General features: G+C 40.5%; 4 protein-coding genes across 4 annotated transcripts; all 4 read right to left on the reverse strand.

The window, feature by feature from the left end:
• Positions 1-952: 952 nt before the first annotated feature.
• On the reverse strand, positions 953-4,100 carry LOC147321756 (B-cell receptor CD22-like). Its single transcript, XM_086305895.1, has 7 exons — positions 4,019-4,100; positions 3,200-3,583; positions 2,560-2,865; positions 2,189-2,449; positions 2,001-2,088; positions 1,809-1,848; positions 953-1,650 (listed from the first exon to the last, which is right to left on the reverse strand). Exons 1-7 carry the CDS (start codon positions 4,098-4,100, stop codon positions 1,408-1,410), a joined length of 1,404 nt encoding a protein of 467 aa, XP_086162021.1. The 3' UTR covers positions 953-1,407.
• Positions 4,101-31,224: 27,124 nt separating this feature from the next.
• Positions 31,225-33,339, reverse strand: LOC147321757 (sialoadhesin-like; the record flags this gene model as incomplete). The annotated part of the gene is made up of 5 exons (XM_086305898.1): positions 31,225-31,306; positions 31,414-31,495; positions 31,573-31,842; positions 32,424-32,729; positions 32,964-33,339. Coding segments are annotated over 5 exons (1,116 nt in total), but the record flags the coding sequence as incomplete, so codon positions are not given.
• An 11,299-nt stretch (positions 33,340-44,638) lies between these two features.
• Positions 44,639-48,920, reverse strand: LOC147321758 (myelin-associated glycoprotein-like). Its single transcript, XM_086305897.1, has 7 exons — positions 48,863-48,920; positions 48,350-48,733; positions 46,810-47,115; positions 46,469-46,723; positions 45,498-45,579; positions 44,874-44,913; positions 44,639-44,713 (listed from the first exon to the last, which is right to left on the reverse strand). Exons 1-7 carry the CDS (start codon positions 48,903-48,905, stop codon positions 44,639-44,641), a joined length of 1,185 nt encoding a protein of 394 aa, XP_086162023.1. The 5' UTR covers positions 48,906-48,920.
• Positions 48,921-59,066: 10,146 nt separating this feature from the next.
• On the reverse strand, positions 59,067-64,995 carry LOC147321759 (B-cell receptor CD22-like). The gene is made up of 7 exons (XM_086305896.1): positions 64,947-64,995; positions 64,393-64,723; positions 63,814-63,866; positions 61,845-62,141; positions 61,514-61,771; positions 61,073-61,154; positions 59,067-60,980 (listed from the first exon to the last, which is right to left on the reverse strand). The coding sequence occupies exons 1-7, from the start codon at positions 64,987-64,989 to the stop codon at positions 60,848-60,850; spliced, it is 1,197 nt and encodes a 398-aa protein (XP_086162022.1). The 5' UTR covers positions 64,990-64,995; the 3' UTR covers positions 59,067-60,847.
• Positions 64,996-72,089: the final 7,094 nt, after the last annotated feature.

The following is a 72,089-nucleotide window of genomic DNA, read 5'->3' on the forward strand; positions in this document are numbered from 1 at the left end:
TTTTCACATAGATTCACATTGAATTTTTCTGTTTCTGGTTTCCTGTTTTCTCGACAGTTCAGAAGCCCAGACTCTGTAAGTTCTTAGTTTTCCAAAAATAAACTGTTAAATTGTTTCTGGTGTCTGAGTCGTGCATTTGGGTTCATATTTACTGGGATTATGACAGAGTGATCTGCCCAAACATTAGCTGTACACACAGCTGTTACACATCAGTGTTGTGAAGTACTAGCAGAGTCACAGGTTGTTAGTTGAGCACTGATGTCCAGACCAGCTGAACAGTGCTACACAAAGACAGAAATGCACTTCTGCACTGAAACTGACCCAAGCATTGCCTGAGCACAAATCCAATGATTACCAAAACCAGTTCATTGTAGAGTTTAAAAAGGTTTTTGATTTTGCTCTCTAAGAGGGTGAGGCTGCTAAATGCCTCTTTAATTCACAGCAGCTTAGTGGAATTTTAATTTGAATGCCATGTTCAGGTAGTGGGGAACAAAAGGTTTTGCACTGAACATTTTTGCATTATGCTGTAACTACCCTGGCAGTGAAAACTGATAACTATACATGGAAAGGCCAGAGAAAGACACTCCTATTGCGTGCATTTCCATTTCCTCTTTGCCTTTCCAACTCTCCAGGAGAACATTTAGATTACCCGATGCAGATCGGCAGTGTTAAACTTACCCTGGAGAAGCCAAAAGAAAATGCCCACCAGCATGAATGGGAATACTGGTTTGTGGTTCCAGTGCTGCATTTTAGACATCTGGGAACTCAGATGTTGGAACTTGGACTGATGTGTATCTGGAGTGATGCAGCATAACACTTCTAAAAAACACGTTAACGGATAGAGCCTGATCAATGCTCTGCGTATGGCTTATTTAGTGAGACAAAATACAGAACAATGGTAGTTCAGATTCAAAGTTTACAGTTTTAATTCTGTTTAGATTCAGTGCTGCCATCTTGACCTGTTAGTTCAGGGGGCGTGCCACAAAAACAATTTGGAAGCAGAACTTCAGAAATGCAACTGACAAAATCAAACAACAGCTCACACAGCGTAGCAGCATGCAAATACTTTAGGAACATAATAACTTAAAATATACTTTTAAAAAAAGCGACAGTATGTTGAGGTTTTAAGTTTTAGTTTTGCAGAACAGCATCTGTTGTTGTGTAAAACTAGTTCTTTTTTTGGAGTGCTGCAATTTCTCACTTACTCATTTAGTCACATTTGCCATGAACACAGTTAATCATCTGAAAACAGCCGTGTAAAGTTAGCATGGAAAATAGGACATAAAAAAGCCATGGAATGGGATTTTAGTTGTTTTACTTCACTGAACTGTAGGCAGTGAAAATGACACATTTACAGGCACCATGTGTGTATTTATATGTTAATGTAAAATTATTTCACAACAGTTCTCATTTTTTCTTCACCTCAGCGTAGAGTTCCTCTTGGCCGTGAGCCCTTTGTTTTAAGCTTTTTTCTCGCTTTTTGATCTGTGCGTACACCGTATGCTGCTGCTGTCCACTGTCCCGCACTGAGTTAGACGATGCTTCATATGCCAGTGTGGAGAAGCTGATCTCTCCATAATGGATGTTTTCTTCCTCTTCTTCCTTTTTACTTGCTGGTTCATCAACCTTCTGCTCTTCATTTATTTGAATCTATAGAGTTAAAAAACAGAAAGCTCGGTGAATTAGGTTCATTCTTATTGATGTTTTATTAAATAAATAGACTGCTCTGATGAAGTTACTGCTGTAATCGCCAAAACATTCAAGTAACCCTGCAGCTAGAATTTTTTTTTTCTTTGTAATTTCCTTACCAGAATCTGTTGTTGAGTTTGTTGCTTTGACTTTAACGACCTGGAAGACACAAGAGGCAGTAAAAAATTATCTCTGTGTATGTTAAATATATGTGAACAAAGTTAAGCTTGAAACAGAAATTTTTAATGTGTAGCTAAAATATCTGTGAGAGTAGCTAATTGTGTTTTTCTGCTTTGATGTGTGATACTTACCAAACAAAGATGATCAAGCAGAGGAGAATTATAAGTACGAGAACAATGATCCCAATGATTACTCCAGGAAGTAGCCACAGTGTGTCTCCTAAAGAAAAACAAAGGTTACTACCTGAAGTTATTTTTAAAGTTTGGAGTTTGAATGGATAAAAAGAAACAGGAGCATGTAACACATGAGTGGCTTTTACCTCCAACAGTCACGTTAATCTCTGCTGATGTCTGATTACCCAGATCATTAGTGGCCACACAGTAATAAACTCCTCCATCTGTTACACTGAAGCTGTAAATCTCTCCTTCAGATACTTTCACAGCTCCATCTCTGCTCTTCTTGAACCAGGTGAAATTTCTGACTGGAGGTTTGGCTCTGCTGGAGCAGGTCAGGTTCACCCAGCTGCCTGCTGACACCAAACCTGATGGACTGATGGATGCTGAGGTGTCTTTAGGAGCATCTGGAGAAAAAGATTGACAGAAATCACCATTATTCATTCTAAACAGTGGACCTCCCAATGAATCAAATGCTATGTTGACAGGATCCAACTACAAATTCTGATTTTCTTACATGAAACACTGAGAGTCTCTTCTGTCTCTGCTGTCTTGGTGTCTTTTCCTTGGTTCACAGGATATCTGGCAGAGCAGTTGATCTTCTTTCCATCATGTGTGTCTGACAGAGTGATGTTCTGCTGGATTTTAGTTGTAAAGCTTCCATCTGTGTTTTCCTCTATTTTGTTGTGAGAGTCTTGTTGGAGATTCCAGGTGAGTTGAGGAGGGGAGTGTGGACAGGGAGTGAGAGCTGAGCAGGTTATAGTGACAGACTCCTTCTCCTTCAGATCACCTGGGATTGTAATATTGGGCCTCCAAGGAGAATCTGTGGTTTCACATCACAGACATATTAACACTACAGAGCACACTGCAGTTTATACCAGTGTTTAAAATCTCTAAACCACTCATCTTATCTTAAATTTACATATAACTTTATTAATTTCATAAAGTCATGATTTATTGAGTATTTATTTATTAAAGTATTTTTTTTAGCTTAATAATAAAACATTCGACCAATATTAAACTGTATTCTGGGACAATCATTATGACTGAAATGTAATATTTCTTCAACAAATGCTGATGAAACTTAACTGAAGGCAAGTCAAATAAACCCAATAAAGTAAAAATATAATTCTAATAAAAAACTCAAAATCACTCACCTCTGACTGTTATTTGAAGAGGATCACAAGAAGCTGTTGCTTTGAATGGTTCACTCTCTACTCTGAAGAAGTATGTGTCTGTGTATGTGGTGATTAAATTACAAAACAGAGTGGTGCAGTCTCTCTGACTCAGGTTCCCAGTAATACTCATTGGATAGATGTTAACTGCTGCACTACTGTTGAAGATCACATTGTTTGGATATTTGCCAAATTGGGATTGATTTTTAATCCACACTCCAATAATTTTTCTTGTGCTGATAAATTTCTGTTCTTCTTTGGGTCTGAAGCTACATGGGATTTGCAAACAAGATCCGCTCAGTGCTTCCAGCTTCTTTGATGCATTTATGAAGACTGCTGCTTCATCAGGACATTTAGCCAAAGCACCTGTAAACACAGTGTCACAACTAACCTATTAATTAATTAATTTTATTACAAACATTAACTTGTCTTATTTTAATTTGTCCTCCATAGGACTTAAGATGTAAACTTTAATCAAAGTACTCCTAAAATTAAATAATTGTTTATGTAAAATTAAATTTATAATAGATCATCCAGAAGTGACAGTCACATTTTCACCATTTGCCCTTTTTGATTAATGATGCTAAATTACATAGTTGTTGCTTGAAATATAATCTATTGTAACATGAACAACATGTCTTTGATTCTGTTGGTAACAAAAAGTATTTCAATTACCTGTCAGACTATGAACAGTATGAAAAAACAAAGCTTTATCTCCATCAGCCTTTTAATTTTGTTCCTTAAAGCTGATAATGATTTAAATGAATCCAATAATGCCTTTATAGTGAACAAACAGCTCACCTGAAACAAAGAGGACCATCAGTAACATGCCGACTATCACCATGTTCACACACAGCTCAGGAGAGGTTTTTACAGTGAACATAATTTCTTAACCAGAATTACAGGGGAACACATCGCCTAACTGTTGTTAGAATAAGGAAGCACAGAAGAGGACATACTGTTTAAGAAAGTGCAATGTCAGTTTGCTTGATCGTATTTGCTATAGGTGTTGAGAAATATTCTGCGAAAGTACAATCAGTTTGCTAATATCCTGTGATAGAGGAAGTCAGGCGATAGATTTTTAAAGTTTAAAATTACCTGTCAAAATAACCCACACACGCAAATACTTTTCACTACAGTTTTTTTTAATTGGTTTGGTACTATTTTCATAACTAAAGTGTGCATTTTCAAATCTCTCAGTACAAAACTCACATTTGATCACATTTGTAACACCACTAGTCATTCTTTCAAATCTGATGTCATGAGTTCATTGTATTTGCACATATTTTCATTCCACTTAATCATTGTTGCAGAACATATGATCATTGTGATATATTCTGAGAACATTTGCTTTAATCACCCAAACAAAACAGTGAGATCTTTTTTCAACTTAGTACTTATACCAATCATTTCAGTCAGGAGCAAATAATACAAGGCAAGCGTTTCAAATTGTCCTTGGTGATGAATGAGTGTAACTGAACTGTAAAACTTTACACAGCAAATATTACACTTATGTTCAGGCATAACAAAAAAAAAAAAAAAAAAAAAAAAAATATATATATATATATATATATATATATATATATATATATATATATATATATATATATATATATATATATATATATATATATACCCAGCACGCCCCTGCGGGCGGTTTATCCTTCAAGCTCGGGTCCTCTACCAGAGGCCTGGGAGCTTGAGGGTCCTGCGCAGTATCTTAGCTGTTCCCAGGACTGCGCTCTTCTGGACAGAGATCTCCGATGTTGTTCCCGGGATCTGCTGGAGCCACTCGCCTAGCTTGGGAGTCACCGCACCTAGTGTTCCGATTACCACGGGGACCACTGTTACCTTCACCCTCCACATCCTCTCGAGCTCTTCTCTGAGCCCTTGGTATTTCTCCAGCTTCTCGTGTTCCTTCTTCCTGATATTGCTGTCATTCGGAACCGCTACATCGATCACTACGGCCGTCTTCTTCTGTTTGTCTACTACCACTATGTCCGGTTGGTTAGCCACCACCATTTTGTCCGTCTGTGTCTGGAAGTCCCACAGGATCTTAGCTCGGTCATTCTCCACCACCCTTGGGGGCATCTCCCATTTTGACCTCGGGACTTCCAGGTTATACTCGGCACAGATGTTCCTGTACACTATGCCGGCCACTTGGTTATGGCGTTCCATGTATGCCTTGCCTGCTAGCATCTTGCACCCTGCTGTTATGTGCTGGATTGTCTCTGGGGCATCTTTACACAGCCTGCACCTGGGGTCTTGCCTGGTGTGATAGACCCCAGCCTCTATGGATCTTGTACTCAGAGCTTGTTCTTGTGCTGCCATGATTAGTGCCTCTGTGCTGTCTTTCAGTCCAGCTTTGTCCAGCCACTGGTAGGATTTCTGGATATCAGCCACCTCCTCTATCTGCCGGTGGTACATACCGTGCAGGGGCCTGTCCTTCCATGATGGTTCCTCGTCTCCCTCCTCTTTCTTGGGTTTCTGCTGCCTGAGGTATTCACTGAGCACTCGGTCAGTTGGGGCCATCTTCCCAATGTATTCTTGGATGTTCGTTGTCTCATCCTGGACTGTGGTGCTGACACTCACCAGTCCCCGGCCCCCTTCCTTCCGCTTAGTGTACAGCCTCAGGGTGCTGGACTTGGGGTGAAACCCTCCATGCATGGTAAGGAGCTTTCTTGTCTTTATGTCAGTGGCTTCTATCTCCTCCTTTGGCCAGCCTATTACCCCAGCAGGGTACCTGATCACGGGCAGGGCGTACGTGTTGATGGCCCGGATCTTGTTCTTACCGTTCAGCTGACTCCTCAGGACTTGCCTGACCCTCTGCAGGTACTTGGTGGTTGCAGCCTTTCTAGCGGCCTCTTCATGGTTCCCATTTGCCTGCAGGATCCCCAGGTACTTGTAACTGTCCTCTATGTCTGCAATGTTGCCTTCTGGTAGTTCAATCCCCTCAGTTCTGACTACCTTCCCTCTCTTTGTTAGCATTCGACTACACTTCTCCAGTCCGAATGACATTCCAGTGTCATTGCTGTATAGCCTGGTAGTGTGGATCAGTGAATCGATGTCTCGTTCACTCTTGGCATACAGCTTGATGTCATCCATGTACAGGAGGTGGCTGACAACTGCTCCGTTCCGCAGTCGGTATCTGTAGCCAGTCTTGTTAATGATCTCACTGAGGGGGTTCAGGCCTATGCAGAACAGCAGTGGGGACAGAGCATCTCCTTGGTAGATCCCGCACTTAATGGTGACTTGTGCTATGGGCTTGGAGTTGGCCTCTAGTGTTGTACGCCACATCCCCATTGAGTTCCTGATGAAGGCTCTTAGGGTCCCATTGATCTTGTACAATTCTAAGCATTCCAGTATCCAGCTGTGGGGCATTGAGTCATAGGCCTTCACAGGTTGGTCAGTCTGGTCTTGCAGTCTCAGCTGACTGTTCTGTCTACCAGTAGCTGGTGTTTTGCGCCTCTGGTATTCTTGCCAATCCCTTTCTGTGCCCCACTCATGTATTGACCCATGTGCCTGTTCATCTTAGCCGATATGATGCCTGACAGGAGCTTCCATGTAGTACTGAGGCAGGTTATTGGTCGGTAGTTGGATGGGACCGGTCCCTTCTTGGGGTCCTTGGGGATCAGGACCGTTCGACCTTCGGTTAGCCATTCCGGGTGTCTCTCGTTAACTAGCAGCTGGTTCATTTGTGCTGCCAGACGCTCGTGGAGTGCAGTCAGCTTCTTCAGCCAGTAGGCGTGAACCATGTCGGGCCCTGGTGCAGGGTTTTAATAGTTTTGCAATTTTCATTAGTTTTTATTTTTATTTAGTTTTGACTTCAGATTTTCAATTTTATATCAGTTTTAATTAGTTTTTACCAATTGTTTGCTAGTTTAGTTTAGTTTTTATTTTTTTGAAAATCCTTAGTTTCAGTTTAGTTTTGATTAGTTTCAGTTATAGTTTTAGTTGTGTTTGCAATAATTAACTGTAACAAAATCCCAGTTTCATCATATCAGTCATTCTCTTCTGCTTATCCTTGGGTATGTTGCTATTCCAGCTACCATACCCTGCACCCTGTACAGGTCGCCTGTCTGTCGCAGGGCTAACACGCAGAGACAGACAACTCACATTCCCACCTATGGGTTCTTTAAATAAATAAATAAATAAAGGCAGATGAACAACCATTGATACCAGGCAACTATAAAATGTATATCTTGGCTCCAATGAGACTATTAACTCTTGCAGCACCGGGTGTTCATAATTTTGGTTCAAGTGAATTGATAAACTTTTTGAAGACAATTGACTCACACAGTTATGTAGATATCCCAGTCCTGTTGTCTCGGGATGCATCACGCTGCCTTGCCTGGGGTTAGCGTCTGTTTTTGGGGATGAGGGTTGAGTGTGCTCCCTTACCTTCTCAAGTTAAGCTAGGTTAGCCTTCTTGTGCGAGCTTTTCAAGCGCACTTTAAGGTTTGTGGGATTTTTTGCCCTTTAGAAATGTCCCTCATAATTTGTCTCTTTCCACTACAAGACACTTGCTTTATCCAAAACACAGTCATATTCAAAGTAATCCCAAATTGGACTCTGGCGCTTTCTCCCGACTTTTCCTGACATGATTCTGCGCTTGGACGGAGCAGCAACACAGACGACTCGACTAACGTACTGGCCACCTGCTGGCATAATGAGACACAGCAAGAAAAAAATCTGGAAACTAAACTTCATTTTCACCTTTGACTATTGTATGACACGCACACATCAATGAAAACTAAACGCATTTTTGATATAAATTCAGTTAATTTTAGTTAGTTTTGTGAACACTCATTACAGTTTTAGTTAGTTTTCCTTTTTTTGTTTTTATTTTTATTTCCGTTAACGAAAATGTTTTTTCACTTCTAGTTTTCGTTATTTCGTTAGTTTTCGTTAACGATAATAACCTTGCCCTGGTGCTGTCCAACTCTTCATACTGGAGACCCTTTCTTGGATATCTGCCATTGTGATGGTTACTGGACCCTGTTCAGGGAGGTCGCTATCGTCTGCCCTCAGATCCACTAGCCACTGAGCATTGCCGTTATGGGTTGCATCCTTCTCCCATATGCTCTTCCAGTATTGCTCCGTCTCCAGCCTTGGTGGTGCTGTTCTCTTATTGTTCCCTTGCCACTGAGAGTACACCTTTGCTGGTTCTGTGGAGAACAGCTGGTTTATTCTCCTGCCTTCTATCTCTCTGGTGTACCTTCTCAAGCAGCTGGCCAAGGCTGTGAGTCTTTGCTTGGCAGTTTTCAAGGCCTCAGGTATGGACAGTTTGCTGTATTTCTTATGCACCTTCTTTGCCGCACCTTTCTGCAACTCCGTTAGTTGGCTAACCTCCTACTTTGATCTTGCCCTCTAGCCTCCTTCTCCATGGAGGGTACTGCCCCTTGTGGCTGTTCAAGGCTCACTGATCACTGCTGCCGTATTGTACATCAGCTTGTTAGTGTCGGTAATCGTGGTTGTAGGTATCGTCCATAGTGCTGCATTAACATCATCTAGCAGACCTTCTGAGGGTACTTCACGTAATCTTGGTAACCGGCTACGGGGGATCCAGGTTTCAAGCTTGGCCATGATCCTATTTTTCAGGTCAGTTCCTCTCGCACTCAACGATCCTTCTCCTATCGCACTTGGGGCTATGTACCCAATCTTGGGTAGGGGTGATGATATCTCCCCCCTGACCTGGCGTCCTGACTCCTCCTTGCCGTAGCATTTATATTGTACCTCGTCAATCTCTAGCTGTGATAGCAGTCCCTTCTTTCGAATGTTGGAACACTGTTGGAATATATATATATATATATATATACATACACATATATATACATACACATATATATACATACATACATATATACATATATACATATACATATACATATATATATATATATATATATATATACATACACATATATATACATACACATATATATATATATATATACATACACATATATATATATATATATATATACATACACATATATATACATACACATATATATATATATATACACATACACATATATATATACATACACATATATATACATACACATATATACATACACATATATATACATACACATATATACATACACATACATATATATATATACATACACATACATATATACATATATATATATATATATATATATATATATATATATATATATATATATATATATATATATATATATATATATATATATACACATATATACATATATACACACACACACACGAAAAAGTAAGAAAAAACAGCAAGTCATTTACATATGCACAATATATTTTTATTTTATTTTTATCACTTTTACACAATTAATCAAGCCGGTCATTAACATTGGGCCATAAATTTTCATCAACATCACAGTGGATGTCTTTGTTGTTCAGGCACCGTGGGAGAAATCCCCTGGCATGACGAATCCAGGCTTGACATTGCCCAGCAGTTATATCACCACAAGCTTCACACATGGCTTGAAGAAGGGAGACATGCTCATGGGGATGGCGATCATACACCTTCCACCTCCATGTAGAGAAGAATTCCTCAATTGGGTTGAGGAAAGGGGAATATGGTGGAAGATCATGGAAGGTCATGAAGCAAGGATGTGTTTGAAACCATTCCTGAACCAGCTGTGCATGGTGGAAGCTGACATTGTCCCACACAACAACATAGACAATGTCTTCTCCCTGACACAACAACATAGACGATGTCTTCTCCCTGACAGGCCTGCTCCAGTTCATTTAAAAAAAAAACAAAAAACTATCAGGTGTTCAGTGTTGTAGAACTGGTCTACAGCCTACCACACCATCTTCAGATATAGCTGCACACATTGAGATGTTTCCCCCACGTTGTCCAGGGACTTGGACGGTAGCCCTTTGTCCAATAAGGTTATGTCCTCTGCGTCTAGTTTTTGCCAGATTGAAACCGGCCTCATCAACAAAAATATACTTGTGATGATTCACAGCAGCGTCCAGCTCCATCACCCTCTAAAATGATAATTTAGGTTTGTTTTTGTTTTTTTACAACTAATAGTTGTCAGTACTGTTACAGTAATTGCATGCCAGTTTAGTGTTGTACCTGAATATATTCTGAACGCAGTTGTTTCACCCGGACATTGTTCCTCTCAAAAGGAACCAAGTAAATTTGTTTCATGGAAACCTGGTGCTTCTTCAAAAGCCGGGCAATCATTGGAAGGCTAATTGATGGCACATTGGCGAAGGTGTCATTGCTGTTCTCAATAGCCTGTTTGATTTCAGACAGCCGTATGTCATTCCTTGCCCTGACCATTTCCACCACAGCCAACACCTGCTGGTCAGTCAAAACACGTGGGAGACCACCACCAGGTTGTCTCCTGTTAATTCTGAGGACAATCATATGCTGTCAATATTGAAGTATTACAAATTACATTACTGTAAACTGACAATTACATGTTGTTCATCTATACAATAGAGTACTATATTTTAGAAGTGAAGTTGCTATAGCAGACATACCGGTTTTCTTGGCGAAAAGTTCTGATGATAGAGCTGACAGTTGACCTTTGTAAATTAGGCTGTACCAACCTGGCAGCCTCAGCCATGGTAAAGCCTCTGTTAACCACATGGTCAACAATGATGGCCCAGACTTCATTAGAGATGATGGTGCGTTGTCTTCTGCCTACATTTCTCTGAAGACCACCTCTCTGTTGAGGAGCACCACCACCTCTTTCTCTTTGTCTGTGCCCACCTCTCTGTCGAGGAGCACCACCACCTCTTCGATGAAGGTTTCCTCTCCCTACGAGTCTATCCTGCTCCATATTTGAACAGTGCAAAGTCTCAAACACAGTTCTACTTATATGGTAACTAATTGTGATCATCAGGGGGAAACAATTAGCAATTAGTATTTCTAGATTGAAAGCTCTTGCAGCAATGTGTAACTTACAAATGACCAGACAACAATCAGTCAAGTTGAAAATCCATGGACATAATGAAGGATTCATTGATTAAACATTAAGATCAGTTGAATTAAATGATAGACAAATGTATTAAACTGAATAATAAGAGATGCAAATCAAAAATTTGATAGTGATAACATTATGAAAGGCAGTAACTGTGAACAAAACATTTATTTAGATGAAACACTTATTTTGTGTAGTGAAAAGGATATTTTGTCATAATGTGTATTGTACTGACACAATTGAAAATATGCTGAAATGTTTGAAAAACGTGCACTTTTGATGATCTGTTGTGATATAAGTACTAAAAGTTTTGAAAATGTACCAATTGCTTGTGAAAACTGCGCCAAACCAATTAAAAAAACTGTAACTTGAGTTATTCCAAGCTTGCAGACTTTTACAGATTTTATAACTCAGAGTATCATACAGCAGGCAAGTAGCTGCACAGGTCTTGTGGAGCTATGAAAACACAAGTAATTGAGGAAAATTATGATTTCCTTAAACTTGAAAGTTTTAATCACAACTATAAGTGAATTTAAACCATTTTGGTTGTGCTAGAGGAAATTTAATTTGAGGACCCTTAAAAATAATTATATTTATAGTAGTAATCACAGAGCATCTTAGTATTATTTACTAACATTGTCATCAAATGTTATATTTTCCTAAGTTGTCTACTGACGTCAGTACAGGATAGAACGTCCAGTGTTGTTGATATCATGATGTTACAGTGCTCTCACACAGGGGGGTCATCAATCGCCCAATACAGGGGTGTCCAACTCCAGGCCTCAAGGGCCAGTGTACTGCAGGTTTAAGATGTGTCCTTGATCCAACACAGCTGATTTAAATGGCCAATGACCTCCTCAACCTGTCTTGAAGTTCTCCAGAGGCCTGAACTAATCATTTGATTCAGGTGTGTTGACCCAGGTTGATATCTAAAATCTGCTTATTTTTATTTGTTCTCCAAATAGTGTTAAAAGCGTTAGCTAATGTATCTTAAATCACTAGAGATTATTAACTAATTTGAACCTTCTGATCCACTAGTCTGCTGTTATATCGCAATTTGCCACCAAGGAGCTGATGTGCTTTAACTAAGCAGTGTGTTGTAAGATTAGGCCTCTGTTTTGATAAAGCTTAGAGTTAGTCCTCATCACATTCATCCACCCAGACCTCAGAGAGCATCTGGGTGGATGAATGGTAGGAGACTTAGGTGGCTGATGGACTTGGCAGGAGCCACTGAGCACGTCTTGTCCACTCCTTTTTCAATTCCCGTTAAGTTCAATTTATATAGTGCCAAATCACAATAACACTCGCTTCAAGATGCTTTATTCTGTGAGGAAAAGACCTTATAATAATAGAACGAAAGCCCAAACAACAACTTTGACAGTGGGAAGGAAAAACTCTCTTTTAACAGGAAGAAACCTCCAGCTCAGGGAGAGGCAGCCATCTGCTGTGACCATTTGGGGTGATGGAAGGATGAAAGGATAAAGACACTGTGGAAGAGAGCCAGAACTTAATGACTCATAATTAAAGGCAGAGTGGTGTATAAACACATAGTGAGTGAAAAATGTGAGAAGAAACATTTAGCAACCTAGGCTATTGCAACTTAACTGAGGAACAGTGCTGGTCTAGTTACTTGAAAATAGTAATTATTGACTAATTACTTCTCCAAGAAAGTAATCCTGTTACTTCACTGAATATTTTCAAAAGTAATTAGTTACTTTATTACTTAGTTACTTTTTAAAAACATGATACACAACTGAGTACATAATAAATCAGTAGACCTTTTAGCCCAATTCTACTTTTTCTGCATAATCCATCATATAAAATTGAATCAAATGAAAAAGTATATTTTAAAAACTTGTTTTATTACTTTTGACAGACAGACAGCCAATCAGATAGATAGATAGATAGATAGATAGATAGATATACACATATACATATATATATATATATATATATATATATATATATATATATATATATATATATATATATATATATATATATATATATATTAGGGGTGCAACGATATTCGTATCGATATTGAACCGTTCGATACAGTGCTTTCAGTTCGGTACGCATATGTATCGAACAATAAAAAAATTTTCAAATTTTTTTTTTTTTTTTTTTTTGTGTCCCGTTTGGATCTATAGCCATCAGAATTGTTGTCTTGAGGCCAAGAAAGATGCCAAGAGGATTTATTTTAAGTGGATCATCATATTGGTCCATTTGATTGACCTTTATTATAATTATGAATTTATTTTATTTTCAGTTGCAAACGGGACAGACATGACTGTGGGATAGGACAGGGGGAAAGAATGAAAGAAAGAGGGGGAGAGAAAGAAAGAAAACCAAAGGGGAGAAAAAAAAAGAACAATACAAAATTTGTAATTTATTTTATCAACTTTCCTTCTGACGATGCTGTCTGTGTTGAGCGCTCAGTGAATCTGCATTTGACTACTCCGCCTAGGCTCGAGAGTGCAGCCTAGGCGGAGTAGTCGAACGCAGATTCACTGAGCACTCAACACAGACAGGATGGTCAGAAGGAAGAGCGCAGGGCAAGTTAGCGAGACAGAAGTGGACCTCCCCACCCTCATTCAGATCTGGCGTTTGGAATTATTTTGGTTTTCATGTGACGTATGACCCTGAAGGTAAGCGAGTCATGGACTAAAGTAAAACAGTATGTTGGATGTGCCATGCAATGCTCAATTACATGGGTGGGAGCTAGTGTGTTAGCGCAGTTAGCTCGTTAACGTGTTGGCCGTCTAGCCCCTCTGTATAGGGTAGCTCGTTAACGGAGATTTGCCGTGTTGTGGCGTTAAGGTTATTTCAATGAGATTAACCTGAAAGCACTAGTGGGAACACAACGAATATGACTGCACATTTACACCGACATCATCCTAGTGCAAAGACAAAAACAAGCATGCATGCTACAAACTTTAGCCGAGTCATTTAGACAGCTGTTAGCACAGGATTCTCCTTATGGAGACCTGATATGTTTAATATGCTGCTGAGAATATAGCCCAGAAGAAACGGATAGTATAGCTTTTATTTTGGAAAGAGACATTTCTCTGTAATAAACTCTTTTCCAAAGATGAGTGATTCCTCAATCAGATACAGGGCTCGCAATATCGCTAGCCCGACGTCCCGGGGCTATCTCTCCCCTGCCTGTCGGGCTATTGTAGGAAGGAAAAATATATGTCAATGCTTTTGCATTCTTTCAGAAATGTAGCTGGGTAATTATGTCATTGGGTGAGCCACTGTCAATATGTGACATATTGAAATCGTGTTTGAATTTGCGCTTGTTTTTTTGCTTTCACTTTGCAATCGCGCGAACTGTGTATAGAGAGCGACAGCACTGATCTGTGAGTGATGATAATTTGTGCACCAATTCCTCTGACATCGTCTTATTAATTGTTAGCTTACTATGCAAACATGACAAGTGAAATCTCCCGCAGCTTAAACATGTGAGAGGTTGATCGCGCAGAGAATCGCTGAGCTTATGTGAGTGCGGCAGGATATATATTTCACTACGATGACCTGGATGATTGAGAACCTTCACAGACAGATATATATTTTAGTTCTGCTGAGCCAAATAAGACAGGTCAGGGTGAAGAAGTGACAGCCAAAGAAAAGCTTACCACAAAACGGAGAAGTTATGACAAATCAGACTATGAGGCAAAAAGAAAGTGCAGCTTTATGGTTTCATGGACAAAAGAATTTCTGTGGCTGCAATATGACGAGCTAAAAAACAACACGCACAAGGGTTAGGGTTAAATTTAAAAACTGTACTTTTGTGTTAAAATATATATTTATAATTTTAATAAATGACAAATTAAAAAGGCATGAACATTTTTTTTTTGTATCGAAAAAATATCGAACCGTGACACCAAAGTATTGAACCGAACCGAACCGTGAATTTTGTGTATCGTTGCACCCCTAATATATATATATATATATATATATGTATATATATATATATATATATATATATATATATATATATATATATATATATATACAGAATATATAATATGTATAAATAGGATTGCAGATTTGAGTGACTATATTGCACAGTCAAATATAAGAAAAAAAATACTGCAAATATTGCACAGTGTAAAAAAGCACTACAGCTCAGTTGTTCCCCCCTCCTTGTCCCCCTGTCTCCCCTCCCTCTCCCCTCCAGTGAGGAGTTAAACAGTTTGATGGCGTGTGGGACAAAGGAGTTTTTAAGTCTGTTTGGGTTTGCTTTGACTTTGGGAGAAGCAACTTGTCGCTGAATAGGCTCCTCTGATTGTTTATGCCCATGTGCAGATGATGCCCAGCATTGTCCATAATGTCCAGCAGTTCCTTTAATGTCCTTTTCTCTGCCACTGTCACCAGAGTGTCCATCTTCATGCCAACCACAGAGCCAGCCTTCCTGATTAGTTTCTCCAGCCTGCACGAGTCCATCTTTGCTGTGCTGCTCCCCCAGCACACCACTGCATAGAAAAGTACTCCTGCAACCACTGACTGGTAAAACATCCCCAGGAGCTTCCTGCAGATGTTAAAAGACCTCTTCCTCCTGAGGAAGTACAGTCGGCTTTGGCCTTTTTTATACAGGGGTTGCATGTTACATGACCAGTCCAGTTTGTTGTCCACCCACAGCCCAAGGTACTTGTATGTGTTGACCACCTCCCCTCTATCTGAACCGGCAGTGGACCTGGTCTGGACCTCTCGAAGTCCACAACCAGTTCCTTGGTCTTTGAGGTGTTGAGTTGCAGGTGGTTTGTGTGATTTCATGTGACAAAGTTCCTCACCAGACTCCTGTACTCCTCTTCTTGGTCATCCCAGATACACCCCATGATGGCTGTGTCGTCTGCAAACATCTGAATATGGCATAATTCAGAGTTGTAGCAGAAGTCAGAGGTGTACAGGGTGAAGAGAAGAGGGGACAGCACAGTTCCCTGTGGTGCTCCTGTGCTGCTAACCACAGTGTCAGACATGATGTCCTTCAGCCTGACGTACTGTGGTCTGTCGGTGAGGTAGTCGGAGATCCAAGCCACCAGGCAGGGGTCCACCTCCATCCTGTTCAGTTTTTCCTGAAGCATACAGGGCCGGATGGTATTAAAGGCACTGGAAAAATCAAGAAACAGGATCCTGACCGTGTCTTTTCCCTTGTCCAGGTGTGAGTGGGCTCTGTGTAGGAGGTACAAGATGGCATCTGCCTTGTACGCGAACTGTAGTGGGTCCTGGGCATGTTGTACCTGTGGTCGGAGGAGGTTGAGGAAGAGCCGCTCTAGAGTCTTCATAAGATGTTACGTCAGTTCCACCAGTCGAGGGGGATGAAGAGGAGGTTCGGGATGTCATAGTGTCAGTGTTATTTTAATCATTATTTGAAAAAGTAATTGGATTACAGCCCATCTCTGCTAAGGGTGGGCTCAGGGTTACTTGTTCCTGCCCTAACTATATGTTTTAGTGAAAAGGAAAGTTTTAAGCCCAATGTTAAAAGTAGAGATAGTGTCTGCCTCCCGTGTCTAAACTGGGAGCTGATTCCACAGAAGAACGTCCTCACAATTTTACAGGAGGCCAAGTTAATGTCATCCAGAGTAAACATCTGGATAGTGACTATTTTTTTAGGGGCAAGTACAATAACATCAATTTTATCTGAATTTAGAAGCATGCATTTAGAGGTCATCCAGGTCTTTATTTCTTTATTCCCAATAGCAAACAATTGGTAAAAACTGATTAAAACTGATATAAAACTGAAAATCTGAAGTCGAAGCTAAATAAAAATAAAAACTAATGAAAATTGCAAAACTATTACAACCCTGGTCCAGACTAAGATGGCGTTGGACATCTTCAGGGCAGAAAAGGGTTGGTGTGACCAAGGTGTGGTTTGGCTTGTTGTATGTACATTTCAAAATGTTACAGCTCTGGATGGACCAGTTACCAGGGCATGGAAGGATGATAGACTTTATTACATGAGGAGAAGGGAAATTTCCGGGATTGAGGATCCTCGGGGATGACAAGGCTGGAGCAACGGTACTCGAGAGAAGAATTTCTGATACTTTCTGAGATATGATGTCACTAACCTTCTCTTTTAATTGTCTAGCTCCAATGAATTGACACATGGGAGTGTGTCAAAAAGGGGGAGTTGAGTCCGAACATCAAACAATGGTTTTATGAACATCTTATGACGTTATTTCTGTGTTTAATAATTTAGCTATGGTAAAACTTAAGCTTATAATGTGTTAGACTTAGAAAGGGTTCACTAATTTTTGATTTCTTTTACACACACATAGATTATGATTAGAATAAGTCCCTGGGTCAAAGAGTCCTGAACATAATATTTTAAACCAAATTTGAATCATTAGAAGAACAATGGATAACAATATTAGATTATCAAGGCTAGGGAGAGAGGTGTTTTGGTTTTCTGTCTCTTGCAGAGAAAGGAACAGACACCAGACGGGGACACGGAGATGTGAGGACCCTTCACAGCAGAGACAGATGTAGGGACTGCCGAGACAGCAACTGGGGTCGAGTGTCATGGCGTTTGGGCTCCTGGAGAACATGGATCCCACAAACACAGCAATAACCATGAAGGGGTTGGCGAAAACCAGGAACACCAGACCAACGAGGTTCGAGAGGCTCTTGGCAAAAAGGGGGACACGGAGGTGACCCCAAAACACACAGATCTTTGTTTGAAATCAGGGCAGAATAATCCCCAGAACTGTGCAATGACTAAAGGGTGGTCTAACCCCGGAGGTCGAAGAAAGAAGCTGAGAATCACCCAACTGGAAGACACTGGTAGCTGCAGCAATAAAAATAAAGGTTAAAAGCTCCTTAGACAGAGGTTCTAGTCTAAGTACATTTGAAAGGTATTAGGTGGCATCAAAAGGGGGGTGGAAAACTGGAACACCAAAATAAAGCTGTGGGAAAATTGGGAGTGATGGGAGTGTCATCTGTAACTGCTGTTATGGTTGTAAATCTAACTTTGCTTGCATCTGAACTGCGTGAACACAGAGGTCATCCCACATATGGTCCACCTGTTAAAGGGGGACAGAGGGCCTCAGGACCAAGAAGAACTGGACCTTGCGACCCTGGAGTGCATGTTATAAGTGATCTCTTTTAAGAGATCAAAAGGGGGAATTATTAGATTATTCTGTTATTATATGTTACCTTATATATGTAATCAAAGTAGTTGAATTAGAATACTGCTGTAGATCATATTATACCCTTTAATATAGAGTGTGTGATCTGTATGTAGTTTAGTTCTCATTATACTTTTGAGTTAAAAGAACATATTCACATATTAGTTCATTAGATAAATGTGCATCACTCTGTATCCTTGATCTGCTGTGAATGTGTTACACTGTTTTCTTGACATGCTTAATTGTTGAATCATGAAGAGAAGATTGTAAGCAGGAGACTCTGTGTCTAAGACAGGGGAGATAGACAGACCACATTCCACACCCCCACCTTACAGAAAGCAGAGAAACAACTGCCGAGGTCATAACTTTGGCGCTGTAACAGAGAAAGAATGTGATGTTTTGGCTTTTACGACTAGATGGGGGCCACTAGAGACTATAAAAAGCTGAGCAACCCGTCACCATTTTGAGACTGCTGTGACCCTCTTCAGGCATGTCTCCCCATCATGATGGTCCTTATGCTCTTAAGTGTTGAATTGTATGGAAATAAATGATTGTTGATTGAGCATAAATACACCGAGTATTGTCCTTCCTTCAGCCCAAAGATTCAAAGAATTGGGAGATTTCAACATTACCCAGAGTTGTTCAAACTGATCAGGGAACAAACTTTATGTCAAAGGTGTTTGCCCAGGTTTTGAAGGAGTTAAAAATTAAACATCAAACATCCAGCCCTTATCACCCAGAGAGTCAGGGTGCACTGGAACGATTTCATCAAACCCTAAAAGCCATGTTGCGCAAATACTGCCTTGAATCAGGTAAAGACTGGGATGAGGGACTTCCGCTTTTGCTTTTTTTAAGCAAAAACATAGCGTTTTTGCTTAAACGCTATGTTTCCAAGAGGACGCAGCAGCTGAAAAAACCTCTCCCATAGCGCCTGTCTCTGTGTGTTCGGCACCACCATTGTATGTTTTGCAAGGTGATGACTTGATTGACAAGAGCAGTTGTATGCCCTCAGAAGTGTTAGAGAACTTAGAATCTTTTCTGTGGCATCTGTCAGATTCTGCCCACAAAGATATCCTTGATCTGATTGAAGCTAATTTGCTGCTTTTCTCTGACCATCCGCGGCAGACGTCTGTGCTCTTTCCTTGTGGAAGTTGATAAGCCAATAAAGCAACATGCTTATCGAGTAAATCCAACCAAGCGGATTTTAATGCAACAGGAAGTCGAATACCTGGTTAAACATGGGTTAGCTGAGCCCAGTAACAGTGCGTGGAGTTCACCCTGTATTTTGGTGCCTAAACCAGGTAACACCCCACGTTTCTGTACCGATTTCAGAAAGGTTAATGCAGTCACAAAACCGGATTCTTTCCCTCTCCCCAGAATGGAGGACTGCATTGATCGTGTCGGCTCAGCTACATATGTCACTAAATTAGACCTGTTAGAAGGGTATTGGCAAGTCCCGTTAACCCCCAGAGCTTCTGAAGTCTCCGCGTTTGTAACTCCAGATCATTTCCTCCAACACACTGTTATGCCCTTCGGGTTGCGAAACGCACCTGCAACATTTCAATGTCTGATGCAGAAGGTATTGTTTGGGGTGAGAAACTGTGAGGCATACTTGGATGACATTGTCATTTATTCTCCAACATGGTCAGAACATCTGGAAACGCTTTCTGAGGTGTTCAGACGTTTTTGTGAATCTTCTCTCACATTAAACCTCTCTAAGTGTGAGTTTGGCAAAGCCACCATTACTTATTTAGGGAAACAGGTCGGACAGGGGCAAGTGTGCCATGTTGCTGCGAAAGTACAGGCCATTGTTGATTTTCCTGTCCCGCAGACAAAAAGAGCTCTGCGTAGTTTTTTAGGAATGGCCGGTTTTTATCGAGGGTTTTGCAGAAATTTTTCTGATGTGGTTAGTCCCCTAACTGATCTTGTTAGCCCCTTAAAGCCTTTTATTTGGTCTCCAGCATGTCAGGTGGCATTCGAATCTGCCAAAGCATGGTTGTGCAGTGCACCAGTGCTAGCTGCGCCGAATTTTGAGCACCCTTTTAAACTAGAAGTTGATGCCAGCTCGTGTGGCGCAGGCGCTGTTCTGTTACAGGAAGATGGTCACGGCGTAGATCATCCCGTCTGCTACTTTTCAAAAAAGTTTAACAGACACCAGACCCATTATAGCACCATTGAAAAAGAGGCTCTTGCCTTACTCCTTACGTTACAGCATTTTGAGGTCTATGTCGGGTCAAGTGTCTTGCCTGTGCAGGTGTTTACCGATCACAACCCACTGGTGTTTCTTTCCCAAATGCGCAACTCCAATCAAAGACTTATGCGCTGGTCCTTGTTATTGCAAGATTTTAACTTGGAGATCAATTACAAGAAAGGGAAAGAGAACGTGTTGGCTGATACCCTGTCTAGAGCACTTTCTCCTTGAATTAAACATTTTGGGGGTAATGTTAATTCTTGGGAAAGGGGGTGTTACGACTGTGATCGTAATCATGTGTGAATTTGAGTGTCCAGGTGCTCCTCCGGGATTGGTGCATCCAGGGTGGATGGCTCACACCGATTGGCTGAGGACTGGGAGGCAGTGCATAACAAGAGACCGCCAGGGACTGCCAATTCATTCATCCTCGGCCCAACCCAACCGGCAGACCATTCACTGTGACAAAATATTATGTTAATGTAAGAGCATGTAGGGGTGGACCGCCTTTTTGTTTGATCAGTTTTCTCCTGTTTTTGTTAGGCAGGGAGGAAAGTGATTGTCGTTTGGTTTAGTTCTTTTGAGTAGGTAAGTTGTGTTTATTCCTGAGATAGGTTACTTTTTGTTTGTTGTTTTGGCCTTGGGTTCACCCTGAAGTTATGATATGCTCCCTTCCTTTGTTTAACTGCACTTATTGTAAATAAATCACTGTCACAAAATATTAAGTGTGTGACGTGCTGCTTGGGGTTGGACGGGGATGGATCACCCTTTATGTTGTGGTCTGGCCGCGCCTAGACGGGCCATAACAGCAGACTCCCGCGCGCCTCGTCCCCCACCACCGGCTGCCGAGGTGCCTTCCGCAGCTCCTCCACCACTTCCCCACCGTCAGTACATTCTGGTGGGTGTGGTGTCAGCAGGGTCGCCAAGGCCTGGAGCAGCGTTGCCATCTCCGCCATCTTCGCCGTGTCCGCCATTCTTCTTAGGTGGCGCTCGGTCTCGTCCCGTAGTTCTTCCTGCTGACGGTGAGCCACCGCCGCCTGCTTCCGCTGCTTGACCGCCAGCTCGGCCACCATTCTCGTCAGGTCCTCCCTCTGCTGGCCCAGTCCTGGATCTGCCGTGCCTCCCTTCCTGGGTTTTGGCACCACTGTAAAAGACCACGGCAGACCCAAAGAAGTCGTCTAGCCTGGATAGCCGCTGTAAGACGAGCTGATATCCAGTTTTCTTTCATCTCCAAATATCTGTTGGTGTGCTCCAGACATTCTCATTCCAGTAAGTTCTAAATATGTTCAAATCACTGGGCGATCGCGGCTCAAGAGTTGGGAGTTTGCCTTGTAATCGGAAGGTTGCTGGTTCAAGTCGGACAGTCGTGGTCGTTGTGTCCTTGGGCAAGACACTTCACCCGTTGCCTACTGGTGGTGGTCAGAGGGCCCGGTGGCGCCAGTGTCTGGCAGCCTTGCCTCTGTCAGTGTGGCCCAGGGTGGCTGTGGCTGCAATGTAGCTTGCCATCACCAGTGTGTGAATGGGTGGATGCCTGGATGTATAAAGCGCTTTGGGGTCCTTAGGGACTAGTAAAGCGCTATACAAATACAGGCCATTTAAATCACTCTTTATAGTCTATTAGTTTTATTTTATGCACTCTGAGGTCATAGCAAATTAGAACAAACATCCTAATGAGTGATTTTGCTGAGAACTACCTTCTATTTATAGAGTTGCAAATTATTTGGCATTATTGCAGCAAACCAGCCTATGAAATGGATGAAACACATCATAAGATAAGATAAGACTTTATTGATCCCACAACGGGGAAATTTTTGCATCACCTCAGCTCAGGTACAGATATCAGAAGGAAATACAAAAATACAAATAAGTACAATCAATGAAAAAAAGTAAGATAATACACTATATACAATGGTAGCATACACAGTATGTGATTATGGATATAGTTGGAAATATGGAAGACAAACTATATAGCTTGATATAGCTATTGTACTACTACTATTCCTATTTATAGACATATACACACACACACATGTACACACTAAATATACATATGTATACATATACATACATATATACCTGCACATGTCCATACACATGGAAGGTCCATTATGCATGAAGTGGTGACCGTGGATGTTCACAGTGTCCAGTGCCTTATGACATCGTGATTGAGGAGTTATAGAGTCTAACTGCTGTTGGGATGAATGATCTGCGAAAGCGCTCCTTCCTGCAGCGAGGGTGTTTCAGTCTCTGACTAAAGGAGCTGCTCAGCCCACTCACATACTCATGCAGTGGGTGATGTGGGTTGTTCATGATGGATGTCAGCTTTACTAACATGCTCCCCTCACCAACCACCTCCACAGACTCCAGGGGACATCCCAGCACGGAGCTAGACCTCCGCACCAGTTTGTCAATCCTGCTCCTGTCCCTGTCCGTGCATCCACTCCCCCAGCAAGCCACTGCATAGAAAAGGGCAGATGCTACCACAGTGTCATAGAATGTCCTTAACAGAGTCCTGCAGACTCCGAAGGACCTCAGTCTCCTCAGCAAGTGGAGTCGACTCTGGCCCTTCTTATACAGGACGTCTGTATTTGTAGTCCAGTCCAGTTTATTGTTGAGGTGAACACCCAGGTACTTATAAGAGTCCACTATCTCAATGTCTTTCCCTTGGATGTTCACCGGTGTTGTAAGGGGTGACTTCCTCCTGAAGTCTATGATCATCTCCTTTGTCTTGCCGGCGTTGATTTGGAGTAAGTTGGTCTCACACCAGCCAACAAAGTCACTGATGACCCCCCTGTATTCCTGATCATTCCCGTCTGATACGCATCCAATGATGGCTGTATCATCTGAGAACTTCTGTATATGGCAAACGTCTGAATTGTAACAGAAGTTATAATGACTGGGTTCCAGCACTATACAAGGGACCTGCTTCAAACATACCACCATGCCAATCAGATTACTTCTTCATTGTGAGGGTGAAGAGGTGACCCTTCTGGATAAGATGGTGAAGGTTTGCTGCGTTTGGTGAACAGTGTGGTAGTAAAACCAGGAAACTTGCTCTTGTTAAATAGTCTTAAGTCTTGTGCTGTATAAATAGCGGTATTTTTTCAGAAGATACAGTATATTAAGTAGTGTTAATAGTGGGTGATATCATGTAAACGCTGTCATGATTTTGTGTAAACATTTTGTCATTTGTAAACTTTAAATGACATGGATTCTACACTGTAACTGATGTGATGTTCTATAAAGTGGTTTTAATAAAAAAAAAGGGCAAAAATTAGTTTGTTTCTTTATTCAACTTTTGAACAGTGGTACTCAGTCAGTACATATTCAGTAAATGCTAATTATTTACATGGCAGTGCACTACAGGCATAAATCTAGACCCCTAGATAAAACATTATGGGTCATGCCCACAACCCACAGCTTTACTGTGTTCCAGCAAAGTATCCAATAGCAGTGACAACTCCTCCAAAGTAGCAGGTGGGATTTTTCTTTTTTGAGGACGGCTCCTTTTACCTGTTACTACGGACGGTCTCTTTATGTTTTGATCAAGAGCCTTTTTTTGGGCAGCTGAAGAGAAGAAGTCTATCTTATGGCCAACCTCTGGATGTATCTTGGTCATATTACCCAGCAAAACCCAGTATGCAGGTTCATCTGTAACAGTCCTCGTGCCACAGATCCGCACTGTTGCTTCTACAATAAACAGAAGCGCAGCGACATGGGTGCAGGTCTCCACGACTCCGGCCATACAGGTGCAGCAGGCGGCTTCAACCTTCCCTGTGATGCTCACAATGACCCATGGCTGCAATGCTGGTTCATTCAGCCTTTTAGAGTGCAGTACCTGAAACATACCCAAAAAACGCTAATTTAAAGACAAGAACTTTAATGAGCCAAGGCCGACACAAATGTGTTTAATCTACTTTATCATAAATGTAACAAAGTGTTTAGAAAGTTAGCACATACATGTAATTTTTCATTTCTTTATGTGTCCATCTATAGAACGCTGCTGTCATGGTCCTGAGTCTGCCGACTCAGTGTTTTGTGTTTCTTTATGCTTTTGTTTATCCTGAGTATGTATTCTGTTATGATTTGCCATTTGTTAGGTTTCTGCTCTGTGCTTACCCTGGTCCCACTTCTGTGTTCTGTCTGTCTATGGTGTCACACTGTCTGTTTAGTTAGTTCAGTGTCTTGTCTGGTTCTCTGTGTCTGAGTTACCTGTTTTATTCTGAAGGTCCCTGTCTCGTGTGAGTGTGTTCAGTTTACGTTTCCCCTGTCCCGTCAGCTCTTATTTCTCCCAGGTGTGTTGCCCTCCTGTCTCTCATCCCCTGATTACTGGTGTGTGTATTTAAGCCCTGTGTGTTCTCCTGCCTGTTGCCGGTTCGTCTGCGGTCCATGGTGTTCTGTTCCGCTGTCTGCGGCTCTTTCTTATGGTCTCAGGTATGTCATTTAGTTTTCCCAGTCTAGGTTTTTTCAGTCATTCGTCATACCTCACTGCCTGTTCTGTCACTCCACTCCTTGTAAATAAACGTCACTAGTGTCATCAGTCTTCTGCCTGCATTTTGGGTCCTTTCTCCCTCCAACACCACACGGCTCGCCCCGGCAGCCATGTTATAGGCTCTATCCCAATTCAGGGTCTGCAGCCTTAAAGGCCGCATTTTAAGGCCGATTACGTCACAGCGACGCGACGAAGGCTGTCCCAATTCGAAGGCTGCTTGAAATGCGGCCCTCAAATGCGTCCTTCATATCCCTGAATTTTAAGGCTGTGGCAGTGTAGACTTCGTGGCCCAACATATCCCAGAATGCATAGCACGGCGGTGGGTGTGGATAATTTTGCTGAAAAAAACGGCGGATGAGGGGCAGCCGAAGAGTAAACTTTAAGTAAGTATTGAATATCATGTCACTTATTTATGTGCAAATGTTTAATAACGAAGAACATTAAAACATTACTGTTGGCCACATGTCGGCAAAGTTACGTGACATTAGTGACGTTTGTACTAACTTGGTTGTACAGCCTTTACTTTAAAATATACGCCGTTCAACAGCTGAGCTTAATCTTACAGAGAATGATCAAAGCTATTATAGAAACAAACAAACAAATGAACAAAAGATTTTCTCCTTCATTTCTGTCAAACAAAGCTGTATGAAACGTTTCCAGCTGTTAGTATCATGGTTGCTAGGCAACCTGGGCAGCGCAACGGAGGCTAGACCGTCCCATTTCACAAGCCTCGCACTTCCGGCCTTAGCGGTCTTTAAGTACGCGGCCCTAGAGGATCGTTGAGGCTGCGTACTTTAAGGCTGCAGACCCTGAATTGGGATACAGCCATAGTCTAAATCTTCCTGTTCTCTCTCAGAAACCTGCCTGCAGAAATTGAACCTAAAGTATGCAGTGCAAGGATGTAATCACTTTCAAGATGGAGAAAGTATAAAGTTTGAATTTAAGTGACAATTATGGACACCTAATATGATTGTGAGATTCTGCAGGTCATTAATCAACGTATAAAATGTACTTGTAGTGACACAGGACACAAACACGGAAGAAAGATGTATAATTAGAATTATTTATACTAAACATGTATCACTGTAATTTCCCCCTCATGACTGAATTTATGCTGCACTAATTTGAATTTTCGGGGGAAAATCAAACGCATTTTACTCGCAGTACTCGAGCTGACTTACCTTTGTTTGAATGATGACGTACTCACAAATCTTGTACCCATGTGTGTGTATCCCTCCAGAGATTTGTAATTGCAAAACTGGTTCACCTTGTACTCGCTGACTCCACAGACAAGGTACGGAAATATGTCAGGCTACGCCAAAAGCGGTAGGTCTCCTTATTTCATACGGGTCCACATTTCCAATGCACGCTACTTTCAGCAAGTATTGTCTCTTTGCATTAAACTGCTTTTGCTTTTAAACATGTTTCTAGCAACCATCCTTCCAACATAGTGTGTTTGCTTTGATTCGTGGCCCAGGAAGATGGCGCCGCGCTCCCACAATGCATTGCGGGTTGACGTCAACTCCAAAGCCATATTCTGTGTGTGTGGGTGCATGTGTGTGTGCTTCCAGCCATACTATACATAGACCTTACAATGAACTTAAACTGTGTGTATGAGGTATGCAGAAAAGCAGAAGTAAACGTTTTGCTAAACTATAAAAGCAGGAATTTGTAATAGGTCATATCTCAAATGCACATTTAAAGGTGTGAAATCTTCACCTCAAGAAACAGAAAGGTTTCGTATCAAAAGCCAGAGGTGTGGACTCGAGTCACATGACTTGGACTCGAGTCAGACTCGAGTCATTAATTTTATGACTTTAGACTTGACTTGAAAAAATGTTCTAAGACTTGTGACTTGACTTGGACTTTTACACCAATGACTTGGGACTTGAATTGGACTTGAACCGGTTTACTTGAAAAGACTTGATATTTTACCCCAAATATAAAATTTAACATGCATATTATATAGAGATTGAAAATGTGACGTCATTCACGGGTAGAACCGCAAAGGATTCTGGGAACTCGTGGCAAGCGGTACTAGCGCACGCAGGCTTTCAATTAAAATCAGTTATACAGCGATAAAAAGAAACACAAATGTCAAGACCGGCAATAGCCGGTCGCATGACAGCCACGGGAAGCCGACGGGTAAAGAGATCGGTTGTTATCGGATTACGTCGTTGAAGAGAAATTGTTCGAGCCATGTTTCCGAAGTAACAAAGACGCGACGGGTGGCCTGGATTGCAGCCATTCAAAGACCAAATATAACGTCCCAGAACACTCCAGCTCACAGGTTAGTCTGCTCCAAGCATTCCCACAAAGGTCAGTCTGCTGTTGTAGTTAATGCGTCATTTTTCTTAACATAATTGGTGATATAGGTTACAAGCAAGTCTGGCGCTGAACAGAAATTGTCGCGCTATGCTCCTTTATTTATTGTGTTTATTGTGCATAAATAGTGAATTGTCCTGACACAATATTGCGTTTCGCTTCTGTTATTATGGTACATTGACAAAAACATATGCTTTTATTCACAGGGTAAAACAGTTGTTTTGTAACACTAATTGCCCAGTACGATTACAGCATACAATATTATTGTCACTGCTACATTTCTGTGATGCTACCAGAAATTATTTCCACTGCTAATTAATTACCGTTGAGCTCAAAGGTCCTATTAATAAACGGTTAACGAATGTGTATTTATGACGACGATTTGTGAGACTGGTAAACTTATGATACGTACGATGGTCTTTACTTTCTACACGGTGCATTTCAAGGTCCTGTACCCATCCGTCGGTAAACTGTACCTGGGCTTGTTGCAGTGACCGGAAGTTACTAAACTTCATGAGTGTATGCACTCACTCCAAGAACCGTATAATTATAAATATGCATATAAATATGCTACGATGAGATAGCTGACTTCATCTAACTAGCAAATGTTTTCCAGGCTACGTTGGTGATGCAGTTTTTTTTTTAAATGATATTTTAAAAAAAATATCATTTATGTATGATATTTTTGTCATGCGATTTTAAAGCCAGTCCTACAACCACATCCAAGAATAACATGCAGCTTATCTCAGAACTGTTGGTGAAAATTATTCTTGGAGCTAGGTTTAATTGAGCTGCATTTTAAAGAGGTGCAATTTCACAATTTGTGTATATTTCACTAAGTTCACTATTTTGTCATGTGTTGAGAAAAACACAGATTTAAAAATTCTAATATTTACATTTAGCATATAACTGCAACATTCTTTTTTCATTTTTTTTTTTTTTTTTTAAGACTCGAAAGGACTTGAAATTCAAAATTTCAGACTTGTGACTTTACTTGGACTTTTACACCAGTGACTTGAGACTCGACTCTGACTTGCCTGACATTACTTGAGACTTGACTTGAGACTTGAGGATAAAGACTTGAGACTTACTTGAGACTTGCAAAACAATGACTTGGTCCCACCTCTGTCAAAAGCTATAATGGGATTATAACGTCGAGGCTGCTTCCTGTCATCTCATGGTACACAAGTGCACACAGAATCTTATCAGACCTAATAAGGAGATGATTCTTATCAGCATACAAATGATTATATGTTTCTAAGCACAAATGACAATATAAGAAATATCAATTCCAACAAGCTGTTTAAAAAAAATATGATAACGCCTTATCGCCTCTTGGATGAACCTTTCAGAAAGCTAAACTGAAGACACCTGATTCTCCCAGAACTAGCCAGAGTTTATGTTGGAAAAAGTCAAACGCACATCTATTTCTAAATCAGTAGTCTGGAATAATTTTACTCTATTTCATTTTTATTTTTGTTCCTCTTCACAGACTGAAGGAAGAACAGAAGCTGAACCTGAAGTTTCTCAGATCCAAAGAAGTGACATCACAAGAGTTCGTCACAAATGACACATTTCCACATGAATTTAACTAAAAAAACTAATGTCCAGCAACAAGAGATGAAAAGACTGACACCAAACCTGATGGATTGATGGATGCTGAGGTGTTTTTCGGAGCATCTGGAGGAAAAGATAAAGTCCCATAAATGATGATATGTTGACAAAGTCCAACAACAAACTCTGAAGTGCAGTACTGGATGTCGACGAAACATTTTGCACTGTCAAAAAATAAAATTGGCTACTTGATTTCACCTATCGCTGGTTGTTTTTAGAACATAACACCCGCGATAAACGAGGGACCACTGTTTACAGATACTGAGAAATATAACATTTGACTCCCTTTTCTCTTTTTGCTCTGAGGTGCGGGGGAAAAATATCGACAAGTCGATGAACATCATTTACAGATATATTGGGTAAATGCCCAAGACATCTATAGAAATGTAAATCGCCGCTTGATTCATTCATTTGCTTAACTTGTTTTGGACCGTAAACAAGGCGCGAATAGGACACCGGAAACAAAGCTCCCCACAGGAGTTTCCGCACCGGAAGTAGCATATGCTAACGTGCACATAGTCAATTCGTTTTAATTCCCTTGACAAACTCCTTTGTATTTAATGAATAAATCATTTTATATAGTTTTTTCTTACATTTCACACATTTTTGTCTTTATTTATGTGTTTTGAAAAGGTTGGGGTTTTTTTTTTTACAATAATTAAATAAATTAGACTAGCATAGATACTAGTGTTAAAAAATACTCCAGTAAAAGTTGAAGTACTGATTGAAGTTCTTTACTCAAGTAAAAGTGAAAAAGTACAGTACAAGATTTCTAGACTGTCTTAATGTACAAGCTGTGATCAGCTGAACTGCTGCTTTTGTGGATTTGCATAGTTGTTCTGGCTGATTTCCATCCTCTACACTGACAGTGTACTTTTTATGTTTACTCTATAGTATACACGACACAACCATCATTTTCTTAATTTCAAATTTATCTCTACTACCCCTTGTGTAACTTAACTCTGACCATGAGCACCAAAGTCATTGTGCACTAGTCACATACACAATGCTGGAAGATCATATTTTGTCCAAGTTTGAACAATCTAGCTGTTAATTTGAGGTGAGTTTGGCAGTTTAACTATTTTTTAACTTAGGTTGTGGCTCGATTTGAAGTGGATTTGGATGCCTTGCTTGGAGAAAATTCTCCTGTGTCCCTCTGATAAACCTGCTACATAAGACATACATATGAAAATGTTCAGTTTGTCCTTGTGATTACCCCTAGTTGGTGTCTGACCTTCTTTCCTGTGCATCTTTGCTGATTTGATGAAAGCACAGTTGTAATAACCACAGGTTTATTTTATGTTGGTTTTTTTTTTTTAAATGAGTGTGTTCTTTTTCTTTGCCTTCTGGCTTAGGGGGAATGTTTTCTCCCTGGTGTTGCAAGTTCGTAAGGGTCATTTAAAACTCACAAACTAAGCAACATAGTGTATGCTATACAGTGCAACGAGGAGTGCTCTGACCTCTACATTGGAGAAACCAAACAGCCACTCCATAAATACATGACACAACATAGAGGAGCTACTCAGGTCCACCTCAACAGGACAAGACTCAACTGTACATCTGCATCTAAAGGATAAAGGTGCAAATGTTCCCATTTTGGACCAGAATACGAATGGTTTGAAAGAGGACAAATAGAGGCCATTATCCACTGTAAATGATCATTATTTAACAGAGGTGGTGGCTTACGACACCAACTGTCACTTACAGTGTAGTTTTCAGATCCCTTCCCAGGTATCTCACCTCTACTCACATTTTGCGTCACATGATAGAGTAAGACAAGGTTTCACAATGGTTTCACTGAAAACCTCTGGTTTGGTGGTAATGACCCACACCTTTTTTCTCACCTTGGCTCATGTGATGAGGCATATAATTAATACTGGTACAAGGATCCTCTTCAGGTACAACCCTCACTAGGGTTTAAATAACTGGGACCTTCAACCATGTGGTTTTAGAACTGAAGAAGCATCTTAGATTAGAGATGCAATGTCTTCAAGAGACGAAGAATTCTTGTCGCTTGCTTTCCAAGTGACTTAGACTTCCATGAAATAAAAGACTGAGAACCTACACAGATATCTCAATTGCTATTTCCATGTCTTATTTAATACAGGATGGCATTCACTTTCAAGCATTTATAATTGGATGGGCAAAATTCCACAAAGGGGGCAGCAAGTTATTTAATACAGTATTAGTGATGTGAATAGAGGGCAGCATGTGTTAGCCCTGCATCAGATTGGCGAGATGTCCAGGGTGCACTCTGGAGTAATTTAGTGACATTTTAAGGTGGAGTTTGTCCTCCTGCAGAAACTTTAGTTGATGTGTTGTGATGTGACTCTGCTCATCTGACAGCTTTCTGTCTCTGGATTGTTGGAGCATCTTGAGCTGAACCAGCTGAAGGAAAAACAAAGAAATCAATGAAAAACAAATCCCTTTTGTTTTACTACAGAACAGTTATTCTGTAAGTTCAATTGAGTGTATCACAGAAACATTTTTCTCACCACTCAAACATGCCCAGTGTGCTCACAAGCATTATGATTCCCACAATCTTCACTATAGTGTAGACACCAACCAGTATGCCAGCTGAAATCAAACCAGATTTTAGTGTTAAATGTATGTATGAAGTGACAAAATGAAAATAACTAACTAACCTACTTTACCTTCATTGTAAGTAACAGTCACATGACTCTCTGATGATGTCTGATTACCCAGATCATTAGTGGCCACACAGTAATAAACTCCTCCATCTGTTACATTGAAGCTGTAAATCTCTCCTTCAGATACTTTCACAGCTCCATCTCTGCTCTTCTTGAACCAGGTGAAGCTGCTGACTGGAGGTTTGGCTCTGCTGGAGCAGGTCAGGTTCACCCAGCTGCCTGCTGACACCAAACCTGATGGACTGATGGATGCTGAGGTGTCTTTAGGAGCATCTAAGAAAAAAAAGCGAGTTAGATAACTATTTTTCACTATAGTATTCAGTTGGCTCTCGTTCATTGCTATGGTATGATTTCTCTGCGCCTCATACTGACACTTTTTATGATTTCTTTATAGTATACACTATATAACCATCATCAACTTAGCTTCACATTTATCTCTACAACCCTTTATGCTGCTTAACTCTGACCATGAGCACCATAGTCATTGTGCACTAGTCACTTTACATCCAACACAGAGGTACTTTCACCCCACTGCACATGGAGTTGAAAACTTGCAGCAGAGTTAAAATCTTTTTAACTCTGCTGCCACAAGGACAGATGCAGAAAATCTTTACCACCAGCAGCGCTAAATTTAGACTCCCTACATTATCACATATAAATTTGTATTCATAGAATTAGTTTCACATTTTGACTGCTGTAACACAATCATTTCAGGATAAATTAAGTATTTCTTTTTTCTTCATTTTTAAAATTTCATGGATGACTGGGCTGTCCTTATAAAAACTACTTAAAAATTATATCCCACGAATCATGATGAGCTGACAGGTTCAAATAACAAACTCTGATTGTCTTACATGAAACACTGAGAGTTTCTTCTGTCTCTGCTGTCTTGGTGTCTTTTCCTTGGTTCACAGGATATCTGGCAGAGCAGTTGATCTTCTTTCCATCATGTGTGTCTGACAGAGTGATGTTCTGCTGGATTTTAGTTGTAAAGCTTCCATCTGTGTTTTCCTCTATTTTGTTGTGAGAGTCTTGTTGGAGATTCCAGGTGAGTTGAGGAGGGGAGTGTGGACAGGGAGTGAGAGCTGAGCAGGTTATAGTGACAGACTCCTTCTCCTTCAGATCACCTGAGATTGTAATATTGGGCCTCCAAGGAGAATCTGTGGTTTCACAACACAAACATCAATACTACAGAGCACACATCAGCTTTTAAAATCTTTAAAACTTGTCCTGTGAAATTTTACTATTAAATTCAGACGTTTAGAAATGTCATCAAGTCCTCAGAATAATAACAGTGCATAGACTGAAATAAGAAATTATAAACATTCTCTTAGTGTCAGGCTGTTAGGACAATTTTTCATGGTATAAAATCTAAAACATTTTTCTTTTTTTACCTCTGACTGTTATTTGAAGTGGGTTACAGTCTGCTGTCGCCTTGAATCTTTCACTCTCTACTCTGAAGAAGTATGTGTCTGTGTATGTGGTGGTTAAATTAGAAAACAGAGTGGTGCAGTCTCTCTGACTCAGGTTCCCAGTAATACTCCTTGGATAACCTGCACCATTACTGTTGTAGATGACGTTGGTTGGATTTCTGGCATCAATTTTAATCCACACTCCAAAGGTTTTTCCTGTGCTGATAAATGTCTGTGCTTCTTTGGGTTTGAAGCTACATGGGTTTTGCAAACAAGATCCACTCAGTGCTTCCATCGTCTTTGGTGCAGTTATGGAGAGTGCTGTTTTATCAGAACAACCAGCCAAAGCACCTATAAATAAAATTTAATGATTAACCTGTTCAGACATTAATATTATGCAATTAATTACATTATTTTTCATTCTCACATTTCTGAGCAAATTTTTCTCTTTTTTAATTTTTTTTAATTTAGAATTTAAAAAAATCAAAAATATAATTTTTTTAATAGAGAAAATAAAACACAACATATATATAAAACAATTCAAAAATATGAGATACATAATTTCAGAGGTTCTTACGAATTCAGGATGCCTTGGCAAAATGTAATGTTTCCATTTGTCACAAATCTCAACAAATGTATCAACCTGTTAGAAAAAATAATTTTTTCCATTTTGAACAACCTCATGCCAGTCATTTAGTGATGGGATTTTTTTCCACTTAGCCATGGGAATTGATTCATTTGTTGTGATCAGTGTTGGGATCAATACTCAAAAAAGTAGAAAAGTTATTACACATTACACAGAACTTTTCTTAAAGGTAATGCAGTATATTGCTTAAGTACACCCAGGTTCAAATGTTCAAAAAGTGGGTAGCTTCACTGAAAAGGACGTCCCCCACCCCACGCCCCACCCCCCTTTATCACGGTGCTGGGCAAGGTTCAGCATTTACTCAGCTTTAACATGACTCTGGATTCTTGGCTAACTTCGTGTTAGCATACTGTCTGTGCAGGTACTTGCAAAGAGCCGAAGTTGTGTTACCGGTATAATACTGTAGTTTCTGCATTATATCTGACCAAAATATTGTGTGGGCGCGATCTCCAAATGGTGCCGATAGGATAGGTGTGGTTAGTTTCACAAGCACCGTCAATTCATTTCAATATGAAATGTCCAGTTTGCCAAGAGCCACGTAACTTAGCGCAAGTTTAAATATTAACTGGGGATTTTTGCTTCAGTGGGAAATTTACAGCATAGCTATGTCGTAACAATTAGCAGGAAATTGTAAACCATAAAAATGTTTGAATCGTTTGTGTACTTGATTTAAATATTCTCCTTCCTATGTTATGCACCTTGAGAAAAGAACTCCCTGATATAAATATGCAAGAGAGTCTATGTTCATCATTTCTCCATAAGATGTATTATAAGATTCTTCTGCTTGTGTGTCAAGCTGACTTTACTGAATGAAAGGCTTCATATTGTCTCTTTCTGTCATCATGTAATCTTTGGCAGGTAGATACTTTGATTCTGTATATATTCTAGTATTACTGTAGCTCTTTGTAAAAACATAAAGTGCCGTCATGTTCTCTGTACTGTCATTTGACTTCTTTGCAAAGGCAAATAAAACTCATAAAGACAACCTTGTTGAATGAAGCATCCGACTCAAAAACACAGAGTGCCAACACTTTAATGATCACATGCAATGTTTATATAAAATCATAAAAACAGCTTTATTTGATCGTTTTAGTCCTAACAAAAGTTTATTTAAAATGGACTGAGGAAAAGTGGAAGTCAGAAAAATTATTTTGGAAAACACAGATGCTGCATCTGGCTTGTTTTCATTATTTAGTCCAAAGCCCTGCATATTTGGAAACGTTTGAGACTTCAAATCTTTGGATTCTGTTTTTACCCCTGAGCCATAAAAGGCTGACAGGATTTCAAATTCGTACCATAGGTGCATCTGCTAAAAATCTCAGATGAGCACGAATCCTGGTGACCAAGGTAAAGTAAAGAGATGTCACGTTTTCTAAAAATCTTGTGAGTGTAATAAATCGAGAATAAGGTAATGTGGGGTTTTTGAAAATGATACCCTATGTGTATTTATTATGAGAATGAAGTGAAGCACTGGCGGCCGTCAGTATTTTTAATTTCAATTTCACACTTTTTCTGAACTGGGTTTGTAGAAAGTTGCTACATTTTACAAGCAGAACAGCATCTTAACGTCAGCACAGTAGCTGGGACAGAAGTCAATAACATACTAACAAGTCCTAGCACACTGTAGTTCATATTGTTATGTATGTTCTGTAAGGTTGAGCTTTTGAGGCTTTTGATTGAGTCAAGTTAGAACATTGAGGGTGGCAAATAATTTTAAACAGTAATGACTGACTTCCTCTTTTGCAGGATAAAAGGAGAAAGAACAAAACTGACTGCATTATGCAGTGTGATAGTCAGTGCATGTCTATATGTTCTTTCTGACAAGATAAAAACTAGTTTGCATGATTTATCTTAGCTGTTCAAAAGCTGGTTTCATTTCACTCAAACTTTTATTTAATTGTTTTTCTTTTACTTCACTGACATGTGGGGATCTTATTTCCTGATCTTAAGATTTTGATTTTTACAGTTTTAGTTTTACTCACAAATACTTATAGTTATTATACTTTTTATTTTTCAACTGTTTTGAACTCACAGATGTTAATAATCATAAATATAACTGTGGCTTTTTTTCAGGTGAGCTCTCTGGGTAGTTATTCCAAGACATGGGATCATCTTACAATCATCTTACATCTTACAACTTCTTTTAGAAATAAATCTAAAGGATTTGAGGTCAGAGTCAAGTTTTCATTTCCTGTTTCTAAATTGAAATGCTTAAGAAATGGAGGACTACAACAGCAGTTTGTTAATCATGATTCTATATTAGGAAGTAGATGAATGGGTCCAGTCAAAGTCCTGAGAGGGGAGACAACAACATAGTGATTACCATCCAAGTAGCCTACACCACCTAGTGGCGACAGTTGTGCTAGCCACTGAAAATGACTAATGCTGGAGGTTGCATCGTGGTGCATGTGGGGTTTTGTTTTTTGGCACCACTTTGTTTTCCAATTTGTTTCCTTTTGCCAAATGGTGCACATTGGAGGACTATATCTTATGCAGAAGGTGCAATCTAAAAAAGATAGGAGACTGCAAGTTGGTGGCCACTGGTCTCCGACTTACTCCCTTCCTGCCCATCTTCCAGTGTGATCCTGATGCCTCTGTCGCATCTTGTACCCTGCTGTTATGTGCTGGATTGTGTCAGGGGCATCTCTGCACACTCCGATTCCATTATCAATATCACATCCACAGAGAGTTCTGTGTTAGGACCAATTCTGTTTACATTATACATGCTTCCTTTAGGCAGTATCATCAGAAGGCATAGTGGGAACATTTTGGACCATGTTTGACCTTCGGCAAATCAGATCACTCCTCGGTTCTGCTGCAAGCTGAAAAGTGATCAGCCATGTCGCGTTCGGTTCAATACTGGACCGACCAATCAGACAGCGCCCCACGTCACTGCTTCAGCATCACAGACTGGGAAGTCTTCCGGACTGCCGCTGACAACAACATCAACAATTATGCTGAGTATGTAACAGACTTTATTTACAAATGAAAATGCATCAATGACGTCATACCACAGGCAAATGTACGAACTTACCCCAACCAGAAGCCGTGGGTTAAAGGAGAGGTCCGTGCAGCACTCAGAGCGTGAACTACCGCCTTTAAACCCAGAGACCCAGGTGAATACAAAACATCCCAGTATGCACTCAGGAAAGCAATGCAGGGGACAGGTGAAAAGAAAGAAAACAAAGAAAGAAAACAAAGAAAAGATGGAATTCTGCTACAGCCCTGATACCATGGTGCTGCGACAACAAAACCAAGGAGCGCATCGAGGATTACAGGAGACTTCAGAGAGGAGGTCACACCTCCATCCACATCGAAAGAGCAGAGGTGGAGAGAGTCAGCTGCTTTAGATTCCTAGGTATCAACAACAGCGAGAATCTGAGTTGGTCACACCATGTTGGTGTTATCACAAAAGCAGCAAGACAGCAGTTCTTCTTCCTGCGGCGCCTGAGAAGATTCGGCATGAACTCCAGAATACTTAAAAACTTCTACTGATGCACCATTGAAAGTATTCTGACTGGCTGCATCACCACCAGGTGTGCAGCTGTAACGCTCCGCACTGCAAAGCTCTGCAAAGAGTGGGGAGATCAGCACAGCGCATCACCAGGTCTGAATTGCCAGCGATGCAGGATCAGCAGACAGACAGCGCTGCATGAGGAAGATGTAGCCGATCCGGATTTTTTTCTATAACTGCACACTTCTATATGTTCACGTAAAGCTGAGGAGCACGAACCAAAGAATTTCATTACGGGTAAATGTGGCTACACTGTTTATTTGTATATGACAATAAAACTTGAAACTTGATACATTTTAACTGGTATCCAGATGACATCACATTTTATTTGTCCTTCAGCTTTCAGCCCCCTCTTTTGTGGAACCAGCTCCCAGTTTGGATTCAGGAGACAGACATTATCTCTACTTTTAATATTAGGCTTAAAACTTCTCTTTGTGCTAAAGCATATAGTTAGGGCTGGATCAGGTGACCCTGAATCCTCCTCTAACTTTGATACAATAGGTGTAGGCTGCTGTGGCATTCCCATGATGCATTGAGTATTTCTACTTCAGTGATCTTTCTCTTTCACTTTCTGTCTATACACCTCACTGCATTAATATTATTATTAATATGTGGCCTTCTTCATCCTCTACCAGAGGGTGGTGCTGTCCTTGGTTGGAATAGGAAGAAGCCTTCTATACAGTTGGATTCTTGATCCATTCTATGTGCTACAGATGAGGGGCTGGTGTTGCTGTTGCTGTAAGGACAAAGGCTTGCTGTCGTCATCTTCAAAATGTTTTTCTAATGCGGTCTCTTTTTGCTGCTTTGTGGGTCGTGTCTGGAATTATATAAACATGCTGAAGTTTAAAATGGGAGACAAAAAATACAACTTTAGAGTAAAAAAGAGATTAACTATGAATGAGATCTATATATGTAAATATGAATACTTGGAAAGGCAGGTGCCTTTCATGATGGTTCCTCTTCCTGCACCATTTCTTTCTCAGGTTTCTGCTGCCTGAGGTATTCACTAAGTAGGTCAGCTGTGGCCATCTTCCTGATGTATTCATGGATGTTTGTATTTTCATCCTGGATGGTGGTTCTGACACTCACCAGTCCTCAGACCCCTTCCTTCCACTTAGTGTACAGTCTCAGGGTGCTGGACTTGGTGAAACCCTGCATGCATTATAAGGAGCTTTCTTGTCTTGATACCAGTGGCTTATGTCTCCTCGTTTGGCCACCTGGTTTTTGATGAGTGGTAGGTTATAGGTATCGATCGCCTGGATTCATTTGTGTGCAATTTTTCCTTCTAGTAGTGCAATCCCCTCAGTTCTGACTACTTTCTCTTTGTTATCATCCAACTACACTTCTCTAGCACAAATCACATTTTGGTGTGATTGCTTGGGGTTCAAGCCGTGGTTGCATATTGCCTTTGATTTCGTCACTGCCTTACCTGTCTCCTCTGGTAAATCTGTGATCCTTTCTATCATTGTCAAATGAAAACCAACCAAAAGACAATTCACTTACCTAACCTTCTAAACAAAAAATCCTAACTGAGCTCCTAGAAGAACTCCTGTCTTGTCTGGTCTTCTCCAGACAAGACAGTAAAACTGTTTTATCTACAGTTTTACTTTGTAATATTGTTCATACTTGTGCCCACGTAGCCTGTCTGGAGTGATCCTTTGCCCGTGGATTGTGCTGGTTGTGTGTGTGTGTGTGTGTCTGTTTGTGTGCGTGCGTTTAAGTGGTTTCTTTTTTTAATTAAATTTTGAAATATACATAGTCCTTTGTCAGTGTGTGCAATGCTGGTGTTCGGTGTACTTTAAGGTTTTTGTGACCTTTAATGAGTTTTGTTTTTGTTTTTATTGCAGTGAACTGAGGACATACCAGTAGCTGTGGGACCTCCGGTGGTGAATCGTTTTCCACACTTCCGTTGTTGTACAGCACCTGGGGTGTAGACTTGATTTTACATGTGAGTTTCGTTTGGTCCTCAGCTCCTGGTAAGTCCAGTTCAATATATAGTTTTATTTAATTTAGCAAACTATCACAGAATGGGCTGTACCACAGTCAACTTTTGTTGTTTTATTCCTTGTTTTTATTTTTACAAATATAATTGAAGATATATTAATAATAGAGCCAGTCTGCCTCTGTTGTGCATCTTTGAACGTGTGTAATCGTTTTCTGGTTTTAAAAACACTGTATTTCATGGGGGTGAAATTCCCCGAGGTTGCGTTGTCATGTTTTACTTTTTCAAATAACCTCATTGACCACTTTGTCACACTGGCAACCTGGCCCTGATATCTCCCCTGGGTAGAGTATGCTCACATGTCAGGGAGTTTTTATTGTTTTATTTGCTTATGCTTCAAAAGTTATGTTATACATATTTCACCAGACACAGTTTTCTGAGCCTGTGACACTGACAAGAGACCAGCACAGAAATACATATCCGCAGAAGTTGACTTGCATTATATTATTCTTAGAAATTGACCTGCAACACACATACTCTGTGACACACACACACACACACACACAGCTTGCATGCAGACAGACATCAGGACCTGCGTGACAGGAAATGTGATTATATTTGCATATTGACGATGTAACCTATAAAAATAAACGAATACTGCAGTTCGGTGTGATTTGCTCTGAGCTTTTCACCCGTGCAGCACGTTAACCTACACAAGTGTCTCATTGTTGTTTATTCACCTGACTGTTTGTTAACTGTAAATCTCTGACATCACAGTTCACTCAAATCAAATCAAATCAAATCACTTTTATTGTCACATCACATGTGCAGGTACATTGGTACAGCACATGTGAGTGAAATTCTTGTGTCACCTCATCCTCCATTGGTCTCTCTCCTTTTGAATGACTTGGGAGGCACTGCCAAAAGCAGTTGACCATTAGTGTTTTTATGCACACTGATTACATACATTAGCTCCCAGGCACACTGCAGGACAACATGAATGGCTATCTGGCAAGGACATTCCCCTAAAATCTCTCTTCCACAGGCTATCCCCACGCTACATTGGTCCCTATGAACTTGGGGCCGTAATAAGCAGTCAGATTAAAGTTCCCTATGTCCATGTGAATTCATCCTACATGTATCTCAGGTCAAGCCAGTGCTCCCCAGTCTATTGTAGGAGGGAGAAGTAGGATGAGCACACACACACACCATTATTCAACATCACAGTAAAAAGTGTCAACATTTGCATGCTTGAATGGTAAACGCTCCTCCTCGTGGACGAATATAAAAATTAAGAGCAAGTATACCAAAATAAAATTTTAATATAAAGGAATATATTAGATGAGATTAAGATAAATGTGTGATCAAAAATGGCATTTTCAGTGATTTTCAACGGGATATTTTTTGTCATTAAGAGTAAATGTGTCAGTTTGTGTGAGTTGAAACAGCTTCACATATAACTCAGTTTACGATCATCAATTCTCAACTGACTGAATGACCACACATGCGCCATGATGTATTTATGCAGGCAAATTTGGTATATCAGTGTAACAGGCAAAAGAAGAAGTTTTTCCTAACAATCACTTCAACAATCCAAATAATATAGTTACTTTCCACTGTTAATGATAAACTATAAATTTACCCCCAAATCCTAAAATATTGAAGATTCTATTAAATCAAACAGACCAAATTTAAAGTATAATGAAGATTTGGAGGAATACCTTTATCCACTTCATTATGATACTATAAAAATAACATGCTTTTACTGAAGACTAACCAAAACTTTAATGCTTTGCCACAATTTGTGTTTCTTAACTCACTTTCCAGAACTAATCAGTTAAATCAACATTCCACTGACCAATCACATTATAATGCAGGGACAAAACCAACATAGGGATATCAGGTATACAAAAAAACTGCATGAAGAGCTGGCTCTGTCCTCGGGTTTTTGGTTTTCTTTCTAAATTAAGTTAAGATTCTATCTTTGTAGAACTGAACATACAGCAAAGCTAAGAAATAAATATTTCTTAATATTACCTAACCAGCTGTGTGCTGCCAGAGATTAAAACTCACCAGCAGGTGGTGCTATTGTATTTTTCGGGTCATAGTTGCAGTAACCAATCAGGACTTGGCAGAGCCAGGATCAGAAAGTAATTCTCACATGTGCCGTCTTGATTGAACAGTCTCTTTGAACCCAACTCTATCCTTATGTGTTATTTCATGGCTGTAAGTATGTTATGTTTTGTTTTGTTTTTTTTACTTTATGTACATTTGTGAATTGTGTGAATGGATTCAGGCACAGACTCGAGCTCTTTGGAGAAAGAGTTCACAAGTTTATTTACAAAACTAATGTCCAGAATGTCTGTGAAGGTTCTCAGTCATCCAGGTCATCGTAGTCAAAGGAGCTTGCAAAGAAAGAGGCGGTGGTTTATGACACCAACTGTCTGCCATCTATAATCCAGTTTTGAGTTCCCTCCCCAGACGCCTTAACGACCACTCACAACCTGGGCCATCTGACCTCAGAAATTCGCATTTTGTTCTTTCTGTTTATATCCTGTAAAAGAGGAAGTCAGTCAATACTGTTTCTTGAAAGTCTAAAATGACTCCGTCACTCTGAGAATAAGTTTTCTAACTTCCCTCATTCAAAACCTAAGGTTACAGAATATAATTACTAACTTCAAGTATGAATGTCACATTGTATCATCAGTTAATATTTACAAGCTACACCACCACAAGATGCAGGGAGAATACATAGTACAGGTGCTTTAGGTCAATTAGTTTTAGTTGCAAAGCTGCTATAGACATGAAATTATGGGCTAATTATAAAAAAATGCAAGAATAATACTGTCCTGTGATAGATGAAGTCAGAAAGGTCTTAAGTCTGCAATTACTCAAGCCCAAGCACTTTTTTATTAACGTTGGTTATTCGAAATGTGCATAACATTTTACAGAATACACATCACTCAGTACGAGTATCACATTGTATCTGTAAGCTTTGGATGCACAAGTATTGTGAAGTTGTCACTACTGTTGCCTCTCAGCCCAACACACAACATTTTAGGTCAATAAATGCAAAAAGAGAATTTTATGTTTCAATTACGTGCAAAGCTTGTTATTAAAAATAACAAGTGTGCTTCATCTTCATTTTAGCAGAATTTAAAACATGTAATATGTTCCATAACAAAAATACACACAGATAGGAAGCACACAACAAAAATATTTCACAGGAAGTAAACTGCTAGTGTGACATCACTTTAATGCCTCATTTAAAAGAGGGTTTTTTTGTTTTGTTTTTTTAGTTCACTGCCATTATCTAACTATATATGGATCGGACACAAACATCCTGATTCTTATCAGGTTACCTGAGATGAACTACAAAACAACATTTCTCTGTACAACATCTGTGCAATACATGTCCACACTCATTTCTTCTGCACTGGCTTTTTTTAGCCTTGCACATTTTGAACTGTTAAAACATCACATCCTGCTGCTGCGTGCTGTCCTGCACTCAGTCTAAACAAGGTCCAGGTTTCTGCTTCAAAAACTCAGTTTCATCATAATGAGCATCTTCATTTTCTGCTGTTTAGGCTGCTTCCTGAAGAGACAGACTCACACCTATCGTGAAATGAAAAAAAAAAACTGGAGGAAAAGGCTCATTCACTTGATTTTGATAATATTAGAACAAACAGTTCTTACTGAAGACAGTCACAGAAATCCTCAATGCTTTGCCAATAGAGTAAAATTGAAAAACAGGAAGTTTAATTGCATTTTATGTTTCTTAAGTAATTTACCAGATTTAGCTCAGTCAACTAAAACGCCTGAACTCTGTGCAACATTATTCTTTTTTGAACTTACACTATTTAAATTTTGCCTTCACCTGATTTCTTTTCTTCATGTAAAAGTCATCCTACAGACTACTGATGCTGCCTAGCTGCATTCTCACCTGCCACCAACTTGCAGTCTCCTGTCTTTTTCAGATTGTCCTTCTGCATAGTTCATCAGAGTGCACCTTCTGCCACTCGTATATTTAACTCTACATTACATAAGTTGTTATATGTTACATGTCAGTCTATGTTCCATTTTTTTTTCTTTTATACGGTAAGTGTTTTTCATGTAAATCATGTTTTCATATAAAAGTGAGCATTTCAGTTCCTAAAACTACCTTTGCTTCAGCTACAGTTTGCTAGGATTTGTCAGTGTCTTATTGACAACATCTACAGATATGCAATAATAAATAAAAGTAAACTATAACAAATATGGTACTGAAGTCAGGATCTTTTTGAAACAATATATAATAATCTAAATTCATGGGTGCAATTTATACAATGTAGCAATTTTCTACAAACCCAGTTCTAAAAAAAAACTCTGGGGATGCTGTAAGATGTAAATTGAAAACAGAATTAAATGATTTGCAAATCTGTTACGGCCCTGGCCATAATGTGTCTTGGTAGCCGTTTCTTGTTCTGTCTGTGTCTTTAAGTCTCTGCAGGTCCCTGATTGGATAAGCTGACGGCTGCCGATTGGTCCCCTGATCATGTGGTTGCTTTCAAAATCCCTCACTAGCAGTTGGGGCAGCCACTGACAGCAGCAGCAGACCTGACCCTGGCCTCCAAACGCTGTAATATTTGTGATTCCCGTGACTTACAGAGCTTTGAATATAGTGTGTAAATTAGCCTTCACTTGTAAATAGCACTTGTAAATAGTCACTGAAGCCGAAGTGGTGAGCTGCCTTGTTGTTTTCTGTATTATTTCCTTCTGTTTATTCAGTTAGGGAGTTAGGCGTAGCATTTGTGTTTTGTTTGTTCTTTTCATCATGTAGGGTTCAGGTAGCACCTTCTTGACTGATTAAGCTGGTTTTGTTTGTTATTTTGCCCTTTGTTCACCCCAGAAGTCACGCTTCAGTTTAGGCACAATAAACCACTGTTCACTAAGAAATTGTTTTTTCTCTGTGTGGCTTTGGGGCCCAGGGCGGGGTCACTTCTTTTTTTTAACTCTTATGTTACGTTCCTGTACCCCTAGACTGGGGCGTAACAAAATCTCATAAGTTTATATTTTATTCACAGCAGAACATAGAACACATATCAAATGGTTAAAGAGAGGAAATATACTATTTTCAGAGACAGAAAAAGGTCATACTGAGTTTGATTGTTCCCCCCAAAAAACAGACACATTCAGCATTTCCTGTTCTTTTAACAGCAGTCAGTAAAACTCGGGGAACAGAGGAGAGCATTTGTGAAACTTTTTGGAAAAGATTGTTGTCCCTTTCTTGTGTCATAGAGTTCAACAGTGTTCAGTTTGTCATATTTTTGGTTCCAAAATGTGCCAAATGTTTCCAGGTGGTTAAAGGCCTGGACTGCAGGCAGACCAGTGCATCGCCCAGATTCTTCTACTATGAGTTCAAGCAGGTGTAATAGATACATTATGTGATTCATCTTGCTGTAATATGCATCAGCAGTGATGGTGCCTTTCCAGATGTGCAGCCTGCTAATTACATAGGTACTGAAGCACCCCGATTACCTGTCTGTGTTACACTGTTGCCTACTTGCTGTCTACATTCAGTCTAAAGAAGGTCTCTGGTTGGAGAAGAAAATCTCTTCATAATGGCTGTCCTCATTTTCTTGACACAAACTCTGTGAAATAAAACGCACCAAACTTGAAATGCTATGAAGAGCTTGAGGATACAATAAGGTGATACTAACATCTAAAATCTGTTTTTGAGCACAGTCACGCTAAGCCTTCATTTTATGAGTGCACATGTAAAAACTACAATCATCAGAGTCAGTTTCCTACCTGTGCCTGATGTGAAGCTTGACGTGTTGATTTTAGTCGCCTAGAAGTTACAGAGATGTAATCATCAGAAATAATAATAATAATAATAATAATAATAATAATAATAATAATAATGATATCTTGAGCAATCTACCTGAAACATTTCCTACCAGCTTAATTGAACAGGTCAGTCCAGAATCCATCACAGCAACACATTCATTGCAAAATAAATGGTTACGTGTTTACACTCTTCAAAATATGTTTATGAATCTTGTGCAATTAATTAATTACATAACTTAGAAACTCACAAAGGGAACTTCAGACACACAGGAACGATAAAATGCATCCTATCATCATTTGCATGAAAAAATATTTCTATTTTGTGGAATATTTCAGCATCTTATGATACAATCTGAAGAAACTTCACATCTGTAGCTTTGTTTTCCCAGTGATACAAAAACTGAAATACTGAAGCTATAAATTTAAGATATACCTCAACACTTCCACTGGTTTTAGTTAAAAGTTCAGTCAAAATGAAACCATTGACAGTTTCAAGCAATATCACAAGATAAAGAAAAGTGAGACAAAATTCGATATTCCACGGATGGAATAAATCTGGACTGGATGTTGATCTTAGAGTCTTACCAAAACACAAAAACCATACAGATGAGTACGATGATCCCAGTGATCCCTCCTACAGCAGACCATGATAAAGGCTGATGTGTTCCTGCAGATATAAAAAGGTTAGTGACAAATGCACTTTGATAAATATCATGTTTGTCACTGAGTGTTCAGGCTTATCTGAAGGTAACTTAAATGTTCAAGTTGCTGTGAATGGTTTAATCTATTTACATTCAATCAAATGTTAAGAGAGTGAAAGCTTTCCTATTAACTTAATGATCTCAATCAATAATTTCATGTCTTATTTAAAACAGCATCATATTCAATGTTGGGGCCACAAACTTTGTGGTGATAAGGTTGTGTCTGCATGGTGTTGTATGTCTATTCCAGGGATTTGGGTTCATGTGGGAGGTTTTAATGAATGATAGATTTAATAGACTGTATTTCTTTTGCTGACTGTGTTCGTTTGTGCATGTCAAATGCCTTGCCTTCTTTAGATTGCCCTCAAGTAGCTTGCATGTGCTTGCGCTTGACTGCAAAGTGGATGGATGACTGAAATATGGAATAAATGCTCAATGGAAAATGAATGGAAGCTGGATTGTTTGCTGGTCTATTTAAGAATGAGTCAGCAAAGCAGTTCTCCCTACTTCATCCTCTGCGTGGCCTAATTGATATCAAGTCACTTCATTCAGTTCAATAGACAATAAAGCATTCTGTGCATTAGGGCAATGAATCTGACCAGAAGAAGACAAGCAAGCAGTTGATACTAATGTATTATGGGCACTTCTGTTTCTTCTATTTGGGCTTGAATTTTCTGAGGATGACTTAAAGCTCTTGGATCCTGTTGACAGTGCTTTCATTTCTGTAAATATGGATGTGTTCCCATTATTCTCACCAAACTTTCTTCAATAAATTCAAACCTGTTAATCACAATTCTGCATACAGTTTATTAATATTAATAAATGATTGATTCTTGTGCTGCTGTCTGCATTTACCTGTTGGATGAAGCTCTGCTGATGTCTGATTACCCAGATCATTAGTGGCCACACAGTAATAAACTCCTCCATCTGTTACATTGAAGCTGTAAATCTCTCCTTCAGATACTTTCACAGCTCCATCTCTGCTCTTCTTGAACCAGGTGAAGCTGCTGACTGGAGGTTTGGCTCTGCTGGAGCAGGTCAGGTTCACCCAGCTGCCTGCTGACATCAAACCTGATGGACTGCTGGATGCTGAGGTGTCTTTAGGAGCATCTGGAGAAACAAACAAACAAAGACATATCACACAAATCATGTTGTCCTATAGGATCCAGTTCAACAATAAACTCTGATTGTCTTACATGAAACACTGAGAGTCTCTTCTGTCTCTGCTGTGTTGGTGTCGTTTCCTTGGTTCACAGGATATCTGGCAGAGCAGCTGATCTTCTTTCCATCATGTGTGTCTGACAGAGTGATGGTCTGCTGGATTTTAGTTGTAAAGCTTCCATCTGTGTTTTCCTCTATTTTGTTGTGAGAGTCTTGTTGGAGATTCCAGGTGAGTTGAGGAGGTGAGTGTGGACAGGGAGTGAGAGCTGAGCAGGTTATAGTGACAGACTCCTTCTCCTTCAGATCACCTGGGATTGTAATATTGGGCCTCCAAGGAGAATCTGTGGTTTCAAATATGTTGCAAATACATACAAATAAATACAGTATATAATACACTATATCTTTCTAATGTAGAATCATTTGTTCTGTTATCAATTTATTTAAACTCTACACTTAACACACTCTAATCCAGTGTACTGCATTGCACTGCACACTACACTTTACACGGTGATTATGAACCACTCCACTGTCACATGTTTGCTGGTGCATTGTTTTTGTTTTGATTTTCAAATATTTTTATGATGTGTATTATCATTTCTATTTTACTTTATTCAATTTATTTTGATTTCAGATTACTTTTTATCTCATTAAGATATTTGTTTTGTCATCTTTTCATATCTTACAAATAATTGTTATTATTAACCCTGTAAGACCCAACCCATCAAAAAATAGCCAGAAAATTCAGATTTTTTTAGAAATGAGATGTTTATAAACCCTTATAACAAAATCCACATTTTGTTTGCTATATCATGATATATTTTTTATTAAATATTTATTATATTTTTTTGTATTGCATAAGATACGTGGCAACTGTTTGTTAAAAACAATGTTCATTTTTAAAAAAAAACAGTTTTGTCCATAACATTTTGAAATTATGGCAAATATTGATCATGTTGATGAGATAGAGGTTATGATACAAAGGGCATTATAGGGTTAACATGCATGGACATAAAAGGAGTGAAGCCTGTCAGTAGTAAATATGTTAAGGGAATGGACAGTTTAAACCAAATTGGCAGAAGTTGTAAAAATCCCAAAATCATTACTGAATGACTGTGATCTTCATGGCCTCAGGTCAAACTGCACTGAACACACACAGTTCTGTCAAAAGAATCAGTGCGTGAGCTCAGGAACACTTCTGAAAGCCATCAGTAGAGCTGGATGCAGAAATGGAAGTTAAAAGTCCATTCTTGCTTCGTCTAGTTGGAATTATTTTACATGAAGTGAGACGGAGATTAGAACTGGCTTTAAACGATACTGTGTTCTGTACAGACCTGTCACACTCTGAAACTGTTTTCAAAATGTTATGACACAATAAAAACAGTATATTGATATATATTGACTGCTTCAGAAAGAATCCTGTACAGTTAAGAAATAAAATGTAAATCAGGAAAATCACTGTGACTGTATTGAAACTTTTAGGCTGAAAAAATTATATTTTAGAATACAGAAATCTATTTGAATGTGTTTTATTGTCATTTTGTTATTAAACATTCATTTATTTTAAAAATAACTCACCTCTGACAGTTATTTGAAGAGGATCACACTGAGCTGTTGCCTTGAATGGTTCACGCTCTACTCTGAAGAAGTATGTGTTTGTGTATGTGGTGTTTAAATTAGAAAACAGAGTGGTGCAGTCTCTCTGACTCAGGTTCCCAGTAATACTCATTGGATAGGTGCTAACTGCTCCACTACTGTTGAAGATCACATTGTTTTTGATTTTGGTAATATAAGAATTGTTTTTAATCCACACTCCAAAAGTTTCACTTGTGCTGATAAATTTTGGTTCGTCTTTGGGTCTGAAGCTACATGGGATTTGCAAACAAGATCCACTCAGTGCTTCCAGCTTCTTTGGTGCAGTTATGAAGAGTGCTGGTTGATCAGCACAATCAGCCAAAACACCTGTAAATACAGTGTCATGATTAATAAATTGTTGACTCTATCTTCACTGGCCTTTCAGATTTTGTTTGTCAATAAAGTTCAGATTGTAAAATGACTCCATGTCTGTGAATGACTGAACTAACAGTTCACCTGGAACAAAGAGGACAATCAGCAACATGCTGACTGTCACCATGTTCACACACAGGAACTTGTTGATGCTGTTGTTGAAACCCTGAATTAAAAACACAAATCAGACATTTAATCACTTGAATTATGGATTTTGAAGAGATTATTCATATTTCTTTAAAACAAATTCTTAATCCAAACTTCCTCTGTGCAATACGAGCTGTCATCATAAGGAACCATTGTTAACAACATCTGACATATGAAATGAGTGAAACTAAATCACCAGGAAAGAAAATGACATAAATGTGTCTGTCAGTGCACTAAAAGAACAATCACAAAATAAAAACTTCAGTTTCGTTAAATAAAAGCATAAAATGTTTCCTTACCAAACAAGTCCCCGTTTAGTCTCACAGTTTTAGAGTGAAATGAAGCAAAATTACAATAAACCCTGTAAACTAGTGGTCATCATTTGAGAAAGAAGCAAGCACTAACATACCCACTGACTAAACCACACGATACAATCAACTGTGTCCTTCCTGCTTAAAAGCTGAAACAGGGGATATGACATGTCAATCTATTTTTAACGTCCACTCTGAACTCACATTCACAACCTAAAAGATTTTTTTAACGTCAATCCTTCAGAGCCTGCAAACTTAACCTTAGTTAAAATATTTTTTTAAAAATCCCAATATGAACGTCACTTATCATCAGGAGCAGTAGCGGTTTTTGATACGGGCGACACGGGCAGTTGCCTGGGGCGGCATCGTGGTGGGGGCGGCATCAGGGGCATCGGCAAAAAATAAATAAAAAATTGCTCGTACTCATGCTGCCCCGACATCAGCCAGTGTGTTATGATATTTTGATACCATAGTAGCATTTACAGGATATTGTTTTATACAGGAAAACTGTTACTCAATAAGGCCCAACTACTAGTTGTTTTTCTCTTTCTCTGTGACCCAAGAATTAAGGTGTAAGACTCACAAGCTGGTCCCCCAAGGTCGAAAATACCACAGAGATGAGACCACTTCCTTACTCCCATCCTCCCTTTTTCTTTATCTCCTGGAAAAGGCTCGTTAAAGGCTAGGTGGTTTGTTTCAGAATTCACTGATGAAAGAACTCTGTATTCTATGTCTAGGAGTGTATTTTGCTGGGATGATCATAAATTGTAGCTGAGCTGATAAACTACACACAGGATACTTCTTTGCTCACAAGGCAGGAAGACGTTTCCTTATTTGGTCTGTACCGGTTTGAACTGGGAAAGCTGACACACGAACCTTTTTTTTCATCTATATAAACTGCTGTGTATCAAATAAACCTTTGAGTCGATTGGGAAGGCAACCTAAAGCAGTCTCTGTTTTCTTGTTCTCCCAAGCTGCTCCCGAGCTCGTACTAACACGCTGAATGGCACACCTGAGTGTTACTTTAAATAATTAGGAATCTTAGAAGGAAAGGACAAAACTCTGCTTATCGCTCACGCCACGGAGGAAACCCGGGACGGCAATTTCCTTCAATTTTGGTGTCAGAAGTGGGATGACTGACAGAAGGTAAATATGCGTCTTTCATATTTATATAGAGACCTATTATACCTCTCTCAGTGATCGATCCATAAAAAAAACGGGATATGCTGACGAAGTTTCACTTAGTGATCCAGAGAGATACACTGACTGACTTCCTCAGTCCCCGAATAAAGTAAATTAACCCTTGTGTGGTGTTGGTGGACACAGGAAGTTGCCTGTTGTCTTGAATATTTTAATTTTGTTTAAGTTGCTCACTCAGAAAGAGTGACACAGGAAGTTGCCTGTTGTCTTAAATACTTCTCGTTAAGTGAGAAGTTGCTCACCAAAGAGTGACACAGGAAGTTGCCTGTTGTCTTAAATACTTCTCGTTAAGTGAGAAGTTGCTCACCAAAGAGTGACACAGGGAGAAGTTGAATGGGTCTCACAGACCCGATTACCATACAAGGGTTAAAAGCAGTAAATTAAAAGCAGAAAGACACAGGAAGTTGCCTGTTGTTTTACGAGAAGTTGCTCGTTAAGCGAGAAGTTGCTCGCTAAGTGAGAGTTGCTCACACAAACAAAAAATTGCTAGCAATAAATTTAAAGTGACCTCAGCTGTGCCGCAGCGAAAATACTAACCTAAATCCTCCTAGCGTGTAAACCCCTCTGGAAATCACTGAACATGGGTCAGAATTATTCAAAGACCACAGACAGGTCCGATAAAAAATCTAAAGTACCTGTAAAACCAAAAAATTAATAAAATACAAAATAAAGTCTCAAATAACGGCTCAGTATAACTCCCATTTCCGGTTACGTGTAACCTACGTCCACGAATCGGTGAAGACGTCCATGATCACGTATCCAGAACATGAATGTCGCTTTGCAGCCACCAACAGGGCACACGCGCCTCGACCACAGAACGCAGTACAAGTTCCTGCCACTAGGCGTCAGCGGAGCTCTTCCAGACAAGGTAACTGGCAACAAAGGGAAGCATGCAATAATGGCCCCACAGGTGCAAATTCAGCTCAGTTTTCCAGCAGCCGCAGACACCCAAAGCAAAAATGAATTTGTGTATTTCATTTAACATAAAGGGTGAAATGTTTGCTGACACTGATAACAGCTTATGTTTTCTCTGCCCTATGTACCGACATGATGGAGAAGGAACATCCTCTGTGTCAGCTGGACCCTCAGCAGAGAATGAACTCAACATCCTTTTTGTCCGGTACTCTATGTCACACACTGTGCCAAAAAAAACGTGTACAGACGCCACTAACAGGTAATCCCATGACTGGGAGCCACACTTTTGTTTCTCTCACACTGTTCAACAACATGATAACTGCTCACACAAGTGAAGGTCAAACAGTGATTTTGTTACATAACTCAGACATAGGTTACGAAAAATGTCGACACATAGATCTAACCTACCCTATCCACTGTACTATTTCTGCAGTTACATTGCCAGCTGAATACCAGAATATGACATTATGGTCAAAAAGTGAGAATGATATATGATTTATTGACTTTATCACGTACACCTATTAAAACACAATAAGCCAGTATATGTCAAGCAACATCCCATTTCTGCCGAAAAAGCCGCAGCTCTAGATGTCATGATAGGAGATTTATTGACTACAGGAGCAATAAAGCCCACACTCCTGTCAATCCTGTGCCAAAGCCTAACAAACCTGGCGTATGGCGTTTCATACAAGACTTAAGGCAAATTAATGCAGTCAACATTCCTCTGCCACCTCTCGTTTCAGATGTTCACAGCATATTGACATGCATTGCATACACATTTTACCGTGGTGGATTTATGCTCCGCTCCTTTTTCTCATGAAGACACACAGCCGTTATTTGCATTCACACATAGAAATCAGCAGTACACTTGGACTCGTTTGCCCCAAGGCATGATAGACAGCTCTGCTGCTCTCTCAATGGTGCTCCACTCCTCCAGGGCTGCACCCTGATCCACATGTGGATGACCTCCTCCTCTGTGCTGAAAGTGAAAAAACTATGTCAAACTGCTACACACATGCTTCTCCAGCACCTCCAAAAGACTGGCCACAAAGCATCAGCAAAGAAAATGCAGTACTGTCAGACTTCTGTTCAATATTTGGGATTCACACTGTCTCACGGAAAACGTTCCATGACTGCAGACAGGGTCAAAGCTGTGACCTCCGTCCCTCGTCCCACTACACAGAAGGAAATGTTGTCCTTCCTGGGCATGGTGAACTATTGCAGACAGTGGATACCAGACTGTTCTTTTCATGACCACATTCTGCGTGACTGTTGTAAAAAAGACAAGCCTCCTCGAATACTGTGGTCCACAGAAATGACTGCCTCTTTCAATGCATTACAGGGAGTGCTGACCTCCGCCACTCAAAGGTGCTGCCTGAATTGTTCAGGAATGCCGGCCTGCCTGAGGGCAGTAGCAGCTTGCTCTATCATGATAAGGGACTGCGAGAAACTTACACTCTCACATGACACTATTCTACACACCAATCACCAGGTCACGACCATTCTAGCAAACATAAATAAACAACATATGCAAATCTCACATTTATTGATCCTATGCTGTGTTCTTCTGACCGACAGGATGGCTCAGACAGGCTTGACGTTCATGACTGCATGACACGTATACAGGAATCCACAGCACCACGTCCAGATTTAGAGCAAACACCTATCCCAGACTCAGCCACGGTTTATGTGGACGGGTCCTGTTCAAGGCCGAATGACAACTCATTTCTTTGTGGCTATTCAGTGGTAACAGTGCCTGACATCATACTAGAGGCTCACTCATTACCATTTCACTCAGCACAAAAAGCAGAGCTCATGGCTTTAATACGCGCCTGTGAGCTCCATGTGGATAAGCATGTGACGATTTACACAGACAGCCGCTATGCATTTGGCGTTGTGCATGACTTTGGCACATTGTGGAGACAAAGAGGATTTAGATCTGCTGATGTAAAATAAATTGCTAAATTCTGATTTTGTTCAAAGACTTTTTCAGGCTATACAGCTGCCATCGGCCGTTGCAGTTGTAAAAACGAAAGGACACAGTACAGCTGACACAGACGAAGCAACAGGTAATGCCTTAGCAGACGTGACAGCCAAGGCTGCAGCTGCATCACAGCTCCCACCTCCGCAGGAAGTATTATCTGTGCCCCTACAGCTGCCACTTGTTACACTCCCAGACTATTTAGACACAAATGTTGATTTAAAATTCATACAAGAGCAAGCCTCTGCATGTGATTACACCTATTGGGAGAATAATGACTGTACCTTAGATGACAGAGATGGCCTATACAAAATCTTAAGGGTTTGATTGCCCTCCCATATTCCCTGATGCCAGTCCTTGCCCGACATTTTCACTGTGTGAGTCATGTCGGACAAAGAGGGGTAATAGGGGCAATAAAATCAAGATTTGTAATTGAGAAAACATCACATGCAGTAAAAAGCATATTAGCAACCTGTCTAACATGTGCGCGAACTAATGTAGGAAAACCAAAAGCAAAACATCAGCATTTACCACAACCAGATTTTCCATTTCATACATTACAAATTGATTTCACACATATGCCAGCACAAGGAAGCATCAAGTACTTACTGGTAATAGTGGATCAATTTAGTAAATGAGTAGAAGCTTATCCAACCTCAAAAGAAACTGCAGAAGTAGTCTGTCAAAAGTTGAGCAATGAAATAATACCCAGATTCGGAATACCTCACCAGATTAACAGTGATAGAGGATCTTCATTCACATTAGAAGTAATTCAAAAGTGTGCTAAAACTTTAATGACCTGGGTCAAATTACTTACTCAAGTCCTGTGTGAGATTAGAATGACTCAATCTGCAGTAACCAAATTATTTCCATTTGAAATAAGACTGTTTCCAACACCATGGTCAGCTTCCAGAGGGGCACCGCTAGTAGAAGGTGATGTATATTGCATTGTCCACTGATGTTCACAACCTGATAGAAAAACTGAATAATAACTATCAGAAAGTTTGTCTCTCTCAGCCTTTCCCCTCCACAGTTCCACCAGTGGAGACAAGGAGACGCATGTTGGAGAAGCCACTAAAACCAAGGACTCTCTGGGAGGCCGCGCGTGTTCCAGCCCCAGACTGTACTGGCAGTGACGAAGAACCAGCATCCTCACGGACGGACAACCTCAGTGGATTCATGCCAGCAGGGTTAAGACCAGCCCAATCGGACCATCTCAGGCGTCGGATCAAGCAGACGACATCTCCGGCGAGCCAGCGCCCGGAACTAGAGCAAATAAACACACACGGGTAGATGACATCTCCGGCGAGCCAGCGCCAGGATCCAGTGCACACACACAATCACTGATTAACACACAACGTCTGAAAGAACAACAACAAGGTACTCAAACATCCAGCAGGAACAGAAAGCCAAAAGTACCACATGATGTCTAACCTGATAAAGCCAGACTCATTCCATCCTGATAATGGAGAAAATGAAATGCCCATTGTCATCATACGACGCTTATTCTGTGTCTCTCGAACCTGGGACCAGGCCAGAAGACGACTGAAGAACTGTCTTTTTTATATATTTAGGTTATTAATCATATCTATCGCATTAACCTTAGGATTTCTCTTTGCTATTTTGTATTGTAAACTGCAACCATGTTCACATTTCTGCAGGTCATATTTTGCTGACTATACCTCATGCTCCATTTTGAAAGACACCTACTTAATGCACTCATTACGTTCCCTAAAATCAGTAAATAGCAACATAGACGTCACTAATAAACCATCTTATGCGCCCTCTAGAACAGGAGCTAACGCCTGGTATGAAAATGCCAGAACAGCCGCTCGTGATTTAGGAAACAGTAACTGTTATGTCTGTTCAAAGGCTAATCCAGAACAGGTAATAGTAGGATACCCCATATCCGGTTTCCCCCTCACTGAGGGACTAGAGAAAATCGGCGGAGATAATGCTCTCTTTAAAGACACTTTACAGTTGACTCTGAGCCCTCTCGACTGCCTACTTAGACACACACACACACCAACTAACCCTGAGACTCCATTAGGCGAATTATTGAAGTTATCTAATGACACCGCAGGGACCTGCGCCCCAATGAAACGCCCCAAGAATAGGTTAAAGCCCTCACTGCCCTTAGGACAGATCCCTCTCCATTTTAATACTAGTATGATATGTCTGCGCAGACTAAAGTTAACTGGCCCAGACACACACATAGATTATACAAAGGATAACTATACATTCTTCTCTGACTCCCCAGGTGCACGCTGTAATGAGACATGGCTAGCTGTCTCTGTGGCTGAAGTTGTATCATATCTGGAGGAACACACACACAGTTCAAGTTCGAGCGCAGAATCGATCATTGTTCCCCCAGAGGGTGTCTTAAATGATACTGACTGGGGGGAGTTAGTTAAATCACACATGGTCACACGCCTAACTAGAGCAATCCCACATGCTTATTGGATGTGCAATAATACTCTTAGATTAGCTTTACCTGTTAATTGGACCGGTACCTGTGGTCTAGTAACCGTTGATGTATGCTGTACTTTCATTCCCAATAACACCGCCCCTAACGGTTCATTCACACAAGCTATGAATAAACTTGAAGCATTGCAGATAGAACTAATTGCCAATGCAGGTCACGGTCAGTGGCTACATAAGTGGCTACAGGACACGTTTGGGAGATGGAAGGAACTAATTGTAGCCTTTGTAACCGTTGCAGCATGTTTTTGATGATTATTGTCTGTTGTGTGGTACCCTGTGTACGTTCAATGATAACCCGTATAGCTACTAGTACAGCTACTTCAATGTATTTGCAATTGGCACAAATTGACCCAGATTATGTGTCAGATGTCATCGATGATGATCCTGATGTATGTATTGAGCATTAGATTGTGAATTACTCGATTGTTCAAGAAGAGGATGACGTTTTCTTCTTTTTCTTTTCTTCTTTTTAAGATTTTGATATTAAGCTCACTCGAAGGACTAGTTACATTTATGATTTGTTTCACATTTATGATTTATCTTTATATTATGTTATTACATTCTGTCTTTATACTATGTTATCATTTCATGATAAAAGGGGAGAACTGTTATGATATTTTGATACCATAGTAGCATTTACAGGATATTGTTTTATACAGGAAAACTGTTACTCAATAAGGCCCAACTACTAGTTGTTTTTCTCTTTCTCTGTGACCCAAGAATTAAGGTGTAAGACTCACAAGCTGGTCCCCCAAGGTCGAAAATACCACAGAGATGAGACCACTTCCTTACTCCCATCCTCCCTTTTTCTTTATCTCCTGGAAAAGGCTCGTTAAAGGCTAGGTGGTTTGTTTCAGAATTCACTGATGAAAGAACTCTGTATTCTATGTCTAGGAGTGTATTTTGCTGGGATGATCATAAATTGTAGCTGAGCTGATAAACTACACACAGGATACTTCTTTGCTCACAAGGCAGGAAGACGTTTCCTTATTTGGTCTGTACCGGTTTGAACTGGGAAAGCTGACACACGAACCTTTTTTTTCATCTATATAAACTGCTGTGTATCAAATAAACCTTTGAGTTGATTGGGAAGGCAACCTAAAGCAGTCTCTGTTTTCTTGTTCTCCCAAGCTGCTCCCGAGCTCGTACTAACACGCTGAATGGCACACCTGAGTGTTACTTTAAATAATTAGGAATCTTAGAAGGAAAGGACAAAACTCTGCTTATCGCTCACGCCACGGAGGAAACCCGGGACGGCAATTTCCTTCACAGTGCATATTGGGAATGGCATCGGTTTTCTATCGCCCATTTGCTGGGAGTAAGGGCGCCCTCTGTTTGCGAGGTGCGCCTGCTGCTTGCGGCTCAGGGAGGAGAGGGCGGGGCGGCGGGGGATTCTCTGGCTGGCTGGAGCAGCATCTAATAACCAACTCGCAAAATAAAACAAAATAAAAACAAACCAACAAACACGAAAACACCAGACATCATGATACAGACTTATAATTTGCACCGATGTTTTTTTCGAAATTCTGTATGCGAAAAGTGCGCCTGCTTGCTGCTGTGCTGAAGTCAAAGTAAACTTCATTGTCATCTCCGCTATACAGTCCAGTATGTAGAGAGACGAGACGACGAGGCTCCAGTTACAGCAGTGCAAGTAAACGAACAACAAATATAAGAAGAGTAAGAAAATAAACATACACTTTAGGACTAGGAGTGAAGGGATCAATAACAATTTAAAATTTATAATTTACAGTTTGATGATTTAAAGTCACACACAACCTGTCGACAGTGGAGGAGAGACCTGCTGCTTGCAAATAGAGCAAATTTCATTCATAATGTTGTAAATCCAAGCCCATTATGTATTCTTGATTTGAAATCCCAGAAATAAACCTTAGACAAAGCAAATCTGTGAACTAAGGTGTAGGTCTATTAGGTTATGTTGTGGTGATCCCTGAGTTGGGGGATGGGTGTTCATACTGGAGTGCAAAATGAAAACCAATGGAAGATGAACAAGAAAAGTTCAAAGCCATCAGGTCCTCAGTTTAGAAAAAAGAGAAAAGAAGAGCAAGAGAAACGAGCAAAAGATGCAGGTAAGCAGATGTGTCATTGGATAATGGCAGCTCATCCTGAAACAATCAGACTCATATTCAGAATACTTCATTAATCCCTAAGAAAATTATGTGGGTTACAGTTGCTCCAAGAAGAAATGGTAAAAATAGTAACAGTAACGGACTAAACTCCAAACAATACATTATGTTACAGATTTTACACATTTAAGAAATAGCACTAATACACACAGACCACTAAATTATAAATATCAATGATAAACAGAGGGGATTATAAATAAATATCAAGAAAGTTGACAAGAATATTCCAGAGTAGAGAAGAGCGTGTGTAAAATGGCTGTAACTATAGCAGTGTTTACAGTGTGTTAGATGGAGGTGGTGTGCAGGGAGATGGTCACGAGCAGGAATGATTTCCTGTGTCGGCCAGTGGTGCTTTTCGGTAATCTCAGTCTCTCACTGAACGTGTTCCTGTGACTAGCCAGCATGTCATGGAGTGGGTGGGAGGTGTTATCCAACATTGTCTTTATCTTGGACAACATCTGCCTCTCAGACACCACCCTAACGGAGTCCAGCTCCATCCCCACAACATTACTGGCCTTGTGGATCAGTTTATTTAGTCTGTCGTCATCTGTGACCCTCAACCTGCTGCCCCAGCATGCAACAGCATAGAGGATTGCACTGACCACAACAGAGATATTAACATCATAACATCAACTAGTAGGGATAGTGAAGTGTCACTTGGCTATGATAGTAAACAGTAGACACTGATGTCGCTTACTGGATCTTTTGGACTGTGTTCAGCACAATATTAATTAGTCATTATCAATTGATGATCTGTCCTGTTCTCATTGTATGACAAATTATGATGGCTGTTTAGTAGCTGTTTGCATACTATGCATACTCTCTCTCTCTCCATATATGTGTGTGTGTGTGTGTGTGTGTGTGTGTGTTTCTCTGGTGAAATTCAGTATGGTTCCGACAACAGTTTTATATTAATGTACAATCCTTAATATATTTTATGTGTGTCCAGGGCACCAAACAGGCTAGGACTGCCACTGTTCAGGAGTTATTACAAGCTGTTAGGGTCATCGTAAAAATTAATATTCAAGTACTAATTAATACTAAAAAAAAAAAAAAAAACTGATTAGTAATCAACTCTGAAACTCTTTACCAGTTTATTTACCTTTGCAAAGAAATCAACAACAGTACAGACAGCATGACCACAGTCTGCATGCCCTCTGACACAGAGGGATTGTAAGTCTAGAATATTTACAGAGAGAAGGCATCTACCTGCCATGATCACAGAGTACATTTATACAACAGAAAACTCGGCAACAATTGCTTTAAAGATTACATGGAGACACAATAAGATAATTTAGAGAATTTCATTCTGTAAAGTCAGCTTGAGACAGAGAAGAATCCTACAAATTTCATTGCTCATCTATATTAAAACTTAATATAGATGATTAACATAGACTATTAGACCCATGAAGTGAATCACTGACATCTGAAAAATGATGTGTTGATACAGCTCTTGAATTCTCCTTAAAGATACAAGACTGAACAGTTTGTTCCTGGGAACAACAGTAAGTGAAAAACTCTGTCAAAAAAATACAGATGTGTGGCCAGTAGATCAGACATATGTCATGATTCGGCTGTGTGCAGACAGGATGAGGACCCAAAATGCAGAAATCTCAACACATGGGAATAACTCAAAATGCAGCTTTATTGCTGACACACGGAAATCATACAGGACCAAAGTAAACTGGAGAATAAAACCTAAACTTCACCAAGAGGCACACAAGGAAACACACAGCATGAGGCAGAAAAACACAGGGCTTGACATGACGAGACCAAAGGGAAGCAAAACTCAATACATTCACCAAGGACACAGACTTTCAAAGTAAAGCAGGAAACTTAACACTGAGACGCGGACTTGACTAAGGGATACACATGACAGGGGAAACAGAGCAACTAAGACACACAGAGACCAAACATAAGGGAGGCAGACAACAATAAACACTGGGTCAATGGCCCAGGACCGTGACAACATATGCAGGGAGGTTGTAGATAAGATGGGAGTAAAAACATGATCCAGGGGTGCTCGCTTTTATGTGTGGGACCATTACCATGCTGCACTATCATCAGTGTTTAAATCAAAATTACTGACCAAAGGGAATTGGTGAGATTTGGCAATATATGAAAATAGATGAGAGAATTAATTCAAGAAGTCATCACAGGACTTAGGAGGTTGGTGGATAATAATACAACAAAATAGATTTTCATACTTAGATTTGAAGGGATGATATGAGCTCAGAGTAAATGGATGACAACTTAATTTGCACTTGTAAATCACTGATATTCCCCCACCTCAGCCTGAGCACCTCGGGGCATTCAAATATTTGTAATTGTTTTGGCAAAGATCCACAAGGGCCTCACATCCCAGAAATAACTGTTCAAACTGCAGCCTTCAGGCAGGCGCTACAAACCACTGTTTACAAAACCCACGGAGACAGTTTCCTCCCCCAGGTGTCACTCTGATGAACACTGAAATGACCCACTCTTACATCATTCAGGTCATAACACATATGCATATTACACCACTCAGTTTGGTACCAGTACTTTGTATAGTTTCTTAATACTTTGTGTAACTTGCTCCTTGTTTTTTGTTTGTGTGCACAAACTTGGCCAAATAAAGTCTGATTCTGAATCTAACACTAATGTTAGGAAAACAGCTGAAACTGTAACAGAGTGGAAACTGCCAGGATTGTCCAAGCATCATGCTGCAGCAGTCTTACATAAGTGTAGGGTTAGATCAGTGTTCATGGATAAAATGCTTGACCTTAGAGTGAAGCAGGTCCTATTAAAAAATTTTAGTCCAGTTGAGGACCGGCATGAACTTGTCCACAAAGAAAATGTCTCCATTCCTGCAACACCATCTCTACACAAAAAGCAAAACTGTTGAACATCACTGCAGTGAATTTACTGATATTTTCAGGTGGATTTTGTCCTCCTGAAGAAACTTCAGTTGATGTGTTGTGACTCTTCTTATCAGACAGCTTTCAGTTTCTGGATTGTTGGAGAGTCTTGATCTGAACCAGCTGAAGGAAAAAAAGACAAAATCATTTTGTTTTACAACAGATGAGTTTCTTTGTGGCTTTACATGAGTGTGTCACAGAAACATTTGTCTCACCAAACAAAAACCATCAGTGTGCTCACGAGCATTATGATTAACACAGTCTTCACTATAGTGTAGACACCAACCTGGTTTCCACCTTTAATGCAACAAGATTTTAGAGTGATTAAAACAATATGTGACAGAATGAACATTTAACAGTAAATAGAACCGTTTAAGGTGAAACAAGATCCAAGAAAACCATAACTTTAACAAATAAGACCTGAACAACCACAGGTTCAGGTCTTAGTCTTGATGAAGGATGAAGTAAAATCTTAGAAGTTCATAAAACACAATTCAAGTCTCACATAAAACACACCTCTCTCTCTGCTTTCTTCTGACATATATTACAAAAAATAGAATGGAAAAAAAAAAAATGCTTTTAACACTTCATTTGTTGGATCCAATCAAAAACATTTTGAAATGAAAAAAAAAAAAAAATCTGCTGAGTAACGTTACCTTCAGTCAAATGAAGCTCTGCTGATGTCCGATTACCCAGATCATTAGTGGCCACACAGTAATAAACTCCTCCATCTGTTACATTGAAGCTGTAAATCTCTCCTTCAGATACTTTCACAGCTCCATCTCTGCTCTTCTTGAACCAGGTGAAGCTGCTGACTGGAGGTTTGGCTCTGCTGGAGCAGGTCAGGTTCACCCAGCTGCCTGCTGACACCAAACCTGATGGACTGATGGATGCTGAGGTGTCTTTAGGAGCATCTGGAGAAATAAATTATATCCTATAAATCATGATATGTTTGCAGGATGAAAAAACAAAGTCTGATTGTCTTACATGAAACACTGAGAGTCTCTTCTGTCTTGGTGTCTTTTCCTTGGTTCACAGGATATCTGGCAGAGCAGCTGATCTTCTTTCCATCATGTGTGTCTGACAGAGTGATGTTCTGCTGGATTTTAGTTGTAAAGCTTCCATCTGTGTTTTCCTCTATTTTGTTGGGAGAGTCTTGTTGGAGATTCCAGGTGAGTTGAGGAGGGGAGTGTGGACAGGGAGTGAGAGCTGAGCAGGTTATAGTGACAGACTCCTTCTCCTTCAGATCACCTGGGATTGTAATATTGGGCCTCCAAGGAGAATCTGTGGTTTCGAAGATGTTGCAAATACATACAAATAAATACAGTATATAATGCACTATATCTGTCAAATGTAGAATCATTTAGTCTTTTATTTAAACTCTGCACTTAACACACACTAATCCAGTATACGGCAATGTACTGCACACTACACTTGTTATTACGAACCACTCTGTCACATGTTTGCTGTTGCAGCGCTTCGGTATTAATTTTGAAATAATTTATATAATCATTTGTAATTTACTTGGAATGAATTTCATTAAGATTTTTTTTTTTTTTTTACTTTATTTTGATTTCAGATTACCTCATTAAGATATTTGTCTAACAATCACACAGTAGACTCGTCCACATGTTTATGCTTTTTAGCATTTACTTTATTTGCACACACGGGTGCTGTACACAGTTGGCTGCAGCTCTACAGCTGCCAGCCACACACATCACCAAAAACCACTCTCAGGACCCAACCGCCACAATTTGTTTTGTTATCTTTTCATATATAACAAATAACAAGTTTAATAATAAATATTTATGGACCTAAAAAGAGTGAGGCCTGTCAGCAGTAAACGTGTGAATGGAATGGAGAAGGGAATGGGAGAAGTTGGGGAATATCTAAGCACACTTTAAAAAAAATCTGTAAAATGATCTTCATGCCTTCAGGTCAAACTGCAGTGAACATAGACAGTTCTATCAAACCTCAGTAGAGCTGGAAACAGAAAAGCCCATTTCTGCGAACTTATTTAACATGAAGTGAGACAGAGATTAAAACAGACTTTAACTGACCAAACCTGTTTTTGAAAATAGTGAAAACTGCATCCATTCATTTACTTACTGTCACGGCGAGTGAGAGGAGCCGTGTGGAGGAAATGAAGGAGGATCCAAATGCAGGCAGTAGTGGAGAAGTGAAGGTGGTTTATTGAACACGAAATAAATATGGACAAACAGCAAATGGAGCACGAACTAAACTAGACTGGAAACAACTAAACTACAGAGCACAAACCTGGACAAGAATGAGAACGAGGAGAGGAGAGGAGAGGAGAGGAGAGGAGAGGAGAGGAGAGGAGAGGGACAGCAGGGAGAACACACGGGTGAGACATGGTTGATACACAGACAGACCAGCAACTACAATGACGGAGGACACGACTTAAATACACACAGAGAAACACGGGAATTACACACAGGTGGTGGACACAGCTGGGAACAATCAGTAAGATGAGACAGAGGTAAAACTGAACACACTCACATGAGACGCAGACCTTCACAATAAAACATCACACACAGGCTCGACATCGAGAGACAGACAGGAAATGACATATGAAACTAAACCCACATCTTAAACCCAGATAAACAGAAACATGGAACTCTAATAATAGACATCATAATCATCACCATAACACGACAAGAGAACAAGAACACAATCCCTGATGCAAACTTAAATCAAAACACAATAAACTCAAAATAGTGGGTCCAATGGACCCAGAACCGTGACACTTACATTTTACAGCCTGACTTTTTTGGAAAGACTTTTATGTAGCACATGAATAATCTGTAAGGACAATCACTGATCCTACATTGCTATTTTTAGCTCTAAGAGATATTGTATGCAAAGAACAGAGAGCAACTATTTGAATGTGGGTTATTGTCATTTTGTTATTAAACATTAAAACTTAATCATTCACCTCTGACTGTTATTTGAAGAGGATCACATTCTGCTGTTGCCTTGAATGGTTCTATACTGTCCTCGCCCTGAGTCTCTTAGTTTCACCAGCTAGACAGCGAGATAACGATGCTCCAATAACCAGACTTATTTTCCTTTTTGCGCTGATTTATTGAAGAATGGCCTCTGACCATTGCCTTCTCTTTGACCATCGTAAAACTGAAAGTACAAAATACTGTATTAGCTAACTAACATGTAAACTAGCTTGTTACACTCTTACTGCAAGCTAACAAGATAAAACTTTCAAATGTACAAATTATTGTGCCATTTTTACACAAAACAAAAGATAATAGTTATTTTATCGACATTCATACTTACAGACATATCTTGTCCAAGGCAACAACATTTTAAGGTCCGTATCAGCTTAGAACGATAACATTACGGTATCACTTTCCGCCATCTTTTATTTCTTCTTCACGTTCTCATTTTTTCCTTTCCCAAAGTAACCGAACCCATATTACAAAGCAGCCACTAGAGGGAGCTCTAGGGCAGCTTACAACTATAATATCCGATTTAAGTTATAAAAGGCAGAACAGGTTCACTCTCTACTCTGAAGAAGTATGTGTCTGTGTATGTGGTGGTTAAATTAGAAAACAGAGCGGTGCAGTCTCTCTGACTCAGGTTCCCAGTAATACTCATTGGATAGATGCTAACTGCTCCACTACTGTTGAAGATCACATTGTTTGGATATTTGCCAAATTGGGATTTATTTTTAATCCACACTCCAAAGGTTTTTCTTGTGCTGATAAATTTCTGTCCTTCTTTGCGTCTGAAGCTACATGGGATTTGCAAACAAGATCCACTCAGTGCTTCCAGAGTCTTTGGTGCAGTTATGGAGAGTGTTGCTTTAACAGTACAACCAGCCAACGCACCTGTAAATACAACATAATGATTAATCCAATCACACAACTGCACATTTTTAAACAAATCGTGCAGTTATGGAGAGTGATGCTTCTTTTAGTCTACCAAAGCAGCTTAAATACAGTGTCATTATTAGCTGTTGATTCTATCTTCACTGACCTTTAAGATTTTCTTTGTTAAAGTTCAGAACACAAAATGACTCCATGTCTGTGAATGACTGAACAAACAGCTCACCTGGAACACAGGGGACAATCAGCAACATGTCGACTGTCACCATTTTCACACACAGGAACTTGTTGAAACCCTGATTTACAAACACACATCACATATTTAATAATTTGTATTATGGATTTTGAAGAGATTTTTCATTATTCTTTAAAACATATTCATAATCCAGACTCTGTGCAGTAGAAGCTGTCGTTTTTTCATAAGGAACCATTGTTAACAGCATTTGCTGCATGAAATATAAAAACAGTAATAATACAACAGGGTCACTGTCAGTGCACTAAAATAAGAATCACAAAATAAAAGCTTTAGTTTCATTAAATAAAAGTGTAACCCTGGTAAGATTTACAGCAATCAGAAGTACAGGGTTCTTTGAATGCATCGTAGTTCTTGGCTGATAGCTTAATTTCCGGGCTTGCCCTGAAGGCATCATCTGCAGCTCGGTGCGCGTGAAGGTGTGGTGTAGGACAGTGGTTCCCGAACTTTTTTCGCTGGGCCCCCCTTTGTTTTACGGAAAAATCCCCCCCCCCCCCCCCCCCCCCCCCGCGCGCACACACACACGCACGCACTAACACATCCTCCAACCACACACGCCCATATTTTGCTCAATTGTGGTTTATTTCACACCTCAAACATTTAGTAAACAATTAAGCAAATACAAGTAATCTGCAGGTAGTAATAAAATAAACTACTAACTCTTTTACGCTACTTCCGCGCAGCTACACCGGTATGTTTGAAAACGCAGCTGTTTCGTCCACACGTAAACGGTGTTTCGAATCACCGAAAACTGAGATTTTTTAAAACGTTGCGTCTACGTGTGGACGAGGAATACAGAGTTCGTCATGCAAAGTTAAAGGTATGTGCCTTTTTTCACGTCAGCTGGGCGCCACGTTATTGCTTACATGAGAGGAATTGCAGAATGGCAGAGAGTCAGATTAACAGTATTTTGTCTCTATCTTCAGGTTTTACAAGCTTACATGCACACGCAGTTACTGTCCCTCTATTTAGAAAGGCAGAGGCGTCAAGGTGTAATTATTTTACGTTCAGTTGTTTTTTTCCTGTGCAATAATATTCAACATTGCTGTCAATACATTTTTCAAAAAATGTCTCTCTGTGGAAAATGGGTTTAAAAACATAAACAGCTGTGGGATAATGTTTGTCTGTGATTTGAACCGGGGAACAAATCGTGGCAGGATCAGCCTGATGTTATTTGTATCCCGCTGTAACTTTACTGTGGACAAAGTTGAACACTGTTGCTGCTGGGGAGGCCTTCTGTGTGTCAGGACGCTGACACGTTGATGCCTGCCGTACCAGGAGGGCGGTAGGGAAAAAACAAAAGGAAGCCCACCTGAGAGATACCTTATCATTTTCTTTTGCTACTTTTTCCCCGCCTGAGATTCAGGTCCTTTTCAGTTCTCAACCCAAGACAGTGGGTAACTGAATAAACTGACACCATAAGGAACTGGACACTCACATGTTATTTTCTTTTCTTTTTCCTTTTCTTTGGGGTGTTGAAATATTGTGTGTTCTTTCTTGTCTTACATCTATTTTGATTGTTTCAATTATTTTTGTGATGCATTTGAGATCGTTACTGCATTTGAAGGTATCCCTACATTGAGGATGAGCAAAGGGAACTGATTCAAAGAAAATATATATAAAGCAAACTTTGTTTCACAAACCTGTGGTTGTGCGTGTTATGTGGGTTGGAAGTCTTATTGCTCTTACAAAGTTGCTACTGCCAATCACCTTCCCAAACCTAGATTCGGATATTGTAGACATTGCACTTGGGCGAGCAGTATAGATCATCTCTTTATAGATAGAGGGACACACGTCCAGGTTACAAAAGCATCAAATGTTTGTTTTTTTTTACCAAACAAGTCCCAGTTTAGTCTCACAGTTTTAGAGTGAAATGAAGCAGAATTACAATAAACCCTGTAAACTAGTGATCATCATATCAGAAAGAAGCAAGCACTGAGAAACTCACTGACTAAAACACGAGATGCACTATGTTTGGCCTTCCTGCTTACAACCCGCTGAAAGAGGAAGTGAGATATTGCTGGCTGTAATGCCAAGTGTCATATTTGGCTTTGTAAGTTCTGATACTTCTTCATCATCAGTGCGACTTTTTTCCTCTAAAAAACCTCAGATACTGATCAATACTGAATCATCAATACTAAATTGGTGATTACTCATTTGCAACAATATCAAAACCAAATCTTTTCCTCTTGCAGATGACACACAGCTTTATACAGGCAGAAAACCAGTTGTTCACCCTAACAGCAGCTGAACACATGGACAGAGACCACATTTAACACCACTGGGGCCTCAAGCCACTGGGACATACACATAAGGGGTCTCTTTTCAACTCCTTCATTTCTTGAGCCATACTGCTCAATCATCACCTGATTTTTTCAAGTAAATAATTAGCAGTAATCTGTAGTAATTAGGGTAAGTGTTGGGTTTAGATTTTATTATTGTCATTTGTATTAGGAAACATTTAATCATATATGCTTAGAGGTGTATAATCAATTGTGTAGTGATAAGTTGTGTGATCTTTAACAGGCTACAGAGGCTTGGTGTGTATTCCACACTGGAATGCACACCTGCATCTTGGGGGCATGGGAAGAGGTCGCATCTTGTTTTATTGTTTTATGGTAGGATTAACGTAGCTACATTTGTTTTAGTCTAAGTGCTTTTCTGTTTAGATGAACTGCTGGACTTCCTTACCGGGGGGGTCTAGTCTACCCTCTTCCTGACCAAGGATGATTGCCTTCGTGCTTTCATGTTGTTATATGACCTTTGACACACACACACACACACACACACACACACACACACACACACACACACACACACACACAGTATTCTTTGTTCACATGTATACCTATGTAAGATGTTATATGTTAATGACCCTATGCATATTCATGTAACCACAATAAAAGGAGTGCTGTGGGGAAACCTGGCTGAGAGTCTGACAGTGGTCAAGTGGTGGAACGACGCTTGGCTCCAGCCAGGTCTCCCTCATGCATGAGTAACCAGAGAACTTTGGTGCCTTGAGTCTTGCTTTTGCTGCGTAGCAGATTGTCCTTAACGTTCCAGCGAATAGGTTTATGTTACAAACCTATCAGTAAGAAATTAGGGTAATTAGGGTAACCAGTAAGAAATGTTCAATCGCCACATTTAATAAAAATGTTTGTTATGTGCATCAGTCTGCACAGTTTGAAATCCACTCATATTTCAAATCTCATGTCTCCACATGCTGTGGTTATTCTGTGTTCTCTGTGCTTTCTCTCCCCCTTGTCGCTCTGCCCGGGCGGGGCTCACTGCAGGCTCCTGCCTTTGGCCCACGCACCTGGCTCTAATTCCTCAGTTGATTACTCCATGGCTATTTATGGCTGGGGCTCGGATCTTCTCATCGCTGGATGATTGTTTGAGACGCGTTAGTGTTAGTTTCTGTATTTCATGAGTGAGTTTGCCTTTTGAGATTCATCTCTCTTTGTGAATAGTAGTGATGTGACGTTCTGTATCGAGGCTTCAAAGCTTGTGTCGAGTAATTGAGGGGGCGTGTTATATTGCTTATAATGTTTGCACTCTGTGCTTACTGTCCCTTTTGGTCCACCGTAGTGGCAACGGGGAGTGTTTGTTTTCACGACAGTGGGGGTGTTTTATGTGGAACTGGACGAGCGGCAATAAAGATAATGGTGGCTCACGAAGCAGATTACGAACACGTTATTCATAAGTTTGAGACAGAACATTACATGGTGTCAGAGTAAATCGAACTAAACGCCCACTGACAGAGCGAAATGGATTCGTCGGGAGTTCCTGCACCATGGATGGACTGGGATTCAGCCAATCTTCCCGATGCCTGGCGGAGGTTCGTACAACATGTGAAGCTAATGTTTAGCGGCCCGCTAAGCGGCAAGCCCGAGGAGACCCAGTGCAGCTATCTTCTTCTGTGGGTAGGAGAAAGAGGCAGGGACATTTATAACACATGGCAGCTATCTGATGAAGAAGCTAAAAAGCTGACCACATATCTCGACAGGTTTGAACAGTACCTCATGCCGAAAACAAACACCATTTTCGCCAGATACAAGTTTAATGAAAGACTCCAAGGTGAAGGGGAGTCATTTGAGCACTTTGTGACCGAGTTAAAGTTACTCGTCAAGCAGTGTGGCTATGTTAACAGTGATGAAATGGTCCGAGACAGGATTGTCTTCGCAACCAGTTTCCCACAAGTCAGAGAAAAGCTGCTGAGCCAAGGGTCAGATTTGACTCTAGAAAAAGCCATAGACATTGCACGCTCCTATGAGATCGCACGAGAGCAATTGAAAGCCATGGTTGACCCACACACTAGCCTGCAGGGAGCAGCGCCCGCGCATGCAGTATCCGCTAAGCGCCAGAGTACGCAGCAAAAAGATAGGAGGGCACCTCATTATAATAAGATGGGAAAAATGTGTGGAAGATGTGCACGAGCACACAGCCAGAAGGAGGAGTGTCCTGCAAAAGGGAAGAGGTGCAAAAAGTGCAATAAAATGAACCACTTTGCCAAAGCATGCCGTTCACAAGCACCACACCAACCCAACCCAGTGTACTCTATCAACCCTGACACTCCAAGCGATGAAGCGGAGCTATTCATAGATTCCATAACAAAGTGCAACGAAGGGGAGGCCGATGAACAGGCTTACGCTGACGTAGAAGTAGGCTCACTGCATCACACCGTGAGTTTTAAGCTTGACACAGGAGCCACTGCTAACGTCATTCCTGCCCAATTGTTTAAGAAGTGTTTTAAGCAGGTTAGCTTGGCACCGCCCACACACACACACTATCTGGCTATGGAGGAGAAAAACTCAACATCAAAGGCACATGCCAGTTGAAGTGCAGGTGGAAAAACATTCACAAGATGCTGACTTTTGACATAGTAGACACTGCAGCACCCCCCATCTTAGGGTTGAGAGCATGCCTGGATCTAAACCTAGTCAAGCTGGTCATGTCAGTACAGATCACAAACGTCATGGAGGAGTTTGCCGATGTGTTCGAGGGCATAGGGAAATTCCCAGGAGAATGCGACTTACACATTGACCCAGACGCCATGCCCGTTGTGTGCCCCCCCCGGAGGATCCCTTTCACACTGCGGGAACGACTGAAACGGGAGTTGGATGACATGGAGAAAAACGGCATAATCGTCAAAGTAAAAGAACCCACAGAATGGGTAAACGGACTGGTGGTCGCAGAGAAGCGTACTGGGAAGCTCAGAGTATGCCTTGATCCTCGCGAATTAAACAAAGCCATCAAAAGACCTCATTACCTGCTTCCAACATTGGATGACATCACACCAAAGCTGGCAGGAGCACAGTACTTCAGTGTCATGGATGCTCGCTCAGGCTATTGGGCCATACAACTAACCACCAAGTCATCGCTCCTCACTACCTTCAACACGACCTTTGGCAGGTACCATTTTCTGCGCCTTCCTTTTGGGATAATATCAGCACAGGACATTTTCCAAAGGAAAATCGATGAGACGTATGAAGGGCTCAATGGAGTGGCAGCCATCGTGGATGACATCCTCGTGTTTGGCAGGACAAAGGAGGAACACGACGAGAACCTCCGTGCCATGCTTGAGCACACACGGGAGCGAGGAGTACGTCTCAATCCAGAGAAATGTGTCATAGGCGCCACAGAAGTGAGTTACTTTGGACACAAACTCACCCGGGAGGGCATCCAGCCAGACCCAAAGAAACTGCAGGCCATAAAGGACATGCCACCTCCTGAGAATAAGAATGAGCTTGAGACAATCCTTGGAATGGCGAACTACCTGTCCAGATTCGCACCACGACTATCAGAGGTGAACGCACCGCTGCGTCAGCTGCTCAAACAAGACTCAGAGTTCATCTGGGATCAGACCCACGACAGAGTCTTCCAGCAAATGAAAGATCTCATAACCAGAGAACCAGGCCCCATACTGGCATACTACGACACGACCAAGGAGCTACGGCTACAGGTAGATGCATCGAAGTATGGTTTTGGAGCTGTGTTGATGCAGGACGGACACCCAATAGCATATGCTTCAAAGACACTGACCCCAACAGAAGTCAACTATGCACAGATCGAAAAAGAACTCTTTGCAGTGCTGTTTGGATGCAAGCGTTTCCACACCTACATATACGGCAGGAGAGTCATCGTCGAGTCGGACCACAAGCCGTTGGAGCACATACTGAAGAAACCAATCTCTGTAGCCCCTGCTCGTCTGCAGCGCATGCTGTTACAGCTGCAGAGATACGACATAGAGATTGTGCACCGGCCCGGAAAAGACATACCTGTGGCTGACACACTGTCCAGGAAACCATTGCCCGACCAAGACAGCACGCTGAGTGAAGGCATGGAGGACCAGATCCACTCAGTGATAAACAGCCTCCCAGTAAGTGACAAAAAACTCTCAGAGATACAGGCTGCAACAGGATGCGACCCGCAGCTCACCCTGCTGAAGCAAACTGTGCAGGATGGCTGGCCTGAGGACAGAAAAAAATGCCCCAAAACCCTTTTGGACTTCTGGAATTTCAGAAATGAAATTTCACACTTCCATGGCATCATCTTCAAAGGTGACAAAATTATAGTGCCAATAGCCCTAAGAAACAACATGCTGGAGAGAATCCACACTGGGCACATGGGGATTGAGAGGAGTAAGCAGAGAGCAAGGGACGCCCTCTTCTGGCCAGGCATGGGCAAGGACATAGCTGCCACGGTGGAAAACTGTTCCATATGTCAGGAGAGGCGCGCGGCGAATTCCAAAGAACCTCTCATTCCACACCAGATCCCTGAGAGACCATGGCAGGCAGTGGCCTCAGATCTCTTCACATGGCGTGGACGGGACTACTTGGTAGTTGTGGACTATTACAGCCGCTACTTTGAGGTCGAAAGGCTATTCTCTACCACTGCAGGGTCCGTCATCAAAAAGCTCAAGGCCATATTCGCCAGACATGGTATACCAGAGAAGCTTATCTCAGATAACGGCCCACAGTACAGCTCTCGAGAGTTCAAGGATTTTGCAGTCACATGGGACTTTGTCCACACGACCTCAAGTCCTTTGTACCCGCAAAGCAACGGCCTCGCCGAAAGAACAGTCAAAACGGCCAAATCAGTTCTGGATAAAGCTCA

This window comes from Aulonocara sp. 'chitande type north' Nkhata Bay, linkage group LG9 (assembly GCF_057382095.1).
Source record: "Aulonocara sp. 'chitande type north' Nkhata Bay isolate Kocher_YH1m ecotype deep benthic linkage group LG9, A_spYH_male_GT1.1, whole genome shotgun sequence".
Classification (NCBI taxonomy): Eukaryota; Metazoa; Chordata; class Actinopteri; order Cichliformes; family Cichlidae; genus Aulonocara; species Aulonocara sp. 'chitande type north' Nkhata Bay.

Coding starts and splice junctions, on each gene's coding strand:
- LOC147321756 (XM_086305895.1), bottom strand. CDS start 4,100: ATGTTCACTGTAAAAACCTCTCCTGAGCTGTGTGTGAACATGGTGATA. Junction 3,584..4,018: donor GATGGTCCTCTTTGTTTCAG/GTGAGCTGTTTG, acceptor CTGTGTTTACAG/GTGCTTTGGCTAAATGTCCT. Junction 2,089..2,188: donor GATTAACGTGACTGTTGGAG/GTAAAAGCCACT, acceptor GTTTTTCTTTAG/GAGACACACTGTGGCTACTT.
- LOC147321758 (XM_086305897.1), bottom strand. CDS start 48,905: ATGGTGACAGTCAGCATGTTGCTGATTGTCCTCTTTGTTCCAG. Junction 46,724..46,809: donor AGAGACTCTCAGTGTTTCAT/GTAAGACAATCA, acceptor TTGTTTCTCCAG/ATGCTCCTAAAGACACCTCA. Junction 44,914..45,497: donor TGTATGGTTTTTGTGTTTTG/GTAAGACTCTAA, acceptor TGTAACTTCTAG/GCGACTAAAATCAACACGTC.
- LOC147321759 (XM_086305896.1), bottom strand. CDS start 64,989: ATGGTGACAGTCGACATGTTGCTGATTGTCCCCTGTGTTCCAG. Junction 63,867..64,392: donor TACTTCTTCAGAGTAGAGAG/TGAACCTGTTCT, acceptor CGAGGACAGTAT/AGAACCATTCAAGGCAACAG. Junction 60,981..61,072: donor ACACTGATGGTTTTTGTTTG/GTGAGACAAATG, acceptor TTTTTCCTTCAG/CTGGTTCAGATCAAGACTCT.